General features: G+C 41.0%; 1 non-coding gene across 1 annotated transcript; it reads right to left on the reverse strand.

Annotated features, from left to right (window-relative positions):
• Nucleotides 1–27,201: 27,201 nt before the first annotated feature.
• On the reverse strand, nucleotides 27,202–27,304 carry LOC118933633 (U6 spliceosomal RNA). Its single transcript, XR_005033200.2, has one exon. It is a non-coding gene; the product is annotated as a U6 spliceosomal RNA (small nuclear RNA).
• Between the last annotated feature and the right edge of the window lie 44,785 nt (nucleotides 27,305–72,089).

Raw genomic sequence — 72,089 nt, forward strand, 5'->3', positions numbered from 1 at the left:
TTTAAAATTCTTTCATTGTTTTGTTCCTCAGACCAGATAATCTCAACTGACCTATTATCAAGTTTACCATTTCTCTCTTCTGCCTGCACGTATCTGCTGCTGAACCCTTCTAGTGAATTTTTAAATTTTTAGTTATTGTCCCTTTTAACTCCAGAATTTGCATTTGATTCTTTTCTTAACTTTTCTGTTTTGTTTACTGATAATCTCTATATGGTGAGACATCATTCTCATACTTTCCTTCAGTTCTTTAAATACAGCATCCCTTAGATTTTTGAGTATATTTAAAATAGCTGATTTAAAGTCTTTGGCTAGTAAGTCCAATGTCTAGGCTTCTTCAAGGACAGGTTCTATAGATAGCTGCTTCTCCTGTGTGTACGGGTTACACTTTTTTTTCTTTGCACATCTCATTTTTTGCTGTTGAAAACTAGACATTTAAAATAATATCATATACTTTGTATTTGCTTTGAGTCTCACTGAGCAGCCATGTATTATGGGTCCACCAGAATCCTCTCCTCATGGGGCATCATGAATGCTATATGTGAATGGGGTAGCAAGACTGGTGAGCATGCATATTATACATATCTTCTGGGCTCATGCACATGTTCCATCATCCCACTTAAATTCACATACAATGAAAGTTTAAAGATAAAATTTTTTAAAACTTCAGATGGCTATAAGTGAGCATTAAATTAAGCTTGGGGCCCTGTGTGACTGCACAGGCCTTTTACCCATGAGGCTGGCCCTGTAGGTCAGATACCTCTAAATGCCTACCCAGACACCTTCCTTTTCTATTTTTATGGAAAAGAAAAATAGTTTTGTTGGTTTGGTTCATAATGTCAATGTTCTCCCCTCAGCATTAAACAACCTAGATTTTCTTGAAACTAAAGTTATAGTTATTGAGTTCTAACCAATGAGCTAGGAGCCAAAGGCTACTAGAACTTCCAGCAAAGTCTTGATCTCAAGACACATCCTTTTTTCCTTGTTTCTTCTTATTATTCCTGCTTCAAATGGGTACATGAGACTGGAGGATGGGGAGCTAGTTGCCCATGAGGTAATCAGCATAAAGGTAAGAACACATAGTAAGGAGGCTGAAATAGAAAGCTCAAGGGAATGTGGATCTCTTAGGGCTCTACTTCCCATGTAAGGAAAATAAGTCCCTGTTTGATTAAGCCACCATTTTTCAGATGTCTGTTTATTCACTGAAGAATGCAGTCATAATTTATACACATTAATTTTAAATACCAACTTTATCATGTGCTAAATTCCCATAGAACATGATTCTCTTTCTGTACTTTTTCACTGTCCCACTGATTTTTAAAATACATTTCTATGCTAAAATCACACTTTTTTAACAGCTATAAATTTATGATATGCTTTACAATCTGTTAGAGCAATGCCTCTTTTCCTTGTTCTTTTTTTTTTTTTGTAAAAAAGGTCATAGCTAATTTTGTCCGTATTCACTTACATGTGAATTTTAAAACAAGTTCTGTGAAGATTCAGTAGAATTTTGATTGAGATTGTATTAATTTGTGGATTCATATGGGTGGAATTGAAATTTCTGAAATTTTCAGTATTGCTGTCTGGGAATACCTCTCCATTCACTGAGATCTTCCTTACATCCTTCAGTAGATTTTAAATTTTACTTAGATCTTGCACATTCTTGTTAGATTTATTGCTAGGTATTATCTTTTTGGTTCCTTTTGTGAATGGGACTTTTTTTCCACTGGATTTTCAAATTGGTTTTTGCTAATTTATAGTAAAGCTATTATTTTTAAAAATTAATCCTGATTCTGTGTTCAGCTGGCTGGCTAAATTATTTTTTTCCTTAGATGCTTTCTAGGATCCCATTTCAGTTACAAATGTGCTGGATCTTAGGGTTACAGAACTTCTTAATTAGAAGTTTATCTAGTCTAGGTCAAAGGAAAAGCTTCATGGAAGTGGTAAGATTTCACTGCCACCATTATTTCAGGCTATCTAATTCTTCTGGAGGGAATGTCTCCACGTCTTTTTATTTTTTTTTTAAGTAACAGGTTATTTAGGGTTGCGGGCTCCAATGTAATTCTTCATTGTTTAATCCCTACCTAAAAAATTGTTTCCAAAGGTCTTATAATGTGGTGAGTAAAATTGCAGTAGAAAATCCTAAAACATGTTCAGCATTGCTCATAGTGTTCTTAAAGGTAATCAAGATCTCCTTTCATCCCCAAACCCAAAGATCTAAGACCTGAATTCACACTCCCTTAACTAGGAAATATATTGGAGAGTCATAGCCAAATTTGTTATTAAGCATTTTAGAGTTTTGGCTTACTAGATCGAAAGTGAACTTGGAATGGTTCTGAAAGAATGGCTGTTAGCCAAAATGTCCTATTAACTTCTCTCACTCCACAGCCTTCACTCACATCTCCAAGTCCCAAAGAAATGTGTCTTCTATTAATAATGTGAAACATATTTAATGCTCAATCCCCAATGTCTTGCTTTTGATCATAGGCATACACATGCTTTAATGGGCCAGTGTTCAAACTTGGACTTACCAGACAGCTGTATTGTATGTCATGCATGTATCTTCACATATGGATCATTTTAGGCCCTTCTAACCTAAATGGGCAGTGGGGGAGAAGTAAGGGGAAGATAGAAAGCCTCATTTTCCAAACAGATGTTTCTGAAATTTTTTCTAAAAATCTTTGGAGCTCTCTCTAAGGGGAAGTGATCTTAGAGTCAAGAGGCCTGTGATAAAACCTTGCACTACTACTTACTATCTATGCCACTTCCACAATTCATTCTCAATATCCCTAAGCTAGTTTCCTCTCCCAGGAAGCAATAAGGATAAAGTGAGACTGATGGACAAAATGACCATGTAATCTGTAAAGTGCTATGCAGATTTGAGTTGTTAGTAACTTCTCTTTGCTTGCTATAATATGTTTGGGGATATGTAACTCAAAGGAGAAAAGAACCCCAAAACAGCTCTAATACATGAGAAAGTCATACTTAAGCAGGCTGAAAACACTTACAAAGTATATAATTAAAGTAAACTCATCAAGATAAAATATTGATGAAAATGCTCGGGATGGGCGGAAGATGGCAGCGTGAGTGGAGCAGCGGAAATCTCCTCCCAAAACCACATATATCTATGAAAATATAACAAAGACAACCCTTCCTAGAATAAAGACCAGAGGACACAGGACAATATCCAGACCACATCCGCACCTGAGAGAACCCAGCGCCTCACGAAGGGGGTAAGATACAAGCCCCGGCCCGGCAGGAGCCGAGCGCCCATCCCCCCAACTCCCGGCGGGAGAAGAATAGGCAGAGCGGGAGGGAGACGGAGCCCAGGACTGCCGAACACCCAGCCCCAGCCATCCGGGCCAGAGCGCAGACACAGTGCGCGCGCAGGGTGCCCTGGATGCTAGGGAAACAGGGAAGCAAGAACAGTGAGCAGGCACCGGAGGCCGGGCGCTGGAGGACATAAGAAAAGCAAGCGACCAATTTTTTTTTGTTGTTGTTCTGGCGAGTGCTTTGTGGAAGTCTTAAAGGGATAGGGACCCCAATACTAGGGAAACAGGGCAGCAAGACCGGTGAGCAGATGCCTGAGGCTGGCGCCGGAGAATAAAGAAAAACAAGCGGGCACCTTTTTTTTTTTTTTTTAATTAAAAAAAATTTTTTTTTTCTTCTTTTTTATGGTTGCTGTTTTGTTTTGGCAGGTGCTTATTGGAAGTCTTAAAGGGGCAGGGCAGGACACTTAATCCAGAGGTAGGGAATCCGGGGATCTCTGGGTACCCTAACCCCTGGGCTGCAGGGAGCAGGGAGGCCCCTTACGGAGATAAATAGCCTGCAGGCCGCTCCCCCTCCAACGCGACTCCACCACATTGGAGCAGCAGCCCGAGCCAGGACACGTCCACAGCAACAGCGGAGATAAACTCCATAGTAGCCGGGAAGGAAGCAGAAACCGTGTCTGCGTGCACCTGCCCAGCACAAGCCACTAGAGGTCACTGTTCTCCCAGGAGAGGAGGGCCACAAACCAACAAGAAGGGAAGTCCTTCCAGCCGTCATTCGTCCCAGCTCTGCAAACTATTCCTATCACCATGAAAAGGCAAAGCTACAGGCGGACAAAGATCACAGAGACAACACCAGAGAAGGAGACAGACCTAACCAGTCTTCCTGAAAAAGAATTCAAAATAAGAATCATAAACATGCTGACAGAGATGCAGAGAAATACGCAAGAGAAATGGGATGAAGTCCGGAGGGAGATCACAGAAGTCAGAAAGGATATCACAGAAATGAAACAAACTCTGGAAGGGTTTATAAGCAGAACGGATAGGATGCAAGAGGCCATTGATGGAATTAAAACCAGAGAACAGGAACGCATAGAAGCTGACATAGAGAGAGACAAAAGGATCTCCAGGAATGAAACAATATTAAGAGAATTGTGTGACCAATTCAAAAGGAACAATATCCGTATTATAGGGGTACCAAAAGAAGAAGAGAGAGGAAAAGAGATGGAAAGTATCTTAGAAGAAATAATTGCTGAAAACTTCCCCAAACTGGGGGAGGAAATAATCGAACAGACCACGGAAATACACAGAACCCCTAACAGAAAGGATCCAAGGAGGACAACACCAAGACACATAATAATTAAAATGGCAAAGATCAAGGACAAAGAAAGAGTTTTAAAGGCAGCTAGAGAGAAAAAGGTCACCTATAAAGGAAAAACCATCAGGCTAACATCAGACTTCTCGACAGAAATCCTACAGGCCAGAAGACAATGGTATGATATATTTAATACAATGAAACAGAAGGGCCTTGAACCAAGGATACTGTATCCAGCATGACTATCATTCAAATATGACGGTGGGATTAAACAATTCCCAGACAAACAAAAGCTGAGGGAATTTGCTTCCCACAAACCACCTCTACAGAACATCTTACAGGGACTGCTCTAGATGGGAGCACTCCTAGAAAGAGCACAGCACAAAACACCCAACATATGAAGAATCAAGGAGGAGGAATAAGAAGGGGGAGAAGAAAAGAATCTCCAGACAGTGTATATAACAGCTCAATAAGCAGCTAAGTTAGGCAGTAAGATACTAAAGAGGCTAACCTTGAACCTTTGGTAACCACAAATTTAAAGCCTGCAATGGCAATAAGAACATATCTTTCAATAGTCACCCTAAATGTTAATGGGCTGAATGTACCAATCAAAAGACACAGAGTAATAGAAAGGATAAAAAAGCAAGACCCATCTATATGCTGCTTACAAGAAACTCACCTCAAACCCAAAGACATGTACAGACTAAAAGTCAAGGGATGGAAAAACATATTTTAAGCAAACAACAGCGAGAAGAAAGCAGGGGTTGCAGTACTAATATCAGACAAAATAGACTTCAAAACAAAGAAAGTATCAAGAGATAAAGAAGGAAACTACATAATGATAAAGGGCTCAGTCCAACAAGAGGATATAACCATTCTAAATATATATGCACCCAACACAGGAGCACCAGCATATGTGAAACAAATACTAACAGAACTAAAGGGGGAAATAGACTGCAATGCATTCATTCTAGGAGACTTCAACACACCACTCACCCCAAAGGATAGATCCACTGGGCAGAAAATAAGTAAGGACACGGAAGCACTGAACAACACAGTAGACAAGATGGACCTAATAGACATCTATAGAACTCTACATCCAAAAGCAACAGGATATACATTCTTCTCAAGTGCACATGGAACATTCTCCAGAATAGACCACATACTAGGCCACAAAAAGAGCCTCAGAAAATTCCAAAAGATTGAAATCCTACCAACCAACTTTTCAGACCACAAAGGCATAAAACTAGAAATAAACTGTCCAGAGAAAGCAAAGAGGCTCACAAACACATGGAGGCTTAACAACACGCTCCTAAATAATCAATGGATCAATGACCAAATCAAAATGGAGATCCAGCAATATATGGAAACAAATGACAACAACAACACTAAGCCCCAACTTCTGTGGGACACAGCAAAAGCAGTCTTAAGAGGAAAGTATATAGCAATCCAAGCATATTTAAAAAAGGAAGAACAATCCCAAATGAATGGTCTAATGTCACAATTATCGAAATTGGAAAAAGAAGAACAGATGAGGCCTAAGGTCAGCAGAAGGAGGGACATAATAAAGATCAGAGAAGAAATAAATAAAATTGAGAAGAATAAAACAATAGCAAAAATCAATGAAACCAAGAGCTGGTTCTTCGAGAAAATAAATAAAATAGATAAGCCTCTAGCCAGACTTATTAAGAAGAAAAGAGAGTCAACACAAATCAACAGTATCAGAAACGAGAAAGGAAAAATCACGACGGACCCCACAGAAATACAAAGAATTATTAGAGAATACTATGAAAACCTATATGCTAACAAGCTGGGAAACCTAGCAGAAATGGACAACTTCCTAGAAAAATACAACCTTCCAAGATTGATCCAGAAAGAAACAGAAAATCTAAACAGACCAAATACCGGCAACGAAATTGAAGCGGTAATCAAAAAACTACCAAAGAACAAAACCCCCGGACCAGATGGATTTACCTCGGAATTTTATCAGACATACAGGGAAGACATAATACCCATTCTCCTTAAAGTTTTCCAAAAAATAGAGGAAGAGGGGATACTCCCAAACTCATTCTATGAAGCTAACATCACCCTAATACCAAAACCAGGCAAAAACCCCACCAAAAAAGAAAACTACAGACCAATATCCCTGATGAATGTAGATGCAAAAATACTCAACAAAATATTAGCAAACCGAATTCAAAAATACATCAAAAGGATCATACACCATGACCAAGTGGGATTCATCCCAGGGATGCAAGGATGGTACAACATTCGGAAGTCCATCAACATAATCCACCACATCAACAAAAAGAAAGACAAAAACCACATGATCATCTCCATAGATGCTGAAAAAGCATTTGACAAAGTTCAACATCCATTCAGGATAAAAACTCTCAGCAAAATGGGAATAGAGAGCAAGTACCTCAACATAATAAAGGCTATCTATGATAAACCCACAGCCAACATTATATTGAACAGCGAGAAGCTGAAAGCATTTCCTCTGAGATTGGGAACTAGACAGGGATGCCCACTCTCTCCACTTTTATTTAACATAGTACTGGAGGTCCTAGCCACGGCAATCAGACAAAACAAAGAAATACAAGGAATCCAGATTGGTAAAGAAGAAGTTAAACTGTCACTATTTGCAGATGACATAATACTGTACATAAAAACCCTAAAGACTCCACCCCAAAACTACTAGAACTGATATCGGAATACAGCAAAGTTGCAGGATACAAAATCAACACACAGAAATCTGTGGCTTTCCTATACACTAACAATGAACCAACAGAAAGAGAAATCAGGAAAACAACTCCATTCACAATTGCATCAAAAAAATAAAATACCTAGGAAAAAACCTAACCAAAGAAGTGAAAGACTTATACTCTGAAAACAACAAGTCACTCTTAAGAGAAATTAAAGGGGACACTAACAGATGGAAACTCATCCCATGCTCGTGGCTAGGAAGAATTAATATCATCAAAATGGCCATCCTGCCCAAAGCAATATACAGATTTGATGCAATCCCTATGAAACTACCAGCAACATTCTTCAATGAACTGGAATAAATAATTCAAAAATTCATATGGAAACACCAAAGACCCCGAATAGCCAAAGCAATCCTGAGAAAGAAGAATAAAGTAGGGGGGATCTCACTCTCAAACTTCAAGCTCTACTATAAAGCCATAGTAATCAAGACAATTTGGTACTGGCACAAGAGCAGAGCCACAGACCAATGGAACAGACTAGAGAATCCAGACATTAACCCAGACATATATGGTCAATTAATATTTGATAAAGGAGCCAAGGACATACAATTGCAAAATTACAGTCTTTTCAACAGATGGTGCTGGCAAAACTGGACAGTTACATGTACGAGAATGAAACTGGACCATTGTCTAACCCCATATACAAAAGGAAACTCAAAATGGATCAAAGACCTGAATATAAGTCATGAAACCATTAAACTCTTGGAAGAAAACATAGGCAAAAACCTCTTAGACATAAACATGAGTGACCTCTTCTTGAACATATCTCCCCGGGCAAGGAAAACAACAGCAAAAATGAATAAGTGGGACTATATTAAGCTGAAAAGCTTCTGTACAGCAAAAGACACCATCAATAGAACAAAAAGGAACCCTACAGTATGGGAGAATATATTTGAAAATGACACATCCTATAAAGGCTTGACATCCAGAATATATAAAGAGCTCACACGCCTCGACAAACAAAAAACAAATAACCCAATTAAAAAATGGGCAGAGGAACTGAACAGACAGTTCTCCAAAAAAGCAATACAGATGGCCAACAGACACATGAAAAGATGCTCCACATCACTAATTATCAGAGAAATGCAAATTAAAACTACAATGAGGTATCACCTCACACCAGTAAGGATGGCTGCCATCCAAAAGACAGAGAACAACAACTGTTGGCGAGGCTGTGGAGAAAGGGGAACCCTCCTACACTGCTGGTGGGAATGTAAGTTAGTTCAACCATTGTGGAAAGCAGTATGGAGGTACATCAAAATGCTCAAAACAGACTTACCTTTTGACCCAGGAATTGCACTCCTAGGAATTTACCCTAAGAATGCAGCAATCAAGTATGAGAAAGATCAGTGCACCCCTATGTTTATCGCAGCACTATTTACAATAGCCAAGAATTGGAAGCAACCTAAATGTCCATCGATAGATGAATGGATAAAGAAGAAGTGGTACATATACACAATGGAATACTACTCAGCCATAAGAAAAGGGCAAATCCAACCATTTGCAGCAACATGGATAGAGCTGGAGGGTATTATGTTCAGTGAAATAAGCCAAGCGGAGAAAGAGAAATACCAAATGATTTCATTTATCTGTGGAATATAAGAACAAAGGAAAAACTGAAGGAACAAAACAGCAGCAGAATCACAGAACTCAAGAATGGACTAACAGGTACCAAAGGGAAAGGGACTGGGGAGGATGGGTTGGTAGGGAGGGATAAGGGGGGGGAGAAGTAGGGGGGTATTAAGATTAGCATGCATGGGGGGGTAGGAGAAAAGGGAGGGCTGTACAACACAGAGAAGGCAAGTAGTGATTCTACAACATTTTGCTATGCTGATGGACAGTGACTGTAAAGGGGTTTATAGGGGAGACTTGGTATAGGGGAGAGCCTAGTAAACATAATATTCGTCATATAAGTGTAGATTAGTGACACCAAAAACAAAACAAAAGAAAACAAAAAAACAAAAAAAACAGAAAAAGAAACCAAAAAAAAAGGGCAGTTCCTGTGTGGTAACCTCCAATGAGTTCTACACAAGAGTATAAAGGGCATATAAAAGTGTAGGCAAAGGGTCTGTTTGTGTTTATACAGAGGATCAAAGCCTAATTGGGTACCCAGAAAATGAACTAAGGTACGATATGAAAAAGAACTTCCAACATCAGCACTCTCTGGAAGACTCATGCCAGAAGATGATCATCAAAAAACCCCAACAAAGATCCACGCACTGCTACAGCTGTAGATGCACTCATCCCACCAGTTCCTGGATTTGCCATGGGAATGAGGAAGGAGATATCTAAGCTGGCCTGTGCATACAGTAAAACAACAAATTTGACTGGATCTATACTGTTGGAACCCAATCAAGAATTAGGAGAAGTGCAAATTGTAGCGCTCCAAAATCTTACAACTACAGACTGTTTACTGTTAAAAGAACATAAGGGAAGTGAACATTCCCCAGGAATGGGTTGTTTTAATTTGTCTGATTTCTCTCAGACTGTTCAAGTTCAGTTGGACAATATCCACCATATCATAGATAAGTTTTCACAAATGCCTAAGGTGCTTAACTGGTTTTCTTGGTTTCACTGGAGATGGCTTGTAATTACAGGTATGCTTTGGTTACGTAACTGTACTCCTATTATGTTAATGTGTGCGTGCAATTTAAGTAGTAGCTTAAAACCTATACATGCTGAAGTTACTCTACAAGAAGATATGCCAAAGAAGTAATCAATCTTCCCATGTTTTCTTCCACCTGCTACTTCTATAGCTTTTCTTCTTCCTTCCTAATTACAACCCTTAAATAGAATTCGTGCCTCATATCGAATTTACCAAGTATCATAATTCTTCCAAGTGGTAAAGATACCTCAAGACAAATGCTGGGCATAGAAGCTACAGGGCATAAATATGCAAAGAAATAAAAAGCTAACCATTTCAAACAATAAGGCTTCCCTCTCACTTACCAACTTCACATTTCCCTGTATGGTCGCGGAAGATGACTGGTTAGCCAGAGACGGGTAAATGCCTCAAGGGAGGAACAACCTAAGACAGGCACAGTCACAGGGGGGTCATCAGGTGAGAAATTGGGGATCAACAGAGGTGAGGCTTAGAACCTCACCCCCCCTGTTCTGAGAGAAATCTTCTGCATACGTGGATGTTTTATTGCCCTGGTCTAGCTTGGATTAACACATAGTCTACAGACACACACCTGATCATCTACATTTGCTCTCTTACAACATTAAACTATGTTTTCTACCTTTATCTTGTATCTACCTACCACTTCAGCATTTTATTAAAAATAATAATAATATAGAGAGAAATGTGGTATCCACATATAAGTCAAGTATAAAAATCAAATGAATATTCATATTTGAACTGACTGTTTATAGTTCATAATGCATGAGCAAAACCGAAAGTTTCTGTGATGACTGCCCTTGTACTGTTCACCATGTAACTTATTCAATATGTAAGAATTTGTTCTCCATGTAAGAACTTGTTTGTTATGCCTCAGAAGATTGGAGACTGACGAAAACTAGGCTTGGGGTGGATTAATGATTGTGCATTGAGCATTGACTCCCCTATACAGAATTTTATTGTTGTTAACAACCATTTGATCAATAAATATGAGAGATGCCCTCACAAAAAAAAAACACAAAAAAACAAAAAAAGTACACACTTCCAATGGTAAAATAAATAAGTAACCTAAGTAACCGGGATGTAATGTATAGCATAAGGAATATAGTCAAGATATTGTAACAGCGTGGTATGGTGATAGCTGGTACCTAGAATTGTCATGTATATAAATGTTGAATCACTGTTGTACACCTGAAACTAATGTAATGTAATACTGTGTGTCAACTACCCTTCAATAAAAAATAATTATCTAAAAAAAAAAAAAAGAAAATGCTCAAAAATAATTCATAAAATACAAATGCAAAGTAGTTAGCATTGTTTTGATGTTCAAACTAGTGGCTTAGAAATCTAAAAAGAAAGTAACAACTGTGATAGCTTGATTGAGTCAAATGCCCAGACTGACTTCATTTTTATCAAGCCCCTTACCTGCTATCTTTCCCTATGGTTGGGAGCATATACTTCTCTCATTGGTTAGATTTTGTTTCTTGATTGAGTGTTTGATGTGCTGGCTTTCTGATTATCATCATTACCATCATCACCTACATTGCTTCTGTAACAATTTCCAAAACTCAGTGGGTAGAAGCAACACAGATTCGTTACTGTATAGTTCTGGATGTCTGAAGTCTGAAATGGGTCTGTGAGGATGTATTCCTTCTGGATACACTAGGGGGTAATCTGCTCCTTGTCCTTTTCAGCTTCTGCAGGCTGCCGGCATTCCTTGGCCCATGACCCTGCACCTCTCTGACCTCAGCTTCAAAATCACATTATCTTCTCTGACGCTGACCCTCCTGCCTCCTTCTTACAAGGGTCCTGTAATTACACCAGCCCACCTGGATCATCCAGAATACTCTTCCCCCATCTCAAGGTCTTTTCACCTCTGCAAAGTCCCTTTTGCCATGTAAGGTAATATATTCACAGGTTCCTATGAAGGTGGACCTATTGGGGGTGGGACATGATTTGGCCCATCATAATCAGCAACAACAATTAACACTTATTGAGCATTTTTATGTACAAAGCTCTGTTCTAAGTACCTCAAATACATTAAATCATAAAAACCTCATGAGGATTATATCATTCTCTTCACTTTAAGATCATGTCATTAAGGCACAGAGAGTTTAGGTAACTTGCCCAAGGTCATACTAGGATTTCAACCCAGGTAGGCTAACTACAGAACTCAAATACTTTATCAGTATGCTCTTGAGAAATGAACAGTTTGGTCCACTGGACTTAGAGGAAGTAGAAGTTTCTATATATACTTTTGGAAGAGGCAGTGATTTTATAACAATAACAATGGTAATAACCTCATATTTTTTTTATGGTGGTTGACAACTTCTAAAGCACATCCCCAACAATTTTTCACAAAACTTTCTCATAATCCTGTAGCTCAGAGGAATCTTCCCCTCCACTAAATCCTCTTTTTTGATTTATTTAAAATTTCAAGGGTTCATAGTATGCTTCCCACTGGAATTTATGCACCTGTGTGTTTTTTCTGTCTGTTCATCTGTGAGACCATTAAATAAAGGTAGAAACTAGCAACACCTCTGCAAAAGAAACAAACTTAGCATAGTGACTTGATTACTGAAAGTACTCAGATAACATGTGTTCAACTGAATAGCATACCTGGGGCAGAGTATTGTTTGAGAATTACTATAGAACCTGTAAAATCAATGTGGTGCCCTTCCTTTGATGACCCCAGTGACCTATGTCTTCCGGCACTCATGCCTTTGTGTGGCCCCCTGTCATCTGACTCTGGGCTGAGTCTGTAACTACTTTAACCAAAAGAATGTAGTGGAAGTGAAGCTGTGCCAGTTCTGGGACCAGACCTTACTTGGCCTGAAAGTTTCTACTTCCTCCCTTTTGGAACCCTTCCTCTCGGAATATCTCCTTGGAACCCAGCCACCATGCTGTAAGGCAGCTCAAGCAGCTATGTGGCAAGGCCCAAATGGAAGCAGACTAAGTTCCCTACGGACAGCCCTGGCCGAATTCCAGCGGAGTCTCCAGATGAGAGAACCATCCCAGTGCTCCAGTCCACATCACAGGGAATTGCCCAGACAACTGGCAGAATGATAGAAGAATGAATTGTTTTTGAGGTGGCTTGTCATGTAGCAATAGATCACTGAAATACCAGAACAGTCTTATTTCTACAGCACAGAGAAACCAGGCTATTTCTTCTTCCCATTAAACAACTGTCAGTGGAATTGTAGATTCTGCAGAGAAGAAGCAGAAACCCAGACTCAACCTACAGGCCATTGATTGAGCTCACACAGCTTGGTGCAGTCTCCTTGGAGGTCAGAGACTGGGAAATAAAGGCTTAATGTGGCCTTCAGAGTTTGGGGCTATGAGTAATTGGAAGAGACATTCCTGGGACCTCGTGCTGGTTTGAACTCCTTAGAACTTGATTCTAGGTGTCCTCTCTCTTTTTCCCTTTGAAGATGTAGTGACTGACACATGTCTTCCTTTCCCCTCAGGCAGTGGTTTCATATTCCCCCTACAGCTAAGTGGTTTTGTTTCTTGTTTTGCAGTATTTCAGCTTCTTTATTGACATCCTGTCCTTGATCCAGGCCTTTTTCAGGTTCCAGTTCTCCACTGTGACCAAAAGCAAGACATACAGAATGAAAAAGCTAAGTGACTCTAATTGCCTAGAGAGATGTTTCTTTGAGTTCTTGTGTCCAAACTTAGGTGCTTTGCAGAACATCTGTGGCGTAGATTTGCAATGGACTCATGTTGTAGCTAGTCACAAGAGGGAGGATCAAAATAACCCTGCAGCTTGAAGAAACGTGGTCTACAGAATGGAGAAGGCACCTTTCCCATTTCGCAATTCTTCCTTACTACCTTTCAAAGAACTTGGCAAGAAGACAAGGCATTGGCCCTATGGCATGTAGTCCAGCACGAGCTTCTTGTGCTAGTGTGTTGGAGGAGGGGTGATGACTCAGGGGGGAGGAGATGGGCCCCTAGACTTATGAGTGAGACAAGTGGGAGGAGAAGCAGTGGTAACAGGGGCAGTGGGGATGCAGCTGGGGGTCTACCTTCCTCTGCCAGCCTCTTCTCTGGACTGACACTGAGGTAATGGAGTAACAGTAATGAGGGTGGTGTAAGTAATTGTCTAGATCAATGGCAGGAGCTACTGTGGAAAAGGAAAAAGGATTCTGGGGAGATAATTGAAACTATTGTATCTGAGAGAGAATCTAGTCCCTTATTCTCTATCTTTGCTCAGGGACTGTGAATATTGTGTTCTTGTAGAACAGGTATACTTGTTTATGTAAAGGTTGGTTGGATTGTTTATTTAGCAATTATTTATTAGTGTTTGTTGTCTGCCAAGTCCTGTTCTAAGCATTTTACCACCATTAAGTCATTGAATTCTCCTAAGAGTTCTGTCAGATAGATACTCAGAGGACAATACTATTTTTATCTTCATTTTGCAGGTGAGGAAACAGGCTCAGAGGCATTAAGGGCTTTGTCTAAGATAGAGATGCCAGATTTAGCAAATAAAATTATGGAAATCCCAGTTAAATTTGAATTTCAGAATAACAAATGATGATCTTTTAGTACAAGTAGTTGCCTATATCACATGCTCACAGATTTTTGCTAACAAACCAAATGTTGCATGTGATATATGGGACATACTTACACTAAAAAATTATCTGTTGTTTATTGGACATTCAAATTAGACTGGGTACCCCATATTTTATCTGGACAACCTGCACTCCAAGAACATATTTCCAGTAAGTGCTGGCCTAGGATTTGAGCCAGGAAGCATGGCTCTCTCTTCCAGGCTCATAAGTACTCTGCAAAGCTGTCTCCTTTGAAGGCTGGAGTGCTAATGTGGCAAGACAAAACTCCAATCAGGCCATGTTTTCTCTCTCACAGGCATCTAAAAAATAGTAAGAGGTGTTTTCTCTGTCTCCATCTTGGCAGGATTGACTGGGGTTTGCACTCAGTCGCTTACATCTCCCTGGATCTGGGAGAGAATTGAGGGATTTCATTTTCCAAATCCAGGCCCCTGATGCCACAGGGATGGGTTGTCTCAAGGGGTTTTTCTGGGTGGATGGGGCCCAATCCAAATACAGAGGCTGGGCTGTTCCAGGCCCTGAGCAGCTCAGGGACCTGCACCAGGGTAGGAGGGACTCACACAGGACTGGCTGTGTGTGTCTCTGGAGAGGCTGGACACTGCAGCACCTGGGAACCTCAGCCACGAGCCTCACAGCCCAGCACTGGCACAGGGCTGGCAGAGCACATGCCTTCTGGTAGATGGTGAGGGCTGAGGTGGCAAGCCCAGGAAGAGCTGCTGGGACCCCACCCCAATTTGTCTGGACTGCTGAAACCATAGGATTCATGAATGACTTCAAAGGGTGAAGAGATATGTCTCTCCCTTCCACATTGTGTGGCAGAGTAAGCCTATCCCAGTATGGTTAAAAGTAATATATTTAACGAGCAGTTATTGTGTGCCTGGCATTGCATAAATGTCTCACTTCTCATGCTCACATAGCCCTGTTATGTAGACCAGATCACAGAGCTGAAACATGTTCACACCTGAAAACACAGATCTATCTCAAGCTAAAGCTCAAGCTCTTAGCCAACCCATTATACCACTTCTCTCAGTTCTAACCTCAGTTTTAAACTTGAATCAAATTTAGTATCTAATCCCCTGATGCTGAGGGGCGAAGTTCAAGAACCAGGTTTAGGAAGGTTTTTCTGCTCAGCCTTTGCAGACAAAAAATCATCCACAAACATCAAGAGCTACCTGAAATAGTTATTATTATTCTTGTGGATTAAATGTCCTTTTTAAAATCTTGGGTTTAAAATTTTAATTATAGATACCTAGTTTGGTGGAATATTAGCTGAGAATGGGCCTCTCTCCCCAACACAAACTCTGGTGCCACGTGACCCTAGTCTTAGCCATGCACCCCTGCATCTAGACAGCTCTGCCAGTCATGCCTGCGTCACCATTTTTTGACAGTCACAGCTCTGTGGACCCCATGAAGGGCCAGAAATCTAGTGGGGAACAGAAATCTAGTACATGCAGAGGAATCAAAGATGTTTACAACATGAATCAGCAATTAATAGAAACTTTTTCCTCCTAAAAGTCACATCTTTCAAACAAGCAATACTAATTATGCTGTTTAGTTTTGTTTTTCCAAGGCAAATGACAAGAAAAATGTATAACCAAGGGACTGTTGACAGAAGTGAAGAAATATGAGACAACTAAAACAGAGAATGAAAAATAATGAGAAAAATGATAAAAATAACTGAATTGTATGGTTTGCTCTACTGGTAATGAGCCTGAACTAAGAGAAGAAGCTGCATGTATTTATGGGAAGTGCAGGAGAGATGGGTGAAGTAGCTGCCTCCCAGTCTCTAACTGGGTTTTCAAACTGGGGGGATAATGTGAAAGCAGCATGAGAAAGCTGTCCTGGGGGCACCCAACTGTGCCCTCATGTAAAGAGCTGGTGGTGTAGACAATTCCTGCTTTTTCTCCGCCTGCCCTTAGATTCCACCCTGCCTGGAGGTACCTGGGATTCCACACCCATTCATACCAGGTTCCAGCTTTCCACGTTTGTACGTTCATTGCCTCCCTCCATCCTATTCTCATACCTGTTTAACAACAATCTCCTTTCTACCCTATATTAGTTTTCTGGGGCTGTGTAACAAAGTACCCCAAATTGGGTGGCTATGATAATAAGACAAAGTTGTCCTCTCACTGTTCTGGAGGCCACCAGTCTGAAATCAGGGTGCTGGCAGGACCAAACTCCTTCTGAAGGATCTGAGGGAGGCTTTGCTGCTTCTGGTGGCTCCAGGGGCCCCTTGACTTGTAGCTGCAGGACTCCAGGCTCTGCATGTGTCTTTACATGACTTTCTACTCTTCCTCTGCCTTTCTCTCGTAAGGGCACTTATCAACGATTTAGAGCCCACCCAGATAATCCAGGACGATCTCATCAGAAGATTCCTGACATAGTTGTATCTGCCAAGATCCCTTTTCAAAATAAAGTCACACCCAGAGGGTTTTGGTGAATATATCCTTTAGGTGTGGGGAGCCACCGTGGAACCACTTGTCCTAAATCCAAGGACTTCTTACTCCCTAGGTAAGAAACTAATCAACCAAAAAAGAATCCGTTTATCATCCACCATGACATATTTAAAAAATGTAACCTTTCCTTGCCTCTCCAATTTTCTTACAAGCCACAACTGTTTAAGATCATCATTCTCTTGTAGACACCTCCTGAAATCTCTCTTGAAACCCATAGCCTACTTGGCCTGAGGGTTCTATATACTCAACTCTCATTCTGGTTGGTACACCTTCCCTAGAACTTCCTTCATTGCTTTACTATGTAGATCAATTTAGCTTTCCAAACCAGTGGTTGTATATGCTGGCTTGCCTGACACAATCCTGGTTTAAGCCAGTTCATCCCATGATCCTTTCTGGGTGGTCCCTTCTTTAACACTCAAATCCTACTTCTGATGATACTCTGTGGAGAAAGTAAAGGTTCCTGTGGCCAGAATTCTCACCTGGCCCTGGTCGGCTTGCTCACTACACACATGTGGGCAATATGTTGTTATTGTTTGACTCTATATAAAGAGCTCTGCCCAGTGCTCTGCGGGACACAGTGGCACAGCTGCAAGGCTGCAGAACAGCAGAGATGACACTGGAGTGGTGGCAGCACCAAGGACAGAGACCAAGACGGCTGCAGGGGCAGAGAGGCCCAGAGGCAGAGACCAGCTTGCTACATGCAGACTCCCTCTGAGTGGACAGGATTCTAGTGATTGACCTGCTACTGTGGGAATAAAGTTGGGTATAATCCTTTCACCCCAAGAACGTTCTACTGTCATGTCTTTGGTCACATTGAATCCATAGAGAACTTGTCCGGGGCTGAAACCCATTGGCAAGACAGACCCCTAGCTAGAACACTTTCCTTTTTGGAGGGATGACTTGGGGGTCAGTTGACAGAATGGATTCTGTTCGGTGAGTGATGAGGAGGACGAGGCCTCTGCCTGAACCTGCAAATTTGGAGGCTGAATTGGGAGTGGGGAAGAACTGAAGGAAAGGGTTGGCATCCAGAGTGGGTCTCAGTCTAGATTCAGACCAGACTGCTGCTCCAGTGACTGTGGGGAGACTGAGAATCTCTAATAGCCCAGGGCCACAGATACCCTATGAAACAGTTTAAAAGCAATTAGCTTCTCAAGTTTGAGTCTCTGATCCAGTCTTATTATTTGGTTTGGTGAAATAAGGTTTCTAAAGATTTGCAAGGAAAGCTCCCCAGATGATGTGGTAAGAATTTAAGCAACTTCTTATTGCCTCCTCTATTCAAGAAAGCAGGGGAGTCTGTCTCCCAGGGAATGTTCTCTTAGGTCTCTGGCTGTATCTTCACCTCCTTGACACTCACCGCTCAAAACCCAGGGGGCTGTGGAAGAGCTCCACAAACTGTTCTTCAGTTTGCGGGAAGATGCCTGACTTTCTCATGACACATATGAAATTTCACCCCCACAGGCAATAAATCACCAAATGGGATATGAATTGGCACACTCCCCTTGAAGAGCTGCATGGTAGTTTCTCAAAAAGTTAAATATAAGCTTCCCCTATGACCCACAGTTTCACTCTTAAGTATTTACCCAAGAGAAATAAAATTAGATGTTCAAAATAAGAGTTGTATAGGAGTATTGATAGCAAAATTATTCAACATAGCACCAAACTGGACAAATCCCGAATGTTCATCAACTGGGGAGCTGATTCACATATTATGATAGAATCTTGTCCTAGAATACTAATTAGCAATTTTAAAAAAATGAATTACTGGGTAAATCAATCAGTCACCAAGGCCTGTGATTTTACTTCCAAAATGTATCTGTGTCGATCTAAGCTCCCACAAGCAACCCTCGCTCTGACAAATGCAAGTCTTCCCCTGGCATCTCCCTTCCTCCCATCCATTCCCCGCACAGACGCCAGAGTGCTCTAACGACAGGAAACTGAGGTTCGCACACATTTATTATGACCCTTTGGGGGCTGCCCCCGGCCTTATGGATGAAGTCCACCACCCCTCGCGAATCGGCTCCCCCCTGCTGCTCCTGCTCACTGTGCCGCAAACACTGCCCTCCTCTCCCTGTCCCCGGCGGGTCACGCTCCTCGCGGCACTGGGGCCTTGCCGAGGCTGTTCTGTCTGTGACACATCACTCCCCGTCTGTCTACCCCGGTCAACCCACACACGTCTCCTCCAGAAGAGGAGGCGCTGGGGAGGTCGGCCCTGGCCTGGTTTCCATGAACACTGCTGTGCTTTCTGGTGGCATGCTCTGTTCTTGCTTCTGCCGTCCTCACAGTGATTGTGAAACAGGGCTGAAAGTGGCTATTTTCTCATTTTTTGTATTAGTTCCCTACTGCTATGCAACAATCATCACAGACTTAGTGGCTTAAAACAACAGAGATTAATTACCTTACAGTCCCGAAGATCAGAAACCGGAGACGGGTGTCACTGGGCCGAAATCAAACTGTCAGGGCTGTGCTCTCTCTGGAGGCTTTAGAGGAGAAGCTGTTTTCTCCCCTTTTCCAGCTGCCAAAGATCACCTACACTGCTTGGCTTGTGGCCCTTTCTTCTGTCCTTATAGTTAGCAATGCAACACCTCCTCTCCTCTCCAAACTCAGCTTGGTTATCACATATCTGATGCTGATCTTCCTGTCCGCTTAGAAGGACCTTACGATTACGTGGGGCTCCCCTGGATAATCCAAGCTGATTCTCTCCATCTGAAGAACCTTAACTTAATCACATCTGAGAGGTTCCTTTTACTGTACAAAGGTCTTGCTAATGGGTTTCAGCCCCGACAATTCGCTATGGATTCAATGAGACCAAAGACATGACAGTGGAATGTTCTTGGGGTGAAAGGGTTATACCCAACTTTATTCCCACGGTGGCAGGTCAGTCACTAGAATCCCATCCACTCAGAGTGAGTCTGCACATAGCAAGCCAGTCTCTGCCTCTAGGCCTCTCTGCCTCTGCAGCCGTCTCAGTCTCTGTCCTCGGCGCTGCCACCACTCCAGTCTCATCTCTGCTCTCCTGCAGCCTTGCAGCCGTAGCACCGTGTTGCGCAAAGCACTGGGTGGAGATCTTTATATAGAGTCAATAACAATGTATTGCCCACACATGTGTAGTGAGCTAGCTGACCAGGGCCAGGTGAGAATCCTGGCCATGGGAACCTTCACTTTATCCACAGCAAGGTAATGTATTTACAAGTTCCAGGAATTAGGATGTGGACATTTTTGGGGGTTATTCCTTAGCCTAACACATTTGTTCTCCCCAGATTTTAAGCTCCATTGAAGATAAGAACCATGTGCGTCTGATCCAGTGCTGAACTCTGACTTCCTAGCAGGTACCCTGCAGAATATAAGTGCTAAATAATTTATTTGCTGCATAAGGTAATAGCCTCAAGTCCACTTGCATGCAAATGGCTTAGATTTTATATTTATTTTTCAGCTTTGACAACTTTAAGACTAGAACATCTTTTGTAGCCCTGTCTCCATTAAGGAAAGAAGTCAATCTACCTGGATCTCCTAAACTCAAGTCAAAATTGTTCTGAAAATCCACCTGAACCACAGCTCAGTTATTCACTATTTTCATTCATAGAGTTCTCCTGTATCAAATTCTCTTTGCTTCATCACCCAATACTGAGGGCCAAACTCCCTTGAACTCCTCCTACTTTAAAAGTGTTCTAACCTGCCTCAGGAATGCCACAATTCACATGAGTCAGCATGCGTCCTCCAGCCCAGCAGGCTTCTAAGAGTTCTATGTTCCTGCAGGTTTCTCTAAGCCAGATTTTCTTCAAACCCTATTCCCAAAAGCTACACGACATTTCACTGGCAACTCCACAAATGGAGAAACTGATGTAATATCCTGAGATCCAGAGGATAGCATAGAAAGTTAGAACAATTACAACTTAATTATACTAGTATTATTTTAGCCTCTGCCATTCTGAGAATCTCCCAGGTCAGGACATGGAAAGAAGAGAGAAAAGAAGGGTGCACATGTGTGTGTGTGTATTTAAAGTGGGGACACACTATAATGATACACTGAACCCATTTCAAAATGAAAACTATCTCAGATGAGTGAATTCTTCCAATCAACTAAAATAAAAATAGAAAAAATTCAGTCAGCCAAACCAGTTCCTTGATACCCTGTGGTAAAGAAAGGAAAAATTGGTTACCTGAATTTTTTTAATGTTTACAGTTGTTTTGATTCTATGTAGACATGGTTTGAATATGACATTACCCATCTGATAAATAAAGTAATTAACCATAGGGATTTAGGACATTGTAAACCTAATTCTGCTCATGAACATCTTCCTGTCTCATCTGGTCTGATTTGAAATCTTGTCTTGGCTTGCTTCACAAGGATCCCAGGAGGGTCCCCCCCAAAACACACACACCCAGAAAGAGTGGAGCAATCCAATCATTGAGCCATTGTCTCTACCTTGCCTGGACTACGGTGCAGTGCCTGGACACAGGAGGCTGTGGTGCATGGTTTGCTTCTCCTACAGAGGCCAAGTGAGTCTGAATTAGCCTCCACAATGAGCCCTGCTGTGCCCTACTTAGCCAGAAGCAAGGTTCTCATCCGACACAATGCTTGTGCTCATTCAGCTCATTGCTTGTCTGGGCACATCCCACATGCAGAGAGGATTTTTACAGCCCAAAGTGACAACCATGTGCCCTGTGGCTCTGTTCCCACCAGGGACAGAAGGGAGACTACACAGCTCTCTGCATTTTATCCCCTTGGCTGCTGACCCTCTAATGCAATTATCTGGGCCAAGGACTTGAATTTGCTTAGAGTCTTTGTACAGATAACTTTTGCTGATTACTAAGGAATTTTCATGAGTAAAGAAACATTTTTACTTAACCCCAGGTGGACATAAAGGTATCCAGCCATTATGATAAGAAACCTCACTGGATAAATACTAGACAATTCCTTTAAGGAAAGGGAAATCAAACTGAAGAGAAATATAGCCAGGAGAGTCATATAGAACCAATCTTCTCTTTTGGGATATTCAGGCCCGTATTTCTGAATGTAAATAGGAAGTTTGAAGAACAGACTTAAATTTTAGAAAGGAGAGGAGGGTGTTTCATTAGAATGCTAAAAATACAATGACATTTCTAATTCCAGGTCTTGTAAAGCCATTGCTTCCCTTCAGCCCTTTTGTAGTTTGAGTCCCCTCTGGGGTGGGGATGGAAGGTGGGGAACTCCATCTGATTCACAGGAAGCCAGTGTGACTATGAGCACCTGCTTAAGAACTACCACTCATTTTGAGTCCAAATATTTATTCCAGCAGCAGAGGCTGACAGAAAGTGGCAGTCATTCTGAATTTAGTTCTTCATGCACCAACAGGTAAATACTATGATCACCGTGGTCTGAGGAAGCCTCCATGTGAGAAGTTCACACCCCTAGAAACCTCACTCTTAGGACTGGAGCAAAAAGCAGCCCTTCTATTCAATACCTGTATTACTTTCTAAGTGATGGATTACCATAAGCTTGATGGTTCAAAACAGCACACATTTATCATCTGATAGTTCTGGAGTTCGGAAGTCCAAAATGGGTCTCACTGGACTAAAATTGAGGTTTCAGTGTTTATGTTCCTTCTGGAGACTCTAAGGGAGAATCTATTCCCTCCCCTTTTCCAGCTTCTAGAAGTTGTCTTCAATCCTTGGCTCATGGTCCCTTCCTGCAATCCCATCTCTCTTGACACCTGCTTCCATTGTCACATCTCTTTCCCTGACTCTTCTGCTTCCCTCTTTCTAAGGACTGTGATGACTGCATTGGGTGCACCCAGATAACCTAACATCATTTCTCCATCTCAAGAACCTTGATCACATCTGCAAAGTCCTCTTTGCCATGTAAGGTAACATATCAGTTTCAATGGTTAAGACCTGGACATCTCTGGAGGCCACTATTCTGCCCAGCATAATATCCATTTCCAGTTTTGAATCAGAAGTTATTGACCATTTCCATACTTAGCTCTTCTATCTTGACTCATCTCAACCAGTGGGAACAGGAACTATTCCTGGCTTTGTGTGTGTGAATTTCTGGTGCTATCTGTCCCTCTAGCTTTACAATTAATTGTAAATATACAATTACATGTCTATTTGATGTTTAAAGTTGTCCCCACCTCACTCATGCTCTGTTCATTTGTTTTCAATTAAAAAATTATTTATAGGTTCTATTTTAGATAAAGTTATTTTAGATATCACACATATAATATATGCATAATTCATATATATATAAATGATTTCATCAAAATGAAGAATGTCTGCCCCTCCAAAATAGTGCTAAGAGAAGACTTAGACTAGGAGAAAATATTTGGAATTTATATATTGGATAAAAAACTATATCCAGAATATATAAAGAACTTTCAAAACTTGATTTAAAAAACAAACAAACAAGTAAAACATGGGCAAAAGACTTGACCAGTTACTTCCCCAAAGAAGATATGTAGATGGAAAATAAGAATATGAAGAGACACTGAACATCACCAGTCATGAAGGGAATGCAAATCAAAACCCCAGCAAGGTATAATCACATACCTATTAGAATGTCTAAAGTGAAAAGATTGACCATATCAAGTGTTGGTGAGGATATGGAGGAACAAGGACTCTCATAAATTGCTGGAGGAAATGTAAAATAATACAATCACTTTGAAAAAACAGTTTGACAGTTAAAAAAAAAATTAAGTGTACATCTGCTATATGACCCAGCCATCCCACTCCAAATCTTTATCAAAACACAATTTTAAATCTGCAAATGTAAATAACCCAACCATTGGAAGGAACTTCAATTTGTAGTTTGGTCTCTTTTTCAAGAAGCTGTTGTTCAGATGTCTAATGCAGAGAAAATACTGTGTTGTTCTCCACCTGAGTTTCCCTGGTGCTGACAGGAGAGCCAGGTGCAGCCTCTAGGTTGGAATATCATTTTATGTCTTTTGTAAGTCACAACATTTTTGGGAGAGCATTCTTCATTTATTCAACATTTCTTCAACACCTAGTCTCATTAATTTTTTTCTTCTATGCTGGCATAAAAGCAATAAATAAAGCTCTAAACAAAATAATTTGTATTCACTTGATCATTTTTGAACTGCGTTTTAGTTTATCATTGTTTGGCATAGTTACAAAGTGTCTACTCATAATGATCTAAAATCCCTTAATAACTCATCCACATTTGGAGTATTTTTTTCTGTGACCTGGCTCAGTTATTCCATTATGATCTCTAATTCATATCTTCCAGTGAAAAAAACATTTTAAAAATTAAACATTTCTTCCTTCTGGGGTCTTCAAGATACAATTTCAACAATCAGGAACCTAACTGGTATTTCCAATCTGAAAACAAATGGGGTGCTCATTGACTTTGTGCAGCTTTCTCTCTGGACATGCGCAGCAGCTGGGTTTACAGATCGGCAGATGTGATATGAGAAGCACATTGGGTCAAAACTCAGTCATGAGATCAGGGAAAATCAGTTTTCTTTCCAGTAAAAACAGAGCAACTTGTTTTAAAATCTCACAGCTTCCAGCAAGCTCTGGTGTTTCTGTTTGGTTTGTGAAGCCATTCAGCTTTATGTTCTCCTGCTCTTGTGACAGTCTTTGTCTCTGTTTCAGTAGCACAAAGACCAAAGGCAAAAGGGAATAGAAGCTGCCTTTCTTGCATTTGGGGAGATATACATGATTTCACACTAAGAAAAGATATCTGGTCTTTGTAGCCCCTTTGTTTCCTCTCTTGAAGTTTTACAGCCCTTTTTATCTGTAAATAAAAAAAAGTTGTACATACATTTTCAAAATGTGCTGCATAATACAACTTCATACATTTAGGAATCTGACAGCTGCCCTCTGAGGTATAGCCTGACAGCCTAAAATCCAGAAATCCATCATTTAGATATAGTGATGCTATGTTATTGCTCCCGGTATGTATTGCAGCACCCAGGAACCACTTATTTGAGATATGCCATCGTAACTCTGATAGATTAAAGCACCACATCCAGGAAACAATTGTGCATTGGGGGCGGGGAGGGAGGGAAATGCTGTCATAGATCTGCCGTGTTATAGCCCAGAATCCAACAGCCAACCAGGCAGGGCTGTGCTGAATCAGAGCTTCCAGAGACCCGCAAAGTAGCAGGATGACAGTTCTGTACTTCAACAGCCCATTATGAACTAATTAGCATACATGAATTGCAGATTTGAAGCATTAAAGTGATGTACAAATCATTAATTTTTTGTCAAATCCATGTCATCCTTGTGTATGCCTTCCTATTTTAATGTTGCATGACAGTGAAAAGAGGTACAATTCTCTGTATATAAAGAGGAGAGATTTGGTGTAGCTGATATAATGAGATCTATTTAAACACTATGTATTTTTCAGCTTTGAATATATCTCCTTGGAAAAAACTACACTTGTCCCATTAGGGATCGTTGTGAAAGGATGTTAATGTATTCAAAACCCCAGGGGTAGTTCTGTGTGTTGTTTGAATGAAACGGGAGGTAAGAACAACTTCACATTTGAGCTTTCCTTCTAAAAAGTCCTCTTTTTGATGAATAAAAAGAGCCATAAAATCTTTCTCGCTGACTGTGGAAGGTATAACTCTTTAGGATGAGACCTGAGCTTTTCGTTGTGTGAGGGCTCTGGTGCAGCAGCAGATTATTCTTGTTAACCCAGTGCCAAACTTAATTTATAAAGATGTGTAATGTAATGCAATGGAGAGGGGAAAACAACATCAAAGCTGATTTTCATACCAGCAAAGGCTTCTAAATATTAATTTGTGGTTTTCTGTGTTGTCTCTGTGTATTTAATTACTAAAGCTATTTGTGCTTAAACAAATGCTTGGTATTTCATTTGAATTTCTTTATTCTTATTACAGTGGAGTCACAATGCTTAATTTGTTAGTGCTGTAACAGTTGCCATGGTAACAGACTAATGTTATATCTAAATATGTATGTGGCATGTATGTATGTGTGTATTATAAATACATGCTATAGATGATTATTCTATTCATTCCAAGAACACATCTCTGAAGATCGCTCTCAGGAAAGCCCTAACTAAACTAGAGATATTCAGTGATATCATGTGAACCTGAAGATGTGGTCACCAGCTCAGCTCTCCTGCGTCACACGGGGAAACGGAAGAGAATCTTTGCTGGCTCCCTTCTTGTAGCTTTTCTTCTGCCTAGCAGATTTATCCATGCCTTGGGCCATACTGTATGGATCTTCTGCATTTCTCCATTCCTTTTCTCCCAACTTTATTTAAACCACACAAAACATGGATAAAATGAAAACCAAGGCAAAACTGTGGGGGCAGGCAGATGTTTTCCATAAACTGGAATTAGACGGAGAGACTCAATGGAGAGAGAAGTAGGAGAGCATGAGATGACTTATTCCATGTGTACAGGTGAGAGAGGGGAATTCATAATAAGATAAATATACACATATGTACCACGGGAGCTAGACATTTCACACACCTCCCAGTAAATATTTAAAGTAGACAGTATAGTCTTCATTTTAAAAGCAAGGAAGCTGAGGAGCAGGGAGGGTGAGTAAAAATTGGCATAAATGTTAAATTTGCCAAATCCTGTGTTCTTTGTACAATGTCACCTTACTACCCTGAGGCCTCCCTTAGTGCAAGGTACCAGAGCCATAAGCCCACTCATCCCAGACAAATTAACGTCACACCTTTGTCACCCATACAGTTGAAGCTGGGACAATGACAGTGATATGCTTTGTGTTGCAGGTGACTTTGGTAATAAGCTAAGAATAAACCTGATTGGAAGGGAGAATAGCATGGCCACCTCTATCAGTAGGTGTTATTTTCAGCTTCACATAATAAGAACAACAGCATAACTATAGCAGCTTACTAAATAGGGGTTTATTTTTCATAAATCATCACAAGTTCTGAGATAAGCAAGCATAGGCTGGTAATGGAAACTCCACAATACCATCAGGAACTTAGCAAGAAGGCTATTGCTCATCCTTCCACTGACCCATCCTTACTCTGAGACTATAATCTTCACGATCATAAGATGGCTGCTGCCCCACTGGACATCACAACTGCATTCTAGGCTGGAAGAAGAGAAATGGATAAGGGGCAAATGCATGAACCACTTGAGCTCCTCTCTATCTCTCTCTCTTTTGTAGGGGAAGTCACAGTTTCACGATCAGATGCCGCATGTGCTTTGACTCATGTTTCCTTGGCATTAACCAGTGAAGTGTCAAATGACCTCTGGAAATTGCAAAGTATGGAAGGCTTCACAAATATGCACGTCATCCTTGCACAAGGGCCACACTAGTCTTCTTGGTATCAGTCCAATTTTCGTTTATGTGCTGCCAAAGCAAGCATAAGCTTGTCTTTTTTCAGTGATAAACAATAGCTTTTCCAGAAGTCCTAATCAAAAGACTGTGTTTATTTACCATCATTGGCCAGACTTGTGTCGTATGGCCACCCTATAGAGGCTAGGAAGTCTTTGGGAGAGATTTTAACTGAGATTAATGCTGCCCTTAATAAAATGAAGATTTGGTGAGTAAAGACGGGAGAATGGTTATTGGATAGGCAATGAATGATACTCATCTTCTGTGATAGATATGTCCTTGTGACTACAACAAGGATACTAAGGATTCACACAGAACTGATTCAACTTGAGCTTTACTTATGTGATTCCAAGCAAGTTCCTTAAATTTTTTAAGCTTTGGTTTCTTCATTTGATAAATGACAATAAAACACATTTTTCAGAGAGTTTCTGTGAGGAAGAAATGAGTCAATGCATATAAAACACCTCAAGGAATATCTGATACATGGCAAGCATTTGACCAATGTTGACTATCATTATTATTGCTATTAATCAAGTTAATCTGGATTTAAATCATGAATTTGCCATTTCTCTTGGGCAAGTTACCAAAAGTCTTTGTCAAGGCCAGACACAGGACAATGTAGAAAACAATACCTTAAGGGTACAGGCCACAGGGTTTTGTAGATTCTTATTCTGCTTATATAAGCAGGGAGAGAATCTCTAGAATATTTTACACAATCTAAATGACTGTAATATCGTGATTTGCATCCATTAAAACCCATTTCTAACATCCCTAATGCTAACTGGCAAGTCATTAATTTTACCAATGAAAACTCATTTTTAACATTCATTCTGCTAACTAAGAAACTCTGCTGGTGTTTTGGAAGATTAAGATAGCTGAGTCCTTGCTGGGAAGCCCCTCTGGAGGGGAGGATTTCTAATTAGCAGACTAGCAGATGACACCTAGCCTGTGAATTTTCGGTCAGGGCAAATGACCTGATGGGTAGCTTAAGCTAACTGACATACATATGACTTTATATTTCCTATAGAGTAGAGGGGTAAGTTTAAATTACAGACATTCTACTAAGTAGTCCACGTAATTATTAATAAAGGGTGAAATCAGAACTAGACTTGCATTCTTTGAGTCCCAAAATCGAAAGTCTTACTAAAGCATCCCAACTTGGCATTAATCCTGCAATCTACACCTGTTGACTTAAGAGGTAACTTTTCCTAAGTTAGTCTATTAACATCATTAAAAGTTTTCCCACTTAGAGTGAAAATAGCACATTTAGTTGCTGAAATTTATCTTGGAGCATCACGTAAATGGGTAAGGCAGGATTTAAAAAAAGAGCATCAAATAACGGAAGTTTGGATTTATAAGAGGCAGTCAAATGTAAAATAACAAATGGGTGGGTATTAGGAAATTAAAACATAAGTATTGACTGAGAAGTTCAAAGCAAACCTTGTTTGTTATCATCTTGCCTCTCTTTTAACCCTGCATTGTCTGTAGTTTGCAGGCCTGCTCTGATTTCATAACTACTTATGTTCACCTCTTTGATAATTTCTCTTTTTTTTATTAATAAGCATTCACTCTATGGCTTCAATTAATTTTTACACAGGAAATTGTGGGAAAACAATGAAAGAGTTCCCAAATGAGATCATTGGTTTGTCCTGGTATTGTTTATACTTTCAAAGAAGCTAAGACATTCTGCCCCGGGGATTTGGTGGTCATCAGAAGAAACACAGTCTGTATCTACCATTCCCATGCTTCTGCAGAAGGGTAGGCTTGTTGCCCCATTCACACAGAGGGCGTCTTCTTAGTCCTATTCTTGTTTTATGGGTTTATGTAATTGTGTCTAGTGTTCTTTGGCTGCTCCTTTGAAGGAAAATAGTTCTCAACTGTGCCCTTTTGTTTGTTCAGTCATTGTAGAGGTGAGAGCTGGAGATTGCCGGTATAGCAGATTGAGATCTCATCTTACTGGAGAGGGCTGTTCAGCGAGAATGAGCACACTGATTGAAGCCAAAGCCTTGATGAAATTGCTGGATTTCTTGAGGGAGGGATGAGGGATGGGCAGAATTAATTCCCACCTAAATATACTGGTACTTCTCCCCCTCCCCAAAACAATGGTAAATTGATAACTCAGACTTTCTCCATCTGTGAAACAGAGATGATTCTTAACCCCCTTAATAGAAATGACAGAATAAAAGCTCCTCAAAAAGGCTTAACATTTAGACACTAAATGCTAAGTCAGTTCTTAATGATAATGTATTGAAGTCTTCATTGCTTGATCTTCTGGGAATTAAAAACCACTGGGCCTTTCTTGAAACTTTCCGCTGGGAATAACATATGGCTCCTAGATTCTGTGCAATTAAACTTCCTGGGAAGGAGGAGGCCAGGAAATTGTAGAACACTGAGTCTATAGATTCAAACAAAAAGCAAAAAGCAAATGCAACTAATAGGTAAATTAGTTAAATTAGCTAAACTAATAGGCAAATTAGAATAAAAGGCCATCTGAGTATTGGCCCTTTCTATACTAAATCTAATATCAAAGGATGGATGCCATGATAAGAAGTTCAGAAGTACCCTAAGCTTGATATAGCTTTGGAAAAACTAAGCTGGTTTAACTGATATAATTATTGTGGATTCATCGAAGTCTGAACAGCAAAATATTTAAAGCACTGTCAGGAAATATTAAATCTCCCTTCTGAGACGATTGAAAAAAGGTAGGACAGCTCATTTTTTACATTAAAGTAGGATGGGGCCTGATTAGTATTTGAAATATTTCTTTCCCAATTTTGGGCAAAATTAGATTTTGGCTAGTGAAATATAAATGAACATCAATTGTACATGACAACGGCTGATCCAAACCACTTAAAATTCTCTGAATGTCCTTTTCTGTCTCAGACTAGCTGCCCCTCTCATCATCCCAGCCCACAAGCCAACTGCAGGCCCGGCTGAGGCGGAGGCCGGGCATCAGCTGTGAAGGGTTAGAGAGACGCTGTTTGTTTTGTGAGGACACGAGTCACCATCAGGGCCGTGACAACATCCTAAGCTAGGTCACGGTCCTTCAAGTCACTCCGCATGTGCGCAGGGGCTGGGGAGCTCAGAGACTTGTCCTTGCCTTTCGTTTCCCTGGAAATTCACTTCAGTCACCACCTCCTCCTGCTTCAGGTAGAAACCAGAGAGTTTAAGAGACGCATATAAGCATCAAGTGTTAAAGCTGCTATAATGATGATGACCAGTTGAGCTAGCAAACATCTTTGGTCATGATACGGAAAATGGATGAAGACTGAAAAATATTAATTATCCTTCAGTTTGTTCTTGGAAGGAAATTCAATTGTGGTTAGTACTTGGTCCTCATAATGGGTTCACTGAAGTAACTTCCCAGGCCAAGATAAACAGCTCCTTTACATACAAAATAATTCATGAGATAATGTTGATTTGGCTCTCAGAAATCAAGGTCCTTATCTTTCCACTAACCTAGTTTAAAAATATGGTAACCAGATTCACCCAAAACTCCATGCTCTCTCCAACATCCTCCCCTAATCCAGACTTGATTTCAAGATCTTATCTAAAAGATCTATTAGAACAAAGAGCCCACTAATTAAGCACTAACCCCAAGACTATGCTATTAGCCTGGGGGGACTTGTTTTATTCCATTAATTTGAGAGCTGCTACTTTATCTCCAGTGGTAATTGGTAATTGTTCTTAAGACTATCTCTCCCCACTTTATGAGAGGAGATACCACGATTCGCTCTAATTTGAACTCAATTTTATACCACAGTGTACACTGGCTAGTCCCACATTTTTCTTGGTTAGTGATCTTGAAGAATCCTTTATAAGGTTTTGGAAGACTGCTCCATCTTTATCTGTTACCTATGCAAATGCTTTGTGTTTAGCTGAGGCTGTAGCTGATGGAACCAAAATGCTTAGCAGATTTTGGATTGATTCTGTTCTCCACAGCCCAGTCTGCTCTTTGCTATATGAACTGAGCACGAAAGGTCACAGGGAATCAATCCTGGCCTGGGTTTGCAAAAATGTGAATAGAAGGTAGTCAGTCATGGTAGCTCCCTTTTGTGAGAAGGTTATTAAAGTTCACTGGAAAACAATTTCCCCAATCTCACATTTATAATTGAATACTGCTGTTGTGAGATTTCAATGAGATGAAGTATGTGAAAGTGCTTTGTAAACTCTGTAAAATAAAAAGTCTGCAAGTAGAGCTGCACAGCTACTAACTGTGGCTCATGATGAAGAATGGGATTATGGGGGGAATGTCACTGTCTTATTTATACTTCTCTAATGTTTGTATTTTTAAAGCTATACATATGTGTGATTTATAAAGTTGGCACAATGTATAAGAATTTTTCCGTTTTGTAGTGTTTTCCCCAGAAAAAGATGTAGACATAGGCTTTTTAACATATTTTTATATTATTTTTTAAAACTTACTTCCCTGAATTTCAAAAGACTAAAACAGGGATAGTTATCAATTGTTTTCCAAGGAAAAAAAAAATCAAATGTCATGTATGTAGTCAAAAATAGGAAAAATGAGGGTAGGTGTTTCCAGGATCATAACTTGTTCTATGTAGGTATAATCTGAAGATTGTTCTTAGAAATTTTGAAGGGAGATCTTCTTTGTCTTTTAGATATATGTAAAACAACATAATCGTGAATATTCTGGGGAAGGTGTTAGAACATATCGCCATTCCAGGTCACCAAGAAGATTGTCCCATATGGGGCTCAATGTAACTAAGATAGGGACAAGTAAACTGAAATCCCAGGTACACCTGGGGGGGCCTCGAGGGAACCCCCTGGTGAAGGGTGCAAATCCCCCGCCATCTGTCTCTTCTTTAAGAAGTCCTCACTCTACTTTTCCCTTCTTCGGGGTTCTCATTTCTGGCATCCAGACATCTAGGCCTCGTTTGGACTTGGAGTCAGAAGATCTGAGCTCCACCTCCAGCTCTGCCATCTATTAGCTGTTTGAAGCTGGTCCATGTTTTAAGCCATTGAGCCCCCTCTGTTAAACAGAAGCCTGTGAAGATCAAATGAGACTGATAATAAAAGCAACCCAGAAAGTGCACATCCACAAATGGATGTAAGATGGAATTTTATTTAATGACTTCCCATATGAGTTTGTCCATGTCAACATTCATGCAACTGACATTCCGTTGCCTCAGGGCCTTGTTTTCTGTAGGTAATCTGATAAACTCTGCTCCTGTGTTAGAAGGTGCTAATGAGTTAACTTAGTACCCTTCTCAGGTAATTTATTTACATTTGGAAGGAACTAAAAGGAGTTTTTCCTCCTTAGGTTTGGGAAGGGGAGGAGACGTGGGAAAATGTGTCTACACTTAGCACCTTCCCCATGTTCCAGACACTCCGATGTGGGTTTAATGTTCATTGGTTTTAAAATCCACACAACAAACCTATGAGGTGTGTACATACGTGAGATTTCGTAACAAACACTGGCTATCTATAGATGGCTCAGTTCATTAGGGCAACTTTAAGGTTGTAATGAGATCAAGATTTGGAACTTGCATCTTAGGAAAAAAGCTGTTGCTTGGAGTTCATTATTTAGTGTTTTACTTATCTTAATAATGGGTAACCAGGATTATAAGAACGTATACGCAACCCAAGGCTAATTAATGATAGTGCTGGAGGGGATAAGAAAAGAAAAGGACTTCCTTTGTGTTGTAGCAGATGCTGTTCACGCCCTGCTCTTATCACCTCACCACTCACCGCTCCTGAGTATGAAGATGGCCCACACCTGCAGCTCTGCACCTGAGAGTCTGATCTCACCTTACGCACAGGGCAGGCGGGAAGTGCCAGACAGTGAACACACTGGGATTATCCTTCAGTCAATGGCACAGGAGGACAAGTCCAGGGTGTGCTTCCCGGGAGTCCCTGCAGGATTGAATCCCAGTTGCCCTCCATGGTAACCTGCTTATTAACATACCTTATAATGGGTTTCAACTCTTTCCTGTCTTACTTTTCCACTCTGTGACCCCTCCTCCTTGGCTTTTGCCATTAACTACATGCATTCAAATCCTTGCCTTGGGATCTGCTTCTGGGGGCAATGCAGCCTAAGAAAGTTGATACCAAGAGTAGTTTCAGGAAGCAGACACTCAGAATGGGATCCTGATGGGATGGGTGGGAGAGCCCCCATTACCAGGAAGTGGAGTGATGATTACCTCTGGCAAGGGATAGCACCACTGTTTCTTAGATTTCACCTATGGTGGGTTGAAAGGGAGAACGTGAGACAGGAGACATACTGGCTTATACAATAGCTGTAATACATGAAAGATATAGGGCACTGACAATTATTAGGATTGGGGAATTTGTTTGCCGTTGTTAACATCCATTGGAAGAAAGAAAATAAAAAGACTCAGGTCAAAAATCTACCAACTCAGGGCATGGTATGAAAACCAGAATGCCTCAGCAGCAGTGTTTAAAGGGACCCTCATCTCATGTATTCAGAAGGTTATGCTTATAATCAGACTCAATATTTACATATAAGAGTGCTAGAACTTCAGAGAGGCTGAATTCACAGCTCCAGGGTCTCCTACGTTGAAGTCACAATCCTGAAACCTAGGATGAGGACACCTGAATGGCTGTGCTATATACTGTCAACCCCCAGATCCCTCTGATCCCTGGACCAGCAAGGGGATCCTCGCCCCTTGGCTAGAGGAACCAACCTTCCATTTTCTGATGACTAGGCAAAGCCCTTACTCGGAATACTTCAAGATGTTTTGCCCTTAAAATCTCTACCCCTTCTCAGCTCCCTTCATTTCTTCTATGCTTGTGTTGCCCAACCCAATAGCCAGCAACCACATACAACTATAAACTTATGATAATGAAATAAAATCAAGAATTCTGTTTCTCAGTCATACTAGCCATATTTCAAGTACTTACAACCTCAAGTGGCTAGTGGCTACCATGATAGACAGTGCAGACGATACGTTTTCATCATCACAGAAAGGACTATTGGACGGGGCCAATCTAGACCAGAGACTAGCAAACTTTTTTTTAAAGGACCAGATAGTAAATATTTTAGGCACTTCAGGCCATATGATCCCTGGTTCTACTAGTCACCTCTGTCACTGTAGCCTGAAAGCAGCCACAGACAATACATAAAAAAATGGATATGGCTATGTTCCTTAATTTTACAACAGTTTTAGGTTTCCAACCCACAGGCACTAGTTTGCCAGCCAGTGGTCTCTAACAAAAACTAGGATCAAGTCAGCATGGTGCAAGAGGGAGCATTGTCCATGCTATTCGCCAAATTGCTATTCATCAATTATTCACCAAAGGGCTTATGTATACCAACAAGTTTTAGGGCAACATATCTGGGAAGGTAACTTGAGGCTGCTCAAAGAGGATGAATATAAGGTTCCATAGGGAAGGCTGTCACAGACCCTGGCACTTAGTATCAACGGAATGATAAGCTTCTGGCCTACTAGAGACCAGCGGACACCATTTAACCATCAGAAGCAAGGTGAACAAAATTTCTGTAATGGGTGCTGGAATGATGGAATGATTTAAGGAGCCCCACAGGAACCTGGGAAGATGTCTAACAGACCATGGTATTCCTTGGAGTAAAACAGCTAAGTAGCTGATGATGGGGTTGCTTGACTTTTATAACCAAAAAAATAAATGGTGGGGGAGCAGGAAGCTGATTTAGAAACAGTCAAGCACTGTTTTAGAAAACCACAGTCCCTCGCACTGTTCTCAGACCCAGAGTCCACTAAGAGAAGGGATGCTATTTATGTTGGAGGAAAGGTGCTGTGATGTCACAGGAAGTATATGTAGTATATATTTACCCAGTCCATTCCCAAAGAACCTTAGGTCATCTACCAGATAACGGTATGTTTGGGGAAAACAGATCTTTCAAGGGCTATTGGGTACCAGCTTGTAATTGATACTGTTAAACCACAGGAATCAAAATGCCTGTAGGGGCTATAGAAACTGTGTGATACATGCAGTCCTGCCCCTGGTCCATCTTACAGTGAATACAGTGAAGCTGTGGAACACCCTATGATGATTTTCCTTAAATGCATCATTAGGATAGATTTACCTAGAAGCTGGCAGAACTCTCATGTTCATTACTTGATCATGGAATGTTATGATGGCAGAAGTTAGTGGAAGAGGGGTAGGCAGAGTAATGGTACTTCAAAGATGTACATATATTATTCCCTGGAACCTAATACTATGTTAGGTTATGGAGCAAAGGTTGCAGATAGAACTAAGGTAGCTCATGAGCTGGAGAGATTATTCTGGAGAACCTGAGAGGTACAATGTAATCACAAGAGTCCTTGTGAAAGGAAGAGGGAGGCAGAAGAGGAAGTCAGTGTCACAGAGAGATTTGAAGATGCTATGATGCTGGCTTTCAATGTGGAAGATGAGGTCACTAGCCAAGGAATGCAGGCAGCCTCTAGAGGCTAGAGAAGTCAAGGAAAGAGTGTCTCCCTGAGCCTCCAGAATGAATGTAGCTCTCCCAAGAGCTTGACTTTATCCCTATGAGACCAATTTTGGGGAATTTGGACCTTCAGAACTGTAAAATAACAAACTTTTGCTATTTTAGGCACTAAATATGTTCTAACTTGTTATGGCAGCAATAGAAACCTAGTATAAGAAACTCTCATGTCTGTGCCACTGCTCTCCATCCCTGTGAGGCATTAGAATTAAAGTAATAACATCCTGGATGAAAGGCAGAGATGAGTACCACTCTCAGAGACTTCAGTACTGCTGAGGTGGTAAGTGCTGTTCTCAAACAGTCCCTGAAACATCAGCTGGACCACAGCAGAGGATAAGGAATTATCATAAACTTAAACAAGTGGCAGCTCCAGTTACAGCTGCTGTGCACAATGTGATATCTTTGGTAAAAACAAATCAAAATAGCTCCTGGCACTTGGTAAGCAGCTGTTCATCTGGTGAGTGCATTCTTTTCAATCCTCATCACCAAGGAGGATCAAAAGCAGTTCAGATTCACCTGGGAAGAAAGCAGTGCGCACTCATTCACAGTTATGCCCCAGGGTTATGATGCTCTTTGAGTCTTGATAATCTTGATATTCCAAAGGACATGATGTTGATCCAACACAGTAATGATGTCGTTTTTAGTCAGACCTGTTGAGCAGGAAGTGGCAGGTACTCTGAATGCCCTGAAATGTGCACAATGGAGCGAGAGAGAAATCTTATGAATATCTGGGGACCTCACACATTGGTGATGTCTTTACAGGTCTAGTTGTCTGTAGTGTATCCTCCTACCATAAAGAAAGGGATATTTTTAGAATTATTTCTTTGTTTTATTTTTTCATATAGTAAAAAGTATAAATCTTAAGTGTACTACTTGATTATATATATGTATATAGATGGGTAGATAGATAATATATAATGTATCTATAAGGAGAGAGTGTCAGAGAGAGACAGAGAGAAAGAGACAAAGAGAGAGAGGAAAATATCTCAGATACCAGATCAAGATATGGCCCAAATCAAGAATATTCTTACTGTTGCAGAAAGTTTTCTCATGCCCTTTCCTGTCAATACCCCCTCAAAGGTAACAATAACTCTGACTTCTAACACCATAGATTGACTTGTCCTGCTTTTTACTTCATCTGAATGGAATCATAGCTTAATTCTCACTAATCCAGAAGAAAAGCAAAAATCACCAGTGTCCTCCTATTTGCCAGAACCAATGGAAACACTTTAGCCCTTATATCATTGGCAGTATTTTGGCGATGTTAACTGAAACCTTGAACATCCTCCCTTTGACTCCTCTGACGCTGAACTTCTGCTCTTCTCACTTCTCCCTCCCGTCCCCTTAGAGGCTGGCATTCCCTGGAGTTCTGATCAAAACAGTCTTCTCCCCACTGTCTTACCTGGGTGATGGCATTTCTCCATTCCAGTGGCCCCGGCCAATACTATGATTCCCCAAAATATTCACTACCAATTCAGATATTTCTCCTAATTTCCTAGCAGGATCTCCACCTGAATCCATCCCACAGCAGCTCAAACCCAGCCTGTCCAAAAAAGACCCCATTTTTGTGTTGTCTAGTTTAGAGAAGAGAACTACCTGAAAAGTTCTCCAGCCTGAAGGTGTATGTAATCCCAACTCTTTCCCATTTCTGCATTCAAGTAGTCATTGATTATTATTACTTCCACACTCTTAAATAATCTCTTACAACTGCCCCTTCTATCCATTCTCACTGTGAATATCTCATTCCAGATCTTTCTCACTTCTTGCCCCTTTTTTGAAACAATCCCTTAACTTCTCTCTTGCCTGTGGCCTGATTCCTCTGCAATCCATCATCTGTCATACTGTCAGGATGATTTTTCTGAAGCCACATTTGTTTGTGTCCCTTCCCTACTTAAAACCCTCCCAGAGCATCCCACTGACTTTGGGAAAAAGAAAACATACATTTTAGCATCATTTCGAAATGCATTTAGTAGGCAACCCTTCCCTCAGCTTTACTGTCTCTTCTCATGATTTCCATTTGCATTTCCCTAAGTGAGCCGCATTCTCCCTCACCGAAGGAATTTCTCATGTGCTATTGCACCTTTCTGGGAATTAGTATGCTTCTCCTTTATATCCTCATCATCCCTTCTGTTTTTATAGTGCTGTTTCTTAATGTCTACTTCTGTGCTTCCCTGTACATTGTAGACACCTAAGGGGCAGGCACAGAGGTTTACCATCTTCAGCCTCAAATAGTTTGGTTGGCACCTACTTACTGGGTGAGTGGGTGAAATCCCTCCTCCACAGCCGAGCTCTGTGCTCTGAGGACTGTCACCGCCTATTCTGGTTTTTGTTTGGGGATTTTTATGCTTCAATGTGATGCTCCAGCTTCTCTCCCACCCTCAGTGGCCTGGTTTTGTCATATAAATAGTCTTGCTATGTGAATAGGTTCCTATGTGATACTCCATCATACCACTTCCTGACATCAGACCTCCTGTCTTTGAAAATCTAAGCATCAGCTGGTAGATTGGGTCTCTTTGTAGACAGGACTCCATCTCCTTCTGTCACCTACTGGCCTCCCTTTACTCACTGAAACAATAATTAACTCTTTGGGTCCATTGACAAACTTAATAATGATAAACCCTGGGGTCCCAGACACTTAGAAATAAAACAACATCAAGATCATTTTGCCAAGGATTCAGGATAGCTGGTACATACCCAGAAGAAATTGTTGGCATACATTAAAAGGGAAAAAAGTGTGGTTTTATGTTAGCAAATGGAAATAATGAACCCCTCATGTACCTCTTATAGGGTGGGGGCAAGAATAAATAAGCAGCATAGAAAACAAGAAGCAAGGAGAAATAGGATCCAAGAAGCATTATCCCATCCTAGATTTTTCCAAAAGTTACTTTGGGAGAGTTGCTCATAGGGGACTGTCAGAAAGGGCTCACAGACTTTATGTCCTACTGTGAGCCTCCGACCCCTCTTAGAATGACCTGGGAGGTGCTCCAGATCTCTAGGGAGTGGAGGCAGCAGGGAGGGACGAGGAGGGAGCAGGTGGGGAACGGGCTCTGCAGTTGGACAGCCTGTGTCTGAACACCGCTTCCACTGCTCACTAGGACAAATCTTTTAACTTCTCTGTGCCTGAGTTTTCTTACATACTCACTGGGGATATAATAGTATATCAGCATAGAGTAAGGGCTGCTTGAAACAGTTGGTGCAAAGTGCACAACAGAGTTCAAGCAATGTCAGATGATGGTGGTGTGATTTTCCTTCTTGTACCAATATTCCCAATCAGTCCTGGCCTATTTGCTCTCTGATCCATCTGAACTGCAGGTGGCCTGGCCTCCGAGGCTGGTATCCCAGGCTCCCATGTCTGCTAACTTCTTCGTTTAGGGCGAGGCACTGGAAGAACACTGGAGGGTGAGAGGAGGGAAGCCAGCATACTTCCTTGCTCCTTGGTGGCCTCAAGAAGTGCTGAGTCTCTTCTTTGGCTCCAGACCGCACTGGACAAGTCTAGTGGGTTTTCCGTTTCCCCTGAGCTCCCGTAACTCTGCCTTCCCATTGTCCTTACACCCTAAGGTGCTAATGGCTTCCTATTTTGGCACATCTCTGGGTTGCCTTACTCTCTCCTGCTGGACTTTTAGTTCTCCCATTACCTGTGCAACCAATCACTTCTATTAAATTCCCTCTTTTTAAAAGAAGAGTGGTTTCTCTTTTCTGGTTTGGATTCTGACCAGTACCCCCCACATTCCTATCCCAATCATCCTGTCACTGTCTATGAGCTGCCTGAAGTAAATGGACTGCCTGGAGCTCCTGCAGCTTTGAGAAGTGGATGCTGGCTGGGTCCGCCTCCCTCCTGCCTCTGAAAATTCTCAGACTCAGAGGAGGTACGTCCCTCAGCTACACACAAAGGCTGTTAGGCAGCAGTATTCTCTAACCCGAGCTGTGTGGGATGATTCCCCAACAGTCCCAAACATTGCTGCTCTCTATATGACAGCAAAGAAATGTTTTGGCAGAAGCCAGTCTGGGCATCAAAATGCTGAGGCCCATATGTTCCTGCTAACTTCCTGCCAAAATGTTGTTTGAGTTATGAAGAGCTTAACTTTTTAATCCAGAACAAAAAGGGAACTCTCAGTGATACATTTTAAGCTGAAAAATAAGAGAACAAAATTGAGTTTAAAATATGTTAATGATAAACTGGAGTGTAAATTGGGGGATGAAAGAGGCAAAGCCTAGGAAATGTGTGAAAGTCTAGAGGGTCCTACTGTATGCCTCATCCCAGATTTTTAACGCCAGGGCTCACCCATGCTCAAGGAGCCGACTAACTCCTAAAATGAACCTGGAGGCAACAAGCATTTCCATGCAATTGTATCTTCCCACTTATCCTCCGCCTATCCATGCTCACCTTCCGGTTGCTCTGAAGTTTAGATTCTGGACTCAGCCTCATCCTCGCTTCTGCCCTTCTGGCTTTTGTGAATCACTAGTCCCCCCTCCTCTTTTTCTGTTTATTGGGCTTGGACCTACAACTCTGCTTTCAGTTTGCTTTCTACCTTGAGTACAGCCACCTCTTCAGCTTTAGCGAAAAGTTCCTCTGCTCCTCAAGATCCCTACCAGCTGGGCAGGCCTGACTCCTTCAACAAGCCTCCTGCTAGTGAAGGAAATTTGGCACTTACAAAACTTATAGAACAGGAAGGAGTGACACAATCTAGCCCAGAGAGATGAAACAACACCAACTCGGAAATTAGCAAATTTTCTAATGGATAATCTTTTCATTCCTTGTCAGAAATAGTTATTTGTGGATCTTAAGATACAGTCAAGGGTTTACAATAAAAAAAAAAAAAAGATATTAGTAAGGAATTGTGGCTACATGGCCCAGTGATTCAAAAATTCCAAGGAGAATTATTTTAAACATAGGCTCTGTGCCCATATCTCCAGCCCACCCCAAAGGTCACCTGCACATAGTTCTCAGACACGCTACAAGTGTCTTGGCTCGTCTGTGGGAGTCCTCTGTCTGGAGGAGCACGCTCATTTGTGCACGTTGGACTGGAACTGCTAGATTGTTACATCCCAGAAATGAACCTCAACCCCTGAAGACAGGAGCTGATGGAGAAATACCCAGGTTCTTCAAACCTTGAGGGGACAGTTATAAAGTATATTCTACGGAATGTCCTGGAAGGTCCCAGGCAACTCCCAGTTCCCCATTGTGGTAACTTGGTCATTAACATACCCTTATTGCATTTACTTCCTTCCTGTCTCAGTTCCCTACTCCTTTACCTTCCTTCCCAAAGTGCTTGCACTGAAATCCTTGTCCCAATACGTCTTCAGGGGGGAACCCAATCTGGAGATAATATCATCCCCTCTAGTCCTGGGGCTGTTCTTTCTGTCATATCCTCTGTAGTTACCTAACCTACTTTTGAATTAGGGCTTTTGAAAGCAACACCCCTAAGGAATGCCAAAACCCTAACCAAAAATTAAACTCTTTATGGTAAAGTGCAAACAACAGACTTTGAAAGGGAACTTGCATGGTTGCCAATGGTCAAAACTGCTTCCTGTGATTATTTTATAAAGACTGCTAGGCCCTGAATAGAAGTGTTATGTCCCTATATGTACAACTTAGAACACATTAGAAATACTCTACTGAATTTTTATAAATCTCTTTAAAAGAGACTATGCTACATTAGACATGATGCTAGAACTTTATACACTATGGCAATAAATTCTCATAATCACCCTATTGATAAAATTGAGATGAAATAAAATTAAGCTCATTTTATAATGATAACAAAGAATTAATGGTAAAGTAACTTGCCCAAACTTTAGGTGTCTTTTGTGGGTATTTTTGTATTTTGTAATTTGGGAATATATGTGACAGATAGAGTGCTTCATTACCAAATCCATATGCTCCATAATGTTTCCTAACTGCAGGTAGGTTGGGGCTTCTCAGTGGAGGTTCTGGCCAATAAAGGATGAGTTGAAATAATGTAAGCCACTTCTAGACTATTCCTTAAAGTTTCCCATTGTGGTCGTCCAGACCTTCTGCTCCCCAAATGCACTGACCTTGGAGGCCAGGTATCCAAGTTGCTGCAGCTATAAGATGGGGGAGGGCCACCTGTCATACACTGCACATTGTATGAGCTGGACATAATATTTATTTTGTTAAGTCACTGTAAGTTGGGAGTTTACCTATTCTGGTAACTAGAGGTCTTTGTTTTTTTTATTTTTATTATAGCTCTGGAACTTAAAGTACCAATATGTGGCACTGGATTCATGAGTTTCCACTAAATGGTAAAGAAACTAATATTGGAAGCTGGAAAAATCTTGATTCATGTTATGCAGAGGCAAAATATTTGGAAAATTTGCCACCTACAATAATTTGAGGGACAGACCATGTGCTTACTGAGCTGGCGTCCCTAGGGGAAAAGGTTAGAAAGCAGTACGTTAATATTGTGTGTTGATATTAATACAAATACTACTGGATGGATTTGGAAAGATATAAAGAAGAGATGAGCTCAGAAGAGAGCAGACCAGTATAAACGGAAATTAAGTCCAGTAATTGTAGGGTTGGAAAAGCCAATGGTTTCTAGATTCCGAAGGTAAGAAGTGGAGTTTAAAAAACACATTAAGCAGCAAACACCTGATAAAATGTAGATAAAGTGACTGTGAGCACAGATCAGATTAAATGACCTTTTCTCCAAACTTGAAAGATAGCCACCATTAAGTTGAAAGGGACAGAAATAGAGGTAAGAACAAATAGAATAGACTTGAGAATTATGTCTAAAAGGTACTTCGTATGTATTTATCACCATATGGAGCTGATTAGAAGCTGATCAGATAAAATATCTACTGAATGGTATTCACCTCCCAAATCCATGAGCTCTTGATGGTTTGACTATACAACAATCTTTTGTCCCCAACTGTCCATGAGGAGAAGGTTTGAAATCTACAGCCTGGAGGAGGAGATGATTCTTCACACCCATTTCAGGGAAGGTCAGAAAAGATGATAAGCAAGAAAAGTCCATCCCAGAGGACAGAATCAGGGCTAATCAATGAAATTTCCTTTCCAAGGGTAGGGGGCTCCAAATGCAACTGGGGGAATTTCAAATTCCAGTCACTGCTTTGTGTCTCTCTCCTCTTTTCTGAATAGGGGCATTATTGTGATTATTTTATGTTCATTCCACCATTGTGCATTGGATGAGACAGATAATTAATTTGTTAAAGTTCACTGGTGTCCCGACCAGGAGCAGCTACATTCAGACTTGATAGAGCCTATTGGGTATCACCCAGAGAACCTGGACTTTAAGCTGAATGCTATGAATTTGGGGTTGACTCGGGAATAGTGATGGGTGGGGGAAGGTGACTGTTTTCTGTGTGTATGAGGAAGGAGCACAGGAGTATTTGGAGGCATAAAGCATGCTAGATTAGAACTGCTGGTCCTCACAATACCACGAATAAGCCCCTATGGACTTCCTTCCTAGCTTCCTCAATAGGTTGGGTCATGTGACTGGGTTCTGGACCTTGGATGTAAATAGAAGCAATCCACATGACGTTCCAGCATTCTCTTCTTCCACGGTGACTAGGGAGGCCTCATGTCCTGATGGTGTGTTGACAAGACAAAGGAAAACTGCCTCACACACACATTGGGCTATTTGTGAGCTAGAAATATACATTTATGCAATTAAGCTACTGAAATTTTAGTATTTATGTGTAAGTATATTGATAAAACATGATCTATCCTGGCTGATATCCTCTCTTATTCTGTCAGAGAATACTAATAATATGAGGAATTTTGAGATAGTTCTTAATTTATGGAGAACGTTAGTTTTGAAGCATTGCTTTAAGCAAATTTGGTTTGAAGGCAGGCAGAGATCTTTTTTTACTTCACAGTAGAAATTATATATAAGATGAAATGAGATTTTAGAATTTCATGAGGTGACATTTTATAAAAACAGAAAATTAAATCGAAAGACCTATTTCCAAACAATTCTTAGAGAAAAATCTGTTTAGAAAAAGGCTACCCTCTGCTATGGCTCAAAGTGTTGGTTCAGCCACTCTATTATATCTCTCTAGCCTCCTTAATGTAAGATTTGTCTTTACACTTAGAGTCTTCTCTCTTCTAAGTGCAAACCCATGAATTAGCCCAAGAAAAAGTCTTAGCAGTGATCTTTCATCTTCTGGGTCAGGAAAAATACTTGCTTCAGAGGAATTACAGCATCATTTTGAGCAAAAATGAACAAAATTGGGTTCTTAAAACTGTAAAACCTTCAAAATCTTTGACACTGCTGTAGACTGACACTCCTACCTGAAACTTGGATATTATTTATTAAATGATGGGAAGCCAAGATAGCATGGCAGAGCCCAGCCCCACGCGTCTGGGAATAGCAGTGCTGTGTCAGACATTATGTCCATTTCCTCATCAACATTTTTGGCATTTCTTGATTTAAAACTAAAAGGAGGATCAGTCATCAGAAGGGTGCCACCATCCTTGCCTACAAAGGTATTTGTGTATCCACTGCTGCAATCCGCATCTCCACCCACACATCTGGAATTTGGCATTTGCCAGCTGGATAAAGCTTGGATGAATCCCATAGCTTGGTCTGTGTGCTGAAAAAGCCTTGAGATATTCAAATCGGCCTCCATATCTGTTACTACATGGTATGATTTTATGGCCCATGTTACATCACAAGGAAGAGCTGTTGGCTGTTGGAATACATAATGATTTTCTTATTACGAGATTGAAGTGCAGATCAGAAATTAGCTCCAGCTCCTGCTGGTGGCTGGACATCTGCTTTCTAATCATCAGGAAGGACAAAAATGTGAGAAGAGGTTCTTGTTGTCCTCAAATTCAGGTACTTGTTTTGTAATCCTTCCTGCTTTCTCTGTCTGTACTATCACCTCTACATGGATATTTGTAGGAATCTATGTCATCAAACATGCTTATTCAGAATGAGTTCCTAATGTGGATCTTACTGGCTGCCCACCAGGCCTCTCTTCTTCCTTTCAGAACCCTCATGTTTTTGGTACCGACCATTCACCAAAACTAGATTTTTCCTTTTGCTATCAAGCTTGCTATCTTTGCTGCCAGGGCTGCCAGGCCTGGGACTTTGCTCCCACCTACACGAAGCTATCTGCCCTGATAGTGAAGCTCTGTTTTTCATAGCCCCTCCCTAGAATAACTACCACCCGGCCTCTTGGACTTGCTGGTCCTTCTGCGTGGGATGGTTTCCTTCCAGATAGCCCATCACTTGCTTCCTCACTTGTTCAAGTCTTTGCTCAGTGATCACTTTCTCAGTTAATTAAAATTTTCCCTGACCATCCTATTTAAATTTTCAGTTCCTAGCTCCACCCGTAGAATTCCTGATACTCCTTCTCTACTGCATCTGACATACTATGTTTTGTTTTTTTCATTTCCTTCTTTCTTGCCTCTTTCCCCAACTTAGATGCAAAACCCATGGAGGCAGGGGTTTTATCTGCTTATTCCTCATGGTGTCTCTGGTGCCCAGAACAGTGCCTGGCATATACTAATACAGTTTGTGCAATCCATGACAAAACAGATGATTCTGTGATTCCACCATCACATGAAGAAACAGCACAACTTTGGTGTGTGAGCTGAGGAGAATGAAGGGCCCAGGAAGGACGGTTAGTGCCAGGCCAAGCCATTTTGTGTCTGGGGCAAAAGGAAAAACCAGTACTGTCAATCCTGTCTTATTAACATTGTGATATTTTGTTTGCTGTGGATGTTTTGCACAGCTTTTAAAATAAAATATTATATTAAGAGATTATTTATCTCACTAATGAGCTTTACATGCCCTCTTCAGTGTTGTGCCTCGGCCTTGAGAGGGGTACACAGGGCCTTGGAATTGACCACTAAGTATGCGCTGATTGACTGAGAGAGCCTGGAAGATCCGCTGTGCTCCTCCCCAGGAGGTTCTAGGGATGGTTCTGATCACACAGCGTGTGCAGGAGGGAGACCCTCTGAGTGTGATCTTTTGAAGGGACCTGTGAACACAATGCCAAAAGAGGGGACTTCCAGACTGACAAGCGGGATTTGGGACAGGCCCTTAGTGATATGACGAGGGCCGTCATGACAATGATATTTAAAGTGCCAATGACTCTCATGAAAGCATTAGAATATCAAGTGAGAGCCTAATGCAAAAATGATATTTCATCAGAATTTTCTTGATATTTTAGGGAATTATGCGGGAGACAAAAGAAAACCCCCCCCAATTCTGAATAAGCCTCACACATCTCACTGTTCCTCTAATGTTAGAGCAGATCAGCGTTTCTTCATGTGCACACCAGATGAAGAAGCTGCTCATATTTAAAGGACGTGGTGTATAACAAATACATACTTCAAGGATCTCCTGAGGGGTAGGGAGATGCTCATGGTAGGGACACATGAGAGGCATGCAGAGCTGAGACTGACTGAGGGACCCACAGACCTACAGCTCCCCTCTCATGCTGGCTCCAGGGCACCCACGCATTTCTGACGATATACATCTTTGTTTCATAGTCTGTTGAGGACATATGCTAAGGTAAATTAGCCCAAGTTAAATGTAAGGTACAACTCTGCTACCTTGTATACTTACTATGTGCAGACATTGTGCCAATAACATTTAGTCTGCAACAGCTGTCTGATGTGGGCACTTTATTATGCTCCCTTATAGATAAGGACACTAAGGATCAGGAACGTCCATTTTTCCCAAGGTCACATAACTATTAAATTTTGAAACTAAGAACCCAAATAAGAATTCAAAGACCTCTCTTTTCTCCACTCTATAATATTGTCACCCTTTGCCTTCAGGTCTCCTCAGTCTCAGACAGAAGAAGTTGACCTTGGCCTCACTCACTGTCATGCCATATACCACTTAATCTTACTCGCCTTTTTCCTACAAATTATGACAGACAGGACTCCTGACTTAGAATACAGGTGACTGAAATTCTTCTCTTTGCCCTGTCACAGGCTTCATTTGCAGTTTTAGGCAAGTCCCTTTGTTTCTCAAAGACTGAGTAATCAATTGTAAAATAAAGATTTTATCTTAGATTATCTTTCATATCACCCATTTAGCTCAAGCCTTCCCCGATTCCATTTCATGGTCTAAAAGATCTGTAGCTGCCACAAAACACTTAATTGGAAAAGACATATGGCAACATTTTATTGAACAGTTACTGCTTTAAACCATTGCTCTAAAGCCAAGGTAGGGCTTAAAAGTGAGATGGAAATAATTACAGAATAAAGAGAATTTTCATGAAGATATTCAGTGAAGTTATTTTTCATGGGCATGTATGCTTCAAAAGCTGGGAAGAAAACACAAAAACAAATAGGATGAAAATAGAGGACAGTAGTGGAAGTATTTATAAGGTACTGAAGTGTTTCAGAAAAAGGAGGGATCTACTCCATCCTGGGGTAGAGAAAGACCAGAGAAGGCCTCCAGAATAGAATGTTGAAGAGAGTTTGGAAAGTTGAGTAGGAATTTTCTAGGCCCAGCAGGTAGGTGGGGAGCTAGGATGGAGTGGGGAGAGGGGAGTTCAAAGGGCTTTCCAAGCAGGGGGAGCCACATGTACACAGAGATATGTAGAAGAGTAGGGGGCACAAGTAATTTCGTGTTTCTGGGTCATAAGACATGAAGCTGGAAGAGCTGAGGTTGAGGGTAAAGATGGAGACAGGGTGCTGATCCTGTGCTCTTCTATAAGGGCCTGGATTTTTATCTCCTAGTCTAGACAATCAGGGGGTTGCTGCTGCTGAATGAGTTAAATGCAGAAAAATGAAATGTTATAGGTGCTTTTCCTGGTTTCCTTGGGACTGTGTCAGATAAGGATCTTTCACAGGACTAAGCAAGCCGCACACAAAATTGTCTGGTTGCCACACTCATCAACCAGTGAGCCATGGTCCAGATGCTTCAGCTCTGCCCTGCTCACCTCTGGTGTTTCCAGGAAAGCTACAGGTAACAGATGACTCAAGACTCATGGCCCAGGACCTGACCCTTAGTCCCATTCCCATTTCTCTCAGACTCCCTATCAGGTCCTTATGAAAAAGACCTTGACTCCTGAGAGAGGCTGGCTGATTCTGTTGTGTCTTAGGGACATATTCTATCAAGTATGATCTAGAGGGTTGCAAGTAACAAATCAATTTTAATTAACAAATTAACTTAATACATATAAATAACATTTAAAAGTCTTAATTTAAAGATGCAGGGGCCACTCAAGGAACCTAAGGACAGTGAGCCTTCAGGAAGGACTCTAACTGGGCCCTGAGACTTTAGACACATGGACAGTGCTCTCCCCCTTAATCTCATTTTGATTTCTTTCTTCATGCCTTCTGTTTTACTTTTTCTTTCTCTATAGACCAACTTTCTTGACTCTTCTGTCCATGTGGAAAACTTTAGTTCCTGACTGTATCTTATAGATCTAGCCATATCAAAAGACTGCCTGGCTGCCAATTCCACATTCCCAGAAGAGGAGATTTGATTGGGCTGCCTTGGGTCAGGTGTTACTGCTGATCCAATCAGCCATTTCCAAGGGCAGGTGTCACCCTCCAGCATGGCTGACAGGGTTCCACCCCTCTGACTTCAGGACTCAGATGTAGAGTGCAGGAGGGCAGTCCCAAAGTAAGGGAATTAGTTGTGAGCTGGGCAATTACCCCAAAAGTATGTCCTACAAATACAAATACAATCATGCTGACCACACACACACACACACACACACACACACAGCATCCAAATGTTGACAGTATTTAAGAACTGGCTAAATAAAATTGTAATTACTTACACTTCTACAGTAGAGAAAAAAATAATTAAGTAAAATTTCACCATTATGGCCTATTTTATTTCCCTCCATGAAGAGGTTGAATTCTGTAACCTCTAAGGTTTCTCCTAATGCCACAATTCTTTCTTTGATTAAATGCCTGGGAGGCTGTAGGCAGAGTGTGAATTTCTACATATCCTGTCCTTTCCAGCAGGAATGTAGCTAAGCTCCATAGACATTTTGCATCTTCACAGCTACACTTACAGAAAATCTTACTTAAAACCAACTCTTAGCTACTCGTTCACTAGTTACTCTGGATCCAGATAATATTTGACTATTTGCAAAAATCAAACCCACCCTGACATGATAAACACTGTTCCTTATTGATAATATTCAATAGAAAACGTTGAGGGCTTTTGTAGCAGTTCCCACTATGGTATTAAAATAAAACAAAAGCCACTGCTTAAAACTAAAAGCTAAAATGATAAAAAAACTCAGTCTCCCGAGGTAACTGCTTTTAAGTCATCAATCTGGGATTACAAGTTCTGGCATGTTTGTGAAAAAAAAAAAGCCAGTATCTTTACTTTATTATTATTGCACTTCAGATGTATAGGCATTAACTAGAGAGATAAAGGAAGGATCCCAGGGCTCCTGGGTTTGTCAATGGAACCCTTCATACACTCTTAAATATTCTCATTCTTCAGTTACCCTCTTGCTCTCCCAGGCTAAAAGAAGACAAGGGGTTAAGAAAATATACACAAAGATCCCAGAGTTTATATGAATTCCCATGAAAACTGAAAAGAAAGAGAATAGATAATGTGCATTAATGCCACTTCAGCCTTGTGCATAATTTAGGGCTCTCTGCGGGCTGCTTTAGTTTAGATCAGTGGTCCTTTACATGACTACATTCACATATCCTTATATTATAAATCTACTTATTAATTTTTTTGCCAGAAAGTATTCTGGAGGCAATTTCTAGCCAGAGTTCTTCACAAAGATGATAGTGGTAGACATGTCATCATCTAAAATTCTTCTGATTTACTTAGGTCTAACAAGCCATTTCTTCCTACCACATATTTAAAAGCCCTCAAGCATGAGGGGCAAAGCAGTATTTTTAAATGGACAAAACAAAATCTTCATCTTATAGTTATTTCCATTAGTAAGAAAAAATATGCAAATCTCATCCGAGTGCAGCTGACGGATACATGGGCAGTTGATGAGAAGACATTCATTTGAAATACAATTTCTCTGCAGTTGTTGGATTCCCCTACCCTCTCCCCTAACTGTCTGGATGAGGTGGGGAAGAGGTTACTGAGCTATGAATGTATTTCCCATATTGGATTGGAAGCAGGAGCTAATGTACTGTGTATGCAAATGAGACTCTTTAAAGCAGAGCTGAATTGAACTCTGATGCAAATCGCAGTGGCAGGACCACTTTCTGCTGCCCTTTGTCCTCTCTGTCTGTGTCCTTAAGCACGCAGTCACGGACTCACAGCCGAGATGTTTAGCCTTCTGAGAAGGTAAACAATCTTGTCTTCCCGCTTAATACAGACGCCTCACGTGCCTGCTGAAAATGTGACAGCCTGAGCCTTCTAATGTGGGATGGGCGGTTCCTGCAGGGTAACCAGACACTGAAAGGGAGAGAGCGCAAACTCTCTGCTGGGCAGAAGAGGAACTCTGGGAAGAAAGGTGGTAAGAAGAAAGAGGAGCTGAAATTCATTAGAGGGAAAGGAAACGTGGAACAATGGAAAAGAAAATAGACTCCTTTAAATATGATTAAAATGTTTCCTATTTGTAACTACCCATAATTAGTTTCTCTGCATCTTACAACCACATGCAAGACTGTAGGGTAAGGGCAAGGCCAACCCGGAGTGGGAAGGTCCCTTTTCCACGTGTAGCCCCGAGAATCTAATCAAACAAGTTAAGGAAAGTTCACCCTGCCCTTCTCCTCCCCCTCAGAGGTGGTATATTTTTATATAAATAATTGGACTTAAACTTGGTCCCTAAGGGGAAAATGGTGCACCCCCTGGACTCCCTCCCCGCTAATGCCTCGTTCCTGAGAGAATCGCTGCCAGCAAGACTTCCGGTCTTACATGCGACTTCCATCCACAGGGAGGACGCACGCCGGGCCGCTCACCTGCCGTCACTCACAGGCAGGCAGGGTGAGGCCCCGTGGGAGCTTCTGATCCCAGACGCTTCCTTGGTCCCTTGTCTTTCTGCCTCCTCCTCTCATCTTCGCTTCCCTCCCTTGCATGGGTTAGAGATTCACTGGCAAAGTGATGGATGGCGTGCATGGCACTGAGAGAGAACTATCCAGGCCATTTACCTGGAAACAGAGCTCTAAACAACCATGTAAGGGGGGCAGGGAGAATGGTCTCTGTGTACTGTGTAAGTGGCTGAACTAATGTAAGAATAAAATAGCATGTGATCACCTTAAAAATGGCTGAATACAATTCAGCAGGCTAATTTAAATATATGAGCTAATTATCTGTAAATTAAAAGTATGGAAAGTTTCACAAAGCATATTGATTTAAAAAAAGAATATTACTTCTGCCTACTAAATTCAGAGCCAATTGCAGCATCCCATCTTATTCTTTCCAGTTTTCATGATTCTGTTTATTATTCATAAGAAAGAAAGATTCTCATTTCATAACTCTGTAATAAGAAACTTACAGCTCTGGGTGGACATAAAAAGCAAATTTTTGGAAGGGTGGGCCTCTTATATTCTTAGTTTGTTGCAACAGAGAATGCTGTGTGTGTACAAGGTAATTTGGGCTAACAGGGCATGTACAGAGTTAGTATACACTGACTGCAAGAGACAGTCATCACGAGATTTGGTCCACAGCAAGCAAGAACCAGTTTCCTAACCAGGGGATGAGTTTTGTTCATGGTATCAGGCCCACTACAGACAAGGAAATTGTTCTTCCTGCAGCTTGCAGCCTTGAAAGGCACTCCCAAAGTGGGCTGGCTTACTTATTTTGCCATTGCTGGTGGTTGCTGAGAATTATTCCCCGCTGTGGACAGAACGGCACTTCCTTAAAAAAGACATCACTTCCTATGACTTCTGAGTTAGAGGGTGTATTTTTTACAACACTGTAAAGGGAATTATCCACCCTCTCCCAGGCCCACTAGCATCTACGTCACTTCAATTATTTTATCAAATGCAAAACCAGGAGAGTAAAATACCCAACAGCATGCTACATCAGAGAGCACCTCAGAAATCAAAAGAATGTGTGTACCTAGTCCAGGTGGAGGACAAGAGGGAAGGCAGTGTGTTTTGGAAAACACATCTCAGACAGCGAAATGACGGCCGCCTATGCACAACAGCGTCTTCACAAGGGACACCAGTTGTAGCTGATAGGCAAGAATCATCACCAGCCTGCTCAGCCAAAGGTAAGTGATGCCTGTCAGACAGTACCAGTCCTTTCTTTGGGGAACCCAAGAGTAAAAGTGATGGGTGAGAGGTGGGTTTTAACATGCAGCACGATTGGGTAGCAATAGACTCTGTTTGCTGCCTTTACCCAAACAAGGCTTCCTGCTGAGCCTGAAGTTGTACCAGGTCCCCATGGGGCTTAGGTACATGTGAGGGAGATAGCACTGGGTTCAAGAACTTGGGTCTGAATGATTTTTGCTCTGTGTGTCTCCAGACAGTGTAGTCTTCCCCATCTTTCAATTAATCATCTCTTCCCAGAATCTTTCTTGGGTGAATCAAGAATGCCACATGATATTTTGTAGGGCCGCCAGGAGATCGGAGGGCAGGTATAAAAATAATGCTGAAAAATAATTAAGTGGCTGACATGCCTCAGAAAACTCTCTGTGGGGAAAGTCTCCTGTAACATTACTGAAGGAGAAGCTGAAAGGATATAGGAAAAGATGAAGGAAAGGACAGATGAGGAAACAGGGTGAAGATTTCCAAAAGGAAGAAAAAAATCAGATCGCTTTTATTTGCCCTTTCCAAAGCATTTTAAATGGGATTTTCTTTCAACCTGCCCTACAATATTCCCGTTCTGTCAGTGTTATCAAGCTGGGGTTTTTCTTTTTTTTTTTCCCAGTGAATAAACAGCAAACTGTTTCTTCAGGAGTAAATTATATTTACTGCATACACAATTAACCATAGTGCTTACACGTCTTTAGAGTTGTTTTCATTCACAGCCTGCTTGTGTGGAGGAACTTGGGAATACACAGATGATCAAAACTCAGCACAATTTTCTCTATCATCTACTCAAGAAATCCGATCTGCTTCCAAGATGCGAAGATGTCCTTACCCCTCCATGAAGAGTGAAAACGCAAAGCTGAAAAACTTATTATATAACGTACTAAAATGTTTCCTTTTATTTGGGGACTTAATATACCTTGTTATGATTTGCAAAGCCAAAGGTTCTCTGCATTGGTGTTTGACTTCTCCAAGTTCTTGCTAATGGTTTCTAGTCCTTGAACATGGCCAGGTGGCTTGGGGATGAGTGAGGCTTAGGGGAGCTAAGTGCTAGAGTTTTCTACTTAATTTTAATTCTTAAATAATAAAATGGCAGTGGTGGAGGTATTTTGTGGCACTCTGTGACTTCTGGCCCATGAAGAAGACAGTATGTTTAGCAAAATCATTCCTGACAAAACCTGATAAGTTGGAAAATGATTAGCCTTGGATGGAAATGGATGAGATATAGGGCTGCCTATTTTCATAGAATGAAAATACTTGAGGGTGGTATAAGGGTCAAGAGAGATTTTTTGGCATCTGGAAGCAGCAGAGATCCAGGGCTGAATTTAAGGAACAACCTAAATCTCAAAGATTCTTAGATAACAAGAAATAAAGTATTTAGAGAGGGTATAATAATTTAGCTGCAGTGGGGGGTCCTAGATTTAGCTTCAAGTCATAGTATTAACAGCAATGCTAGCATAGCATATAGTATGACCCATGTCTATTTGAAGTGCTTTACGTGTATTTCGTTACCTCATCCACACAGTAGCTGTCTGAAGGAAGTGATAGAGTTATTCCCATTTCACAAACGAGGCAGCTGTGGTCCAGAGAGTTTGAGCTGATGTCTATAGTTAGGGAGCAGTAGAGGCAGATGTGGGTGCTGGTTGGCTGGTTCTAGAGCCCAGGATCTTGGCCACCACATGGAACCAACTCAGATATAGGGATGAGTATTCTTATCAAGGGGATTTTCCCCATATCTAAAGTTATTTTTAGTGCTTATCATTTTCTGAGTTGAGGAGGTGGTACTGACTCATTCACTGACAAATTATGAATATTCCATGACAGGAGCATGTTATCAAATAAAATGTTGCAAGATGATTCTCAGAAATTCTCAATGGGACTTGGCTTTCTCCGCATACAAACTCCCAAGCCTCTTGTTATCCCAAGTAGGGTACAGGGATTGCAAGCAGGTACATTTCAGCCGGTTCCCGGAGAGAAAATAGAGTCTAATTCCCACTCATAGTACCCAGGTCCAGTTCTCCTTCCTTAAAGCTGTTATCACAATTGCAGTGAATTAATGATTCTTTTATTTGTTCAATGTTTACCTTCCTCCCTGACCTTACCACGGTACTTTGGATCATAGTCTGGTGCCTGGCGCACCTGCTCCAGAAATATTTGAACAAATGAACAAATGATTATGGATCAGCAGCATCATTCTATGTTCACCAAAGTGAATTTTTTTTTCTCTCTAGTAGTTATTAGCACATGGAAATGGGGGCAATGTATGGAATTTTTGCCTTGGGCACTTACTTGGCAATTCATCAAGGAATTTTCCTGTACACTAGCACACTCACATGCTTGCTTTGTTTAATAGGGATTCTGGTGTTACATGGGGGACTTTTTCCTAAAGATGTGATTATTCCTGGCTGATTGTGCTGCTGTGATATGGCCAAGTTTGGCACAGAGCTCACGTGGCACAGGATTAGGCTGCCTTCATTGTGTGAAGTGACTTGGACACGTTGCTGAGCTTATCAGAGTGGGGTACTGTGGATCACTTTACAAAGGCAACAGCTGCAGCCGTTACTCCAGCAGTTATGTCATCATTTGGTATGTGTGACACCTCGGCAAGACGCACGCAGCAAAAACATTTATTCTTCTCATCTGTCAATACAGTTGTGCCTCACATCTCTCTCTCTCCCTCTCCTTTTTCTTTTTGCTTCTTTTCACAAGCAGCGGAATGTATCCCAATTCCCAAACAATTGGATTCTCCACAGAAATATTCTCAGGCAGCTGTTTTCTTAGATCACATTTTAAATGATTACATATATATGTTTTTTAATATTCTGAAGTATATGTTTCTTAACATTATATAGCTATATGTTTCTTAATAAGAAACAGGCTTTTTGAAATGCAGGACCACTTTTAAAGCATATAATGACATTCAGTTAACCGAACGTGGGCTGCATCTTGTAGTGTGGGCTAGTGCACGCACAGTGTTTGACTCTGGAGGAAACCAGACTTTATGGGGTTATCCAGTCTAAAGGACACTGAATCCTTAAAGCAGGCTGAGGAGGGCACTTTTCACATGTACTCATCTACCCCCTACCCCCAGTGATACAGGATCTGAGATGGGGTGAGATAATCCCCCAATTAGGTTCTGGAGAAAACTGAGCTGGAATAGCTTATCTGAAGTCACTCAGTTAATCAACAGTAGAGCAGGATTAAGCTCAGGGTTGCTGGATCACAGCCATGTGCATATTACACTTCTCTCAAGCCGTTGTGTATGAGCAAACTTCACAATCATTGGTGTGACCAGGGTTGAAACCCCAGGTTTAGGGGCCCCAAGTCAGGCATGCAGTGAGTATATGGCAAAGGCACCACTGGTACACAGCAGCAAGTTTTCCTGACAGCTCCCTTTCTTCCCTGAGAAGTGGGGTACTCTGGCCCTGCGGGCTGTGTGTCTCCCTCTCTTACAGAGGCAGACTGTATTTATGACTTGCCTTGAGCCAGGACAGCAGGCTTTTCCTAATATGAGTCCCTCCAGCTGCTCCTAATATGAGGACCAGCCATCCAGCCAAGTTGAAGGACCTGGTGAATACCCAGGGGGAGGAGGCAGAGGGTCAGAAAGGTCAGCTAAAGTAGTGGGGAGGTGGAGGAGGATCAGACAGAGCGAACAGTATTTACTGAATTTCTACCATGTGCCATGCGTGATGATAGATGTCCCTATTCTCATTTTATTAATAAGACAGTGAGGATTCGAGAGTGTGCAACATGCCCACTTTCTGGTAAACAACAAGGCTTTGAACCTCAACTTGTTTAACTCCAATGTTCTTCACCAGGGAATCACGTAGGACTGCAACAGGTATGTCCTGGTGCAAAGAGCCAGACAGAGGGAGAGAATAGGAGATGAAAACCTCCTCACCATGGTATCCATCTGCAGAGGAGACCTTTGCTAGCAGCAGCCTTCCCACTATCATTTCATTCCACTATCCCTATGGACTGAGTATCCAAAGAGTGGGGAATAAAACATCCAAAAGCTTACAGTTAAGGACAGCCCCAGATATATGAGAATGCACAGATAATCTGGGGAAGGTTTTAACTTTCAGCCTCTATTATTGCTTCTTTTTTTCTTGGTGTGGGTGGCCCAGGATTGCTGGAGGTTGATCACCCTGGGAGAAGGCCCCAACTTTCATGTAAATCCTGGTCCTCATAAAAGCAAGATCACATATGCCCAAGTTTCCTGGAGAAGGATTTTTGCTGAGTTCTGTTTGTCCTTTGCTTTTGATTCCAAAGTTTTAGGTAAAATTCGGGGCTGAGAGAAGTAGACAGCAAGGACTCAACTGAAATTGGTAGAAGCAGCTAATGAAGAGCATCCAGATTTCCAGTTGTGAGATGAATAGGAACACCACAGCACATACGCAAAAGAAATAGATTCTTTACCCCAGGATGTGCAGCTAAATCATCTTTAAGATGTAAGAATAATTTATATCCAAGGTCTAAGCCGGACTCCAAGGCTCCTTTAAGAATATGACAATTGCAGCCAGACTGGCTTAAACAATAACGAAATTTATTATTTCATGCAAAACGAAGTTCCAAAGGAGGGGAGGCTTCAGGGTTTATTGATTTCCCAGCTCAAAGACTTTTTTCAGACCCACGTTCTTTTTGGTTTTTCTCTGTGCTGGAAATGGTATCAGCTTTATCCTAAAGCTGGTTCCCCACATGGTCACATGATGGCTGCCAGCAGTAACTGGTACAGCAGGGATTTGTCTTTATTTCTAGTTAGATGAGATAGACTGACTTTTCATTTCCAGAAACCCTAAGCAAATCTCTTTTTGCATCTTGTTGGCTTAAATCAATTTAGTTCTGCCCATCTCTGTACCAACCCCTGGCAAAAGAGATGGCACCACCTGGTTTGGCTTAGACTCATTATCTGGGGCAGGATGAATGTTGGCACATCTTCCAGTTCTCCTCCAAAATGTCACTACAACCTGAAATCTCTACTTAGAAGTGTGTCACTTGGGGTTTAGAGAAACAAAACTGCTCTGAGTGACCCAGAATAAAGGTTGTATTATAGAGATTAGATCTTATTCAATTGTGGGAGCTGGTAAGGCAGTCTGTGTGGGCGGCTACCTCTGTGTCTAGACATGAGCCCCTCGAGGTCATTTCGACTAGCAATGGGGCTGACTGAACATGGGACTGGAGGAAGCAAAGAGGCGATCTGGAAGGCACTAGAGGATCTGTGGGTCCAGTGCCACCCATGCCACAAGGTGAGCCAGCAGACCAGCAACAATGTGCAGGGGGTGACCTAGAGCTGGGCACTCTGCACCCAATTTCAGACCATAACCAGTTGAGGTTTCGCTCTACCTCCCAAATCTTATGCAAAATGTTTCTTGTAGTCAGTACTAACCAGAAATCATGCAAAGGAGGGAGTTCTGGAGGGGATTAGCTCCAGTTTAACAGCACAAAGCAAGCAAAAGAAGAATAGTCTAGGGCAGTGATTCTCTGCAGGAGTTATTTTGCCTCCCCAGGGACAGTTGACAAATTTTGAGGTTTTGACACTTTCTGATTGCCACAACTGGGAAGAAGCTACTGGTATCTGATGGGTAGAAGCCAGAGACTCTGTAAATATCCTACAGCACACAGGGTAAGCCCATCACAACAAACTATTCAGTCCAAAGTGGCAAGAGTGCCAAGGTTGAAAAACCCTGATCTGGGGTGACCACCAGTTATAAACAAGTCATATTCAGACTCTCCATTTCAGGTTACAGAGAGAAGAAACTGCCTAGGTTTATTCAGTGGTGAGAAGTTGTGGCAGATGCCTGCCTTTGAGAATATAGCACATGCCCCAAATAGAGGACAGTCAGCACCTACCACACATAGCTATTATTAGGAGGCCCTTAAAAAAAAAGGTAACTTTTTATCTCCAACTTGGTTGTGAGTCCATAAAGGACATGGGTCATCCCTCATATCTCCTCGAGCTTTCCCTACCTTATTGTGACTTGTATCCAGGTCAATATCTGTTGTTTCTTGATTGATTTTGCTAGGATATGGGGGCTCAACCAGCCCTTAATATCCAACCACACTTATGTATACATGAGATCTACTTGTAGAGAGAAATCATACACTGCACCAGCCAATGGGCTCTCGGACCTCTAGGAACATGGATTATAGGTACAACTGAATGTTTTTTTTAGGAGGACTTTGGTCATATCAAAAGGGGTTGGATGCCAGCATTGAAATTTCCAATTAAATTATCAGGAAAGTTTTTCGTGGTGATTTAAGGGCACTATCTGTAGCAGATGTCCCTTGACTGAGGAGACGGAAGTTGTTGGAGAGAAGCCTGGTCAAAGAGGGTGGTGTGTCCCTGCAAAGCTTCCATTTTCTATTTGGTTGTTGGTCCTTCCAGGGAATTCCATGGTATAGATTCTATACACCCAGGAAGCAGTAGGAAGCAGTAAAATGGGAAGACACTGATTGATGGCAAGTTGGTTATGAATCTGATGCTGTAACTCACTGGCACTTCCACAACATAGCAAGAAAAGTACCAGGCAAACGGTCACCAGTCCCTGCTGGACTGCCACTGTTACTGGTTCTGTCCTAAGGATGTGGAGTTCTGGCTAGCTTTGTGGGTGTAAGGGAGAGAACCAGTGAGAAAACATTGGCATACCACCTGCCTTACCATCCTGCAGGTGAAATATGTGTATCTATTAAAGGACATTCTAAAACTAAGAAAATGTAAATAAACATGGATAATATAAAGGATGCTTATGGAATTGGACAGGTGAGTAAGGCATTGGTTAATTGTGTCTGAGCTGTTTTCTTTTTTTGAGGCATAATTGACATATACCACCATATTAGTTTCAGGTGTACAGCATAATAATTCAATATTTGTATATATTGCAAAATGATCATCACAATAACTCGTTAACATCCAACACCATACATACTTCTAAAAATATTTTTTTCTTGTGATGAGTACATTTAAAAATTACTCTTTTAGCAACTTTCAAATATACAATACAGTATTATTAACTATGGTCACAATGCCATACATTATATTTCCATGACTTATTTACTTTATAACTGGAAGTTCATACTTTTTGCCCCTTCATATATTTTGCTCATCTCCCATCCCTGCCTGCCTATGGAAACCACCAATATGTTCTCTCTGTATCTTTGAGCTTGGTTTTAGTTTAGTTTTTTTAATTCCACATATGAGACCATATTTGTCTTTGTCTGACTTATCTCACTTAGCATAATACCCTCAGGGTCCACCCATATTGTTGCAAATGGCAAGATTTCACTCCTTTCTATGGCTAAATGGTATTCCATTGTATATATACTTACCACATCTTCATTATTCATTCATTTATTGATGGACAGTTAGGCTGTTTCCACATCTTGTCTATTATAAATAATGCTGTGCTGAACATGGGGGTGCATATATCTTTTTGAGTTAGTGTTTTCATTTTCTTTGGATAAATACCCAGAGGTGGAATTACTCGATCAGTGAGCTGCATTTTTTTAAGGCATCACATTAGCTTCCTTTATTTCCTCTTCATTATCTCTTTGAGGATCTTCTGTATCAGACCAGTTTTAGAGGGAAGTAATAGAAAAATAAATCCAAACTGAAAGGATATTGATTTCTATAGGTAACTCAGATTTCAGGTACCATTCAATCAAGGCTCCAGCTCTACTTGCTGACTCTTTCCTAAGGCTGGCTTCCTCCCTGTGCTCACAGGATGGCTGCTGCCTATTTTCCTTTCACATCTAGGGACTGTGAGCACAACTTACCAGAGTCCTTCAGCATCTTTCCTTATTCCTGATCCAATTGGATGACCATGCATCGCTCACTGTGTTTAGGGAAGTGGTAGGCTGGGGTTACTCCTCCTGCTTAATCCACCCTGTTAGAGAGAGAACGTCATGTTGACTTCTGCCCCCTACACCCGATTCCCACAGCCATTAGACAGCAGGGAGGACTGGTTTTACAAAGGAAAATCTAGCTGTTGTTGGGAATGGGGAAAAGGGAGAATGCATGCTGGGTGGCGAATCAATAAATGTCTCCTTTCTCCCTCCAAATAGACAAAGGTGGGAAAGATGTTTATTTTGAATAGTATTTCCCACCCAAACTGTGTTTCTCAGGGCATTAACCTGTCAGAGAATATTATTAAGAGGTGAGACAGGAAAAAAATAATGGTTTATGATCAAATTGAGGTTAGGTGATTATTTTCCACTGATACTAATTGTCAGTAGTGAATCTGAGCAACAACAGAAAGGGTGACATATAAACTTATTTCATAATGGAACCCTTGGTCTGAAGAATTCAAACGCAGCTTGGGAAAGGGTGTAATCCTGTTATTTCCTTTGATTTAAAGTGATTTCCCTTAGATTTTCTGGCAAAAATTCTTTAATAATCTTTTCTGATTATGAAGATAAACCATACTCACTTTAAAAATAAAAAATGGAGAAAAGCATAAGGAACAATAAAAATCAGTGATAATACTTCTACCCAGAAATAACCATGATTAATGTCTTGGAGTATGTCCTTCACTTTAGTTCTCATTTCTTCTCCCTCACATACATTCTCTCTTTCTATACATCTAAACATTGGTCAAAAAGTTGAATAGTATTTTGAATCCTATTTTGTAACTTGCTTCATTTAACCATATTTAGTAAAAGATTTCCTGTGTCAGTAGATAGAAATCTGTATTTCCATCGTTAATGGTTAAATAACACATAATTAATAAGAAGAACCATACTTTATTAGTGGACTGATTTCCTATCATTGAAATTTAGGATTTCTCTAAAAGGTATAAAATATCTCCACAGAATATTCTTGATGTACAAATCTTGGCATCATTGAACACTTGACTGTTTATCTCCTTAGGATAAATTTCTGTAAGTAGACTTACTAGATCAAAGGGCATTCGTTTTTTAAGGCCTTGGATAGTCATTTTGGAACTAATATTTCCTTAGCAATATTGTATGCTTAATCCTGGGGGAGGGGCAGTACACGCATTGCGATCATGGGTGTTACTGGATACAAGAGACTCAGCTTTGTGCTTTTTGAAGAGCAAATGTGCCTGCTAGCAATAAATATTAAACAGAACCTCCGTTCTGCAATCTGGCATTCAATTGTTCATTTCTTCAACATAGCAGGGGGAAAAAAGTGGGTTTGATAGTGTAACAGACACATTGATCTATTGAAGTACTACCACAGACATATTTAATTTCTGTGAAAATAATTGGGTCTGTACGAATAATTATAGCTATCAAATTGTGTCTTCCAAAAAAGAAAGGAAAGGGGGTTTAAACCATTGACTATCAGAGTCATAGCTCTTTTGATCCCCAGGAAAAGAAGCAAGAAACTTGCTTTCAAATGGGAGGGGGGATGGAGGAAGAAAGGAAAGGGGTCGTCCTTGCAGTTCATCTTCCCCCAACACACAAAGGGTTGGCAGGATCTCAAGCTGCATTTATGTGTCAGCTGCCATAGCTCTTGGCCTCAGACTAGGGACTGCAGGGGGCAGGTGGGGGCAACTGCTGAGACAGGAGTCTTCCAATGTTGTGCCTTCTGCACTGCAAGGGCAAAGGCCATGTGGCTCTTGGTTGTAAAGCTGGTTACTGCACATCCACAGGTTCTCTTATTCAATCCTAACTATCCTGTGAAGTTGGTACCCTTATATGCTTGTACAGATGAGGAAATAAGGAAAAAGAGATTAGAGGTTGAAGTACTTTGTAGCTGTTACATAAGTTATAACAGAGCCACAAGTGGAATTTGAAGCCTTGATGCTGTAACTCCAAACGTATCATGTCCTGGTACCTCACGATTCTGCATTATTTTTCCTATCATTCATTAAAGACACCCATGTACCAACTACTTTCACAAAAATAATCACATATATATAATCCTCAGAAAAATCCTCTGAAATAGATTTTACCAACTGTGTCAGTTTGCGAGGGCTGCCATAACACAGTACCACAAAGTGAGCAGCTTAAACAACAGAAATGTATCGCCTTGTAGGCCTGGAGACTAGAAGTCCCAGATCAGGGTGTCAGCAGGGCCATGCTCCCCTGTAAACCCTCTAAGGAAGGCTCTGTTCCAGGTCTCTGGCCTATTACCTGCTTGGTACAACCTTCTGGTAGTTTCTTGGCCTGTGACCGCATGACCCCTAACCTTCTCATGGCATCCTCCTTATGTGCAGGTCTGTCTCTGAATTTCCCCTTTTCATAAGGACACAAATCATATTGGATTAGAGGCCCATCCTACTCCAGCATGGCTTTGTCTTAAGTAGTTACATCTGCAATGATCTGTGTTCCAAAGGTCATATGCAGAGGTTTTGGGGTTAGGTCTTCACCATATGATTTCAGGGGGACACAATTCAACACATAACAGTGTCTCTACCTTTTACATGACAAAATTAATTGATCTAAGGTTGCTGAGCATGCAAATGTTAAGGCCAGGATTTGGAGTCAGCTGTTCTGACTACGAGCCCTAAGTACTTGGCCTTTAGAGTTTTTTCCTCCCCTCAAATACATATGGATTAGATCAAAGCCAATGTGACTGAAGCAAAAACAATTGTCATGCAAATTTTACATAAAAAATGCAAATAAAATGTAATTACAAAGATGATTTAGTCCAGGCCAGCCTACTTAGTGGACTTAAAAGGGCATGTGAAAGTCACAGGAAAATCTTTATTTGGAGAATACAGGGCTTTCAGATGCATGAGACTACCGGGCAGGAAAATTCGATGATTGGAAGCTGGGAAGGGAATTAACTGACTCTTTGGCCAATTGATAGGTGCTGAAGAAGAGGAAATTGAGGACGGCATGCTAAGCGGGTTCTAGAGAATGTGCATGTGAGGCTGATACCCCAGGAAGGCTGACACCCCTGTGAGATTCATGGCACACCTGGGCTGATAATCCCAAGGGAGGCACTAATAGATTGAGCTGGTTACTAGATTATTAGACGCAGAGTAATCAATGGCCTGGTTTGCCTGGGGCCGAGCGTTTGCCCAGAATGGGAGTTTCAGTGCTAAAACCTACACAATCCCAGGCAAAAGGGGAAAGTTGCTGCCTACTTGGGAGTGAAAGCTAGAAGTCCGTTGTGACCCTGATTAATTAGTAAGTGGGCCTCCTGGTTTAAGTACCATGCTAGTGGGTCAGTAGTTTACCATAGGAATCCTTCAACCTCTGGTGAAAATGTTGCCAGATGCCACACTTTATCAGTGCATAGCTTTTAACCCCTGGAAACACAGTGTAGTTATGTGTACTGCTTTCTCACTAGCTGGGTTCGAGGTGTTAGGAGATTGGGGATTCCAGTAAAAGAGAAGTCACGCAGGCTTTGGACCTTTGTAGCTCATGGTGAGAGATGCCAAAGGCTGTCTCTGTCTCCACTGCAGGACCTTCTGTCTCATCCCCTTTTCTCCAGTCTCTGCTCTGGTCCCTTGTGTGAACAGGCAATGAGAGGAGAATTTCTCAAATTTTCCTGATTGTAAAAATCAACTAAGGCCCTTATTAATAGTACAGATACAGAGACAAACTTATTCAGAACCTCCAGAAAGGAGCCTGAGAAGTTATATATATATATATATATTTATATATATTAAATATTTTTAAAAACAAGTTCCCCAGGTGATTATTAAAAGGGGGCACTTAGACGTGGGAGCCACACTGATAAGACCCCACACCCATCCTCTTCTGGGAGATACACATCCCTGAACCCCATTTCTATAGTCAGGATTCAGAGAAGACAGAAGCTGGAGAATACTAATTTCCGCTAACTCTCCTGCATCCATTTCCAAGGGCATATTCTGTTTGTTTTCCATCAAGCACAGCTAGAAAAAGGGTAGACAGGATTTTTGGGGGGTTTTGTTTTCTGTAGTTTGGCTCTATAGATCTGCCCAATAGCTATGTTTTTGGCAATTAAAGAGAGCTAGGGGAGAAAATGGGGGTGATCTGATGTAGGGTGCTAACAGCACCTCAGCCCACAGCAGGTTAGAGAGGCCTCATCTGTGCATGCTCTTGTGTAGGTGGAGGGCGAGGAGGGTTCCAGATTGTTAACCAGTGGCAGCTGGCAGCTTTATTGTTTTTTAATTAAATAACCTCCAGCCATAGGAGCACACACCAGTCCCCCACCTCCTCCTCCTCGTGAAACCTCATTAAGCAAGAGGACTATAATTAAACCCGGAATCCATGGTTGATATTCCTACCATCAGTCTATGGCTTCTGTGGTTGGCGGTGGGCAAAAGGCAGCTCTCTTCTCTTTTATGGGCAGAGGGCGAGTAACAGGGAGAGGCCATCTTTATCTGTCATTTAATGGGCAATGTGGCCCTGCCTTCAGGGCCGGCAGATGTGCCTTCTGTCTTTAGCCATCTCCACCAGGGATGGGCGCCCATCACATAAAGCAGTACATCTGCCAGAAGGGCCAATTTACTTCAAACAGGTGAGGTCTCTGATTCCAAGAGCAAGGGAATTTCCCAACATTACTTAGCTGTGCACTTGGGCCCAGGATGTCAGGAGTATTTCCACATGATTGGAATTGGATAGCCACCAGCATTTTTAACTTAGGCCTGTTTATGTCTTACCAGGGGCATATGGCCACAGATGAGGCTGCTTCCCCTACCCTGCCCTCCATTCATGTCTTTCCTCCTCACCTGGACGGTGTCCACCTTAGCCCTTCCCCAGCTCTTCCTTCATCTTCCTGGCCTGCAGTTCCCCTGTCTCTGAACTTTCTTGCTCCCAGTTTCTAACTGTAGAACCTATTAACATGTGGCTCTTCTCATTCGTATCAATAAACGAATTTCCTAAGATAGGAGCAGGGTCCTTTAAAATTTCTCCGCCATGGGGAGAGGGGTAGGGGAAGAAAGAGAAACAAAGGCAGAACTCCTTTCAGATGTGACCTACTGTGGAGAGCCAGATTCCGTGCCCCACCTCTAGCTTTGGCCAAGCTCCAGTGACAGTTTCCTGTGAAGTCACCAAACCCAGTTCAAATGAATGTATCATTTACATCATTTCACTTTGTAGCTCTGCCAGTTCATATTACCCTAGAACCTGACATCTCCACTTCCCGCCAATTGATAAATAATCTCTTTTTGATTTCGGTAACTGAGAAATATCATAACCCAACATACAAAGGAAGATTCATAGGTTATTTATTTCACCTGTGAGCTCCTTGAAAAATTGAGTCTGCGTCACTATTTGGGCCTTAATTCCTGACATGCCACTTATCATATTTTGCTTGTTGCCAAGAGAACACCATATTTTAACTCTTTGAGAATAACTTAACTGATCAAATACACAGCATCTGGTTGTTACGGCAACTAAAGTTCTAAAAATAATTTAAAGAAAAGACCACCTTTAATTGAAATCACAAGAAGTTGTTATGGTAACTGGGATTTTAAAAGTAACTAGGTTAAACCACATTTCATTTTATTCTAGCACTTGACACAAACAAATTCTGATTAAAATATCAGGTTTAATTTAATCAGTTAATTAATGTCACTAAATGTCATTTATCTTATAACTCTCATTTACATTCACTGCTGAATTATCCAACTTGCTAATTTATAACCATTTTGCCTTCAATTTAACATTCTGGAACCCGGGGCAAATGTATAGTGCCAATGTGAAGCTAGGATTGGGTATCAACCTAAAATCTGACTCTGCTTCTTACTAGCCTCCTGAAGCATTCGTTTTTATATCTTTAATGTGGGGATGATATTAACAGCTCTGCTTTTGCAACAATATTTGTATGGATCAAATAAAATTATGTGAATGAAAGTGTTTTGATATTCGAGAATCTACTGCAATGGAACAAACACATTATTATACCATATTCTTTTGTCCATTCACTTTTTGGCTACTGAACTTTTAACAAAGGAAACCATATGTAGAGAAACTGGAAATATTTACACTTACAACAGTGAGTACAGAATTTTAAGTCTAGTTATTACTAAATTAATGAATGATATTTGTCATTCTTATCACCTAGGTCAAACTCTTCAAAATTGGAGATGTCTGGAAGATAAGCTTGGTGTTAAACCATTGGTTGATATCCCCTCTGATATCTTGCACACAGGAGGTGCTTGAAAGCTACTGAATGGATTTATATTAATATACAATATTTTCATAGGGAGTCCCACATGCATGAGGACCTGTGCTGAAATACTCTTACAACATCCAAATTACCTCTGTCTTGAGAAGGGAAGCAGACATACAAACAAATGTTCTCAGTCAAACTTTGGTTTCCAAGCGAGAAGAGGGGTAGATCTGCTCTACAGGGAGGTGGGCGGCATGAGTGGGTTTAACAAAGAGCTAATGAGAAGGTAAACCTTGATAAGTACACACCAGGGCTGGGAGGGTTGAGGAAAATGGAGGTCATTCCATTCATTGGAAGCAGTGTGTGAAGGCTCACATCTGTTCCAAGAGCTATGCTTGGTAATGCCGAGAGAGGCATCATTCAGACTAGAATGTACAAGGACCTGAACCACTTTGCCCTTCAACATTAGAGAGGCACAGAACTTAGTGTCTGAGACTTAAAAGAAAAAGTATTAGCTCCAGAAAGAAAACTGCAAAATTGTATTTAATACATGTTTAAACATCTACAAAATGTAAATTTGGACCAACTTCGTTCATCATCATGTTTACTACTTCTAAACATTTCACTATACTTAAAACAATTTGAAGGTTAAATTTTTCTTACTTTGCAAGAATTTCCAACTATGCAAAGTGGTTGCCAAGAAATCATAGCCAATCTCAAATTAAATTAATTATCTATACCCAAATAATTTCATGAACAAAATTACATTTTTTACCCCAAAAGTAAGTGCATGTTAATAATATATTTGATATGATATAGAGTGGAAGTTCCAGAAACAAGAATTCCAAGAACCTATACATTTTTTAGTAAAACAGGCAGCTCTTTTTTTTTGTGCAAAGCATACCTAGGGCTTAAAAATAAGAGGAAGCAACTAGGAAAACAATGATAAAGACATGGGTATCTATGTCAGAGCAATAATAGCACAAGTTTAACGAAAAGATGTAAGAAAGATGTCATAGAAAGATTGTTGAACCTAGAGTAAGACCTGAGTTCTGTTCCTGCCTCCATTACCTGGAGCTCAGTTTCATGTTCAGAGCTGTAGGCAGCTGTGGTCTGTACCAGCATTTTTGAAAAGTTCTTGCAACTTCTTCACTCTGACAGCTAGTAGCCAAGCTAAGATCAGGTGGTGGTTTCTGCAGTTCTCTCTTCCAGGCTTTGCAACAGTTGTGTAATTACCCAGTCTTCTGCAATAAATCCCTTCCAGCTTGATACATCTAAAGTTGATTCTGTTTTTTTGAATGAGTCCTGCTTGATACACTATCATTATTACAGTTATTGTTGGTAGAAGTATTCTGCACTAGTCTTAGGCACATGTATGCTAACCTGTGTAGAGATGGCAATACACTTTTGTGCTCCTTCCTCCTTCTTGGTCAGGGCAGGATCTAATTGAAAATCAGTTTGGCAGAGCCAGGAAAGCATTTTCTTCTCAACACAGAGCTCCAGTCAGCTATTATCAGTCAATAGGAGATGGCATTAAATAAGACCCCTATTTGTCATTCCTGACCTAGCTGAAAAAAAAACATGTTTGTTGAAAGAATAGGTAAATGCATGAATGCAAAACAACCTTTAATTTAGTTCTTTGCTCTTTTAAGCATAGAACACATATACCTTAGTCTTCTGCTGATAGCTGTAGTGGCTTTTTAGAAGGAAGAAAAAGTAAGAAGTAAGGACATAGAGAAATATGCGAAAAGGTACTTTCTTGTTTTTCTTCAACTAAAGGAAATTAAAGAAGAATTAATGACATGGGAAATGTGAAAGGAAGTAAAGTGATATTTATAATAATGAGGTGAGTTGTATAATATCTAACAAAATGCATCTCCAGTCCAATCTGTATTTATATCCCGTGATCTGTATGTCTCCTAAACTTATAGACATACCTTAAAATGAAGGAAAGACTTCTCCCTTTTTTAAAAACTAAAAACAGAACATCTATAAATTGATACTTTGGTTGATGGCTTATAAACAAAACCTATTAATGTAATGGTTTTCAAAGTTTTTCTTTTTAATCATAGAATCTTTAAACCAGAAAAGTTCCCAAAGGGTCTTAGGCTCTACCCTCTACCTGTACCTAACTTCTCTCAGACTAATGATTATCATATTATCATTTCCTCCCCTCAGTGACTTGCTTCAGAGTAGTTAATTTTTATTTTACTTTTATCTTTTAAAGAAAAAAACATTTTTTCACTGTTTCCCTGTACTTAGCATATAAGTTTTAAATTGATTTACTCATGTTCCCGCTCTCAATCAGATTTTTCTTTTCACTGATTTTTGAAGGCTAGTTCCCCAATCTTGAGGTGAACTTTTCTCATTAAGGAATCATTTCACCTATACTGTTTTTATTGCTGAGCCTCAAATATCTGGGCAAAGATCATTAATTTTTATTACCTTTGTTATAAAAGTGTCTGAATTATTGATATGGTATAGTTCTTCCTGTAATATTACCTGCTTTTGTGATAAGATAACTACTTGTGTATTAACACTTGTGGAATAATTATGTTTTTAAAAGTATATTGTGATTTTCATTTTTGGCAGTATTGTAGTTACTACTATCAGACTTGCCCTCCCACAGTAAACAGCTAGAAAGCAAAACATATTTTCCAGTTATTTTCAGACACTGTATTGTAGCCAGCACAGGATTATAATCAGGGATAGAAAACAAAGTGAGCCTTTGTCTAGAATCACTCTGGCTTCTATCTGAAGGCACTTTCTGGACCTTGGCCCTGGGAAGGGAAACCCAAGCTGAGCTCAATGGTCTTGCTAAGGTAAAATAGGGTAGATTGGAGTTCAAACAGGCTGAAGCAGCTGTGATTTATAAGACAGAGAAAGATCTGAAGAGAAACAGCTCCAAAAATCAATTATATCTCGGGGGTGGAGCCAAGATGGCGGAGTGAGTAGAGCAGCGGAAATCTCCTCCCAAAAACCACATATATTTATGAAAATATAACAAAGACAACTCTTCCTAGAATAGAGACCAGAGGACATAGGACAATATCCAGACCACATCCACACCTGCGAGAACCCAGAGCCTTGCAAAGAGGGTAAGATACAAGCCCCGGCCTAGTGGGACCCAAGCGGCCCTCCTCCCATCTCCCGGTGGGAGGAGAGGAGTCGGAGCGGGGAGGGAGAGGGAGCCCAGGACTGCTAAACACCCAGCCACAGCCATCCGGGCCAGAGCGCAGACACAGTGCATGCGGGGGGTCCTGGATACTAGGGAAACAGGACAGCAAGACCTGTGAACGGGTCCCTGAGGCCGGCGCCCTGGGGACAAAGAAAAACGAGTGGCGCTTTTTTTTTTTTCTGCAAGTGCTTTTAGGAAGTCTTAAAGGGACAGGGACCTCAAAACCGGATGGAAGCGTCCTGGGACACTTAGTCCAGCAGCAGGGAATTGGGGGAACTGTGGGCACTCTAACCTCCTGGGCAGCAGGGGGCACGGAGGCCCCTCACAGAGATAAATAGCCTCCCGGCCGCTCCCCCTCCAACGTGGCTCCACAATATCAGAGTAGCAGCCCGAGGCAAGCCACCAGCCCACAGCAACAGTGGAGATAAACTCCGTAGCAGCCAGGCAGGAATAAGAAGCCCTGTCTGTGTGCAGCGGCCCAGCACAAGCCACTAGAGGTCACTGTTCTCCTAGGAGAGGAGGGCCACAAACCAACAAGAAGGAAAGTTCTTCCAGCCATCACTCGTCCCAGCTCTGCAAACTATCTCTATCAGCATGAAAAGGCAAAATTACAGGCAGACAAAGATCACAGAGTCAACACCTGAGAAGGAGACAGACCTAACCAGTCTTCTTGAAAAAGAATTCAAAATAAAAATAATAAACATGCTGATGGAGATGCAGAGAAATATGCAAGAGCTAAGAGATGAAGTCCGGAGGGAGAATACAGACGCCCAGAAGGAGATTACAGAAGTGAAACAAACTCTGGAAGGATTTATGAGCAGAATGGATAAGATGCAAGAGGCCATTGATGGAATAGAAACCAGAGAACAGGAACGCATAGAAGCTGACATAGAGAGAGATAAAAGGATCTCCAGGAATGAAACAATATTAAGAGAACTGTGTGACCAATCCAAAAGGAATATCCATATTATAGGGGTACCAGAAGAAGAAGAGAGAGGAAAAGGGATGGAAACTATCTTGGAAGAAATAATTGCTGAAAACTTCCCCAAACTGGGGGAGGAAATAATCGAACAGACCACAGAAATACACAGAACCCCCAACAGAAAGGATCCAAGAAGGACAACACCAAGACACATAATAATTAAAATGGCAAAGATCAAGGACAAGGAAAGAGTTTTAAAGGCAGCTAGAGAGAAAAAGGTCACCTATAAAGGAAAACCCATCAGGCTATCATCAGACTTCTCAACAGAAACCTTGCAGGCCAGGAGAGAATGGCATGATATATTTAATGCAATGAAACAGAAGGGCCTTGAACCAAGGATACTGTATCCAGCACGATTATCATTTAAATATGAAGGAGGGATTAAACAATTCCCAGACAAGCAAAAGTTGAGGGAATTTGCCTCCCACAAACCACCTCTACAGGGTATTTTAGAGGGACTGTTCTAGATGGGAGCACTCCTAAGACTAAACAGATGTCAACAGAGAAAATAAAATCACAGCAAAGAAAGCAGACCAACCAAATACTAACTAAAGGCAAAAAATAAAATCAACTACCCACTAAAAGCAGTTAAAGGAAACACGAAAGAGCACAGAATAAAACAACCAACATATAAAGAATGGAGGAGGAGGAATAAGAAGGGAGAGAAGAAAAGAATCTCCAGATAGTGTATATAACAGCTCAATAAGCAAGCTAAGTTAGGCAGTAAGATACTAAAGAAGCTAACCTTGAACCTTTGGTAACCATGAATCTAAAGCCTGTAATGGCAATAAGTACATATCTTTCAATAGTCACCCTAAATGTAAATGGACTGAGTGCACCAATCAAAAGACACAGAGTAACAGAATGGATAAAAAAGCAAGACCCATCTATATGCTGCTTACAAGAAACTCACCTCAGACCCAAAGACATGCACAGACTAAAAGTAAAGGGATGGAAAAACATATTTCATGCAAACAACAGAGAGAAGAAAGCAGGGGTTGCAGTACTAGTATCAGACAAAATAGACTTCAAAACAAAGAAAGTAATAAGAGATAAAGAAGGACATTACATAATGATAAAGGGCTCAGTCCAACAAGAGAATATAACCATTCTAAATATATATGCACCCAATATAGGAGCACCAGCATATGTGAAACAAATACTAACAGAACTAAAGGAGGAAATAGAATGCAATGCATTTATTTGAGGAGAATTCAACATGACACTCACCCTGAAGGATAGATCCACTGGGCAGAAAATAAGTAAGGACACGGAGGCACTGAACAACACACTAGAACAGATGGACCTAATAGACATCTATAGAACTCTACATCCAAAAGCAACAGGAAATACATTCTTCTCAAGTGCACATGGAACATTCTCCAGAATAGACCACATACTAGCTCACAAAAAGAGCCTCAGTAAATTCCAAAAGATTAAAATTGTACCAACCAACTTTTCAGACCACAAAAGTATAAAACTAGAAATAAATTCTACAAAGAAAACAAAAAGGCTCACAAACATGTGGAGGCTTAACAACATGCTCCTAAATAATCAATGGATCAACGAACAAATTAAAATAGAGATCAAGGAATATATGGAAAAAAATGACAACAACAACACAAAGCCCCAACTCCTGTGGGACGCAGTGAAAGCAATCCTAAGAGGAAAGTATATAGAGATCCAGGCACAGTTAAAGAAAGAAGAACAATCCCAAATGAATAGTCTAACATCACAATTATCGAAACTGGAAAAAGAAGAAAAAATGAGGCCTAAAATCAGCAGAAGGAGGGACATAATAAAGATCAGAGAAGAAATCAACAAAATTGAGAAGAATAAAACAATAGAAAAAATCAATGAAACCAAGAGCTGGTTCTTTGAGAAAATAAACGAAATAGATAAGCCTCTAGCCAAACTTATTAAGAGGAAAAGAGAGTCAACACACAACAACAGAATCAAAAATGAGAATGGAAAAATCATGACAGACTCCACAGAAATACAAAGAATTATTAAAGACTACTATGAAAACCTATATG

Source organism: Manis pentadactyla, chromosome 6 (assembly GCF_030020395.1).
Source record: "Manis pentadactyla isolate mManPen7 chromosome 6, mManPen7.hap1, whole genome shotgun sequence".
Lineage (NCBI taxonomy): Eukaryota > Metazoa > Chordata > Mammalia > Pholidota > Manidae > Manis > Manis pentadactyla.